At 41.3% G+C, this 72,089-nt stretch overlaps 5 protein-coding genes across 5 annotated transcripts in view; 4 read left to right on the top strand and 1 right to left on the bottom strand.

Annotated features, from left to right (window-relative positions):
• Positions 1-2,090, top strand: part of LOC106564843 (NLR family CARD domain-containing protein 3) — an 11,251-nt gene extending 9,161 nt beyond the window's left edge. The window contains exon 7 of the mRNA XM_082958881.1: positions 1-2,090. This exon is cut by the window's left edge and continues 2,881 nt beyond it. The gene's annotated coding sequence lies outside the window, so the exon portion shown is untranslated.
• Positions 2,091-25,332: 23,242 nt separating this feature from the next.
• Positions 25,333-29,873, top strand: fbxo48 (F-box protein 48). The gene is made up of 3 exons (XM_045691288.2): positions 25,333-25,419; positions 28,778-29,115; positions 29,340-29,873. The coding sequence occupies exons 2-3, from the start codon at positions 28,813-28,815 to the stop codon at positions 29,499-29,501; spliced, it is 465 nt and encodes a 154-aa protein (XP_045547244.1). The 5' UTR covers positions 25,333-25,419; positions 28,778-28,812; the 3' UTR covers positions 29,502-29,873.
• Positions 29,874-32,286: 2,413 nt separating this feature from the next.
• Positions 32,287-34,501, top strand: cb032 (CB032 protein). Its single transcript, NM_001141013.1, is given in 3 exon segments — positions 32,287-32,486; positions 33,082-33,226; positions 33,549-34,501. Coding segments are annotated over 3 exon segments (492 nt in total). The 5' UTR covers positions 32,287-32,304; the 3' UTR covers positions 33,714-34,501.
• Positions 34,502-35,096: 595 nt separating this feature from the next.
• LOC100380679 (calcineurin subunit B type 1) lies at positions 35,097-55,077 on the top strand. The gene is made up of 6 exons (XM_014131301.3): positions 35,097-35,319; positions 41,754-41,793; positions 51,434-51,610; positions 52,009-52,068; positions 52,323-52,507; positions 52,797-55,077. The coding sequence occupies exons 1-6, from the start codon at positions 35,317-35,319 to the stop codon at positions 52,842-52,844; spliced, it is 513 nt and encodes a 170-aa protein (XP_013986776.1). The 5' UTR covers positions 35,097-35,316; the 3' UTR covers positions 52,845-55,077.
• A 7,048-nt stretch (positions 55,078-62,125) lies between these two features.
• etaa1a (ETAA1 activator of ATR kinase a) lies at positions 62,126-66,393 on the bottom strand. The gene is made up of 6 exons (XM_014131300.3): positions 66,080-66,393; positions 65,553-65,687; positions 65,360-65,439; positions 65,005-65,114; positions 63,172-64,901; positions 62,126-62,883 (listed from the first exon to the last, which is right to left on the bottom strand). The coding sequence occupies exons 1-6, from the start codon at positions 66,219-66,221 to the stop codon at positions 62,759-62,761; spliced, it is 2,322 nt and encodes a 773-aa protein (XP_013986775.2). The 5' UTR covers positions 66,222-66,393; the 3' UTR covers positions 62,126-62,758.
• Between the last annotated feature and the right edge of the window lie 5,696 nt (positions 66,394-72,089).

Below are 72,089 nucleotides of genomic sequence, written 5' to 3'. Positions count from 1 at the left end.
AGATTTGGTGAACTCCATCAGATTTGTCTAATGAGCAGGGTCAGCTACCCCCCGTGTTGTTGCGCCTTGTTCATGTCCTCATTACATGTAGTGCAACAAGACCACTCATGGTCTGTAACGTTCTCTACTTTTGGTAGGTTTAAACAAACAATATTGGAATCACCATGGTCATAACCATAAATGGTCAACCCTATCTGCCTGATAGATTAAAATAGAATATGCATTTTGGTTCAAATATGTTACATTTAATTAGGTTTTAGAGTCATAAAGCAACTGAGAAAAAATGACATTTCTACTGTATATACCACTCCGTAAAACAAAAACTTTGTCAGATTTCTGTCTAATGTCAACTCCATCAGAGTGCTGAAAGATCTGATAGAATAGTTATGTTTTTAGTGGGATTTTTTAATTAATAATTTTCCATATTTCCATATCATTTTCCATATGTTTCTACTGAGCTTTAATTTTTAGAAACACAAAACAGACATATTTTTGCATCTGTTGTCAACTCCGTCAGCGACTTGTCAACTCCGTCATCGATGGCTAACCCGCTTAATATACATTTTTTTCAAAAATATTGTAATCACTGTTCTGCAACATACGCTTAAACAATTGAAATATTTGCTGTTCTAGGCCTAAGGGATAATGTTTGCTTTATAAATGTTGTTTTATGTTTAAATCTAGAAAAACATGCCAAAATGCTAACGACCAGGGCCGAAGTTATCAGCGGGCCTTAGGGGCCTGGCCCACCATTACTATACCTCCTTGCCCGTCCAATAAAATATTGAAATATTGATCATTAAATTTGACTGAGACGCATCAATCTCAGTCATTGTCCCTAAGGCAGGCTACATTGGCAGGAAGGCAGGCTACAAGCTTAGGTCTGCATAATATGCCCATAAAAATGCATTGGGCTAATTCTGGACAGATTTTGGCTAGAGTGAGCCTTCTCACTTTGCCTCTTCCTGTCTGCTGAAACTATCACTGGAGAAAGCATCAGAGCGAGCAAAACAGCACCCCTCTGTCTCAGTATGTGTAGTAGACCATGTATCTGATTCTGCCTGGACAAAAAGAGTATGGCATGTCATACTATTTCTGGACGGACAGGATCAGATACAAAACCATTTGTATTACATATTTTCAGCCTCCTGAGGGGGAATAGGTTTTGTCGTGCCCTCTTCACGACTGTCTTGGTGTGCTTGGACCATTTTAGTTTGTTGGAGCACGCACCGCTGAGGTGCCTCCGTGTTGAGGATCAGCGTGGCGGATGTGTTGTTACCTACCCTTACCACCTGGGGGCGGCCCGTCAGGAAGTCTAGGATCTATTTTCAGAGGGAGGTGTTTAGTCCCAGGGTCCTTAGCTTAGTGATGAGCTTTGAGGGCACTATGGTGTTGAACGCTGAGCGGTAGTCAATGAATAGCATTCTCACATAGGTGTTCCTTTTGTCCAGGTGTGAACTGGTCACCATAGCAGCACCCACCTGTAGCACGCGATCCAGCAGGTATATCTCTCTGGTCACCCCCAAAGCCAATTCCTCCTTTGGCCGTCTCTCTTTCCAGTTCTCTGCTGCCAATGACTGGAACGAACTACAAAAATCTCTGAAACTGGAAACACTTATCTCCCTCACTAGCTTTAAGCACCAGCTGTCAGAGCAGCTCACAGATCACTGCACCTGTACATAGCCCATCTATAATTTAGCCCAAACATCTAACTCTTCCCCTACTGTATTTATTTATTTTATTTTGCTTCTTTGCACCCCATTATCTCTATTTCTACTTTGCACTTTCTTCTACTACAAATCTACCATTCCAGTGTTTTACTTGCTATATTGTATTTACTTTGCCACCATGGACTTTTTTGCTTTTACCTCCCTTATCTCACCTCATTTGCTCACATCGTACATAGACTTATTTTTCTACTGTATTATTGACTGTATATTTGTTTTACTCCATGTGTAACTCTGTGTTGTTGTATGTTGTCGAACTGCTTTGCTTTATCTTGGCCAGGTCGCAATTGTAAATGAGAACTTGTTCTCAACTTGCCTATCTGGTTAAATAAAGGTTAAATAAATAAAAATACATTAAAAAAGGGCAGTGTGGAGTGCAATAGAGATTGCATCATCTGTGGATCTGTTGGTGCAGTATGCAAATTGGAGTGGGTTTAGGGTTTTTGGGATAATGGTGTTGATGTGAGCCATGACCAGCCTTTCAAAGCACTTCATGGCTACAGAGGTGAGTGCTACGGGTCGGTAGTCATTTAGGCAGGTTACCTTAGTGTTCTTGGGCACAGGGACAATGCTGGTCTGCTTGAAACATGTTGGTATTACAGACTCAGAAAGGGAGAGGTTGAAAATGTCAGTGAAGACACTTGCTAGTTGGTCAGCGCATGCTCGCAGTACACATCCTGGTAATCCGTCTGGCCCTGCGGCCTTGTTAATGTTGACCTGTTTAAAGGTCTTACTCACATCGGCTGCAGAGAGTGTGATCACACAGTCGTCCGGAACAGCTGATGCTCTTATGCATATTTCAGTGTTACTTGCCTCGAAGCGAGCATAGAAGTTATTTAGCTTGTCTGGTAGGCTTGTATCACTGGGCAGCTTTCGGCTGTGCTTCCCTTTGTAGTCTGTAATAGTTTTCAAGCCCTGCCACATCCGAAGAGCGTCGGAGCCGGTGTAGTACGATTCGATCTTAGTCCTGTATTGACGCTTTGCCTGTTTGATGGTTCATCGGAGCAAGGGCGAAAGTCTGATATCAACTTTGGAGGGAACAATTACATGAAAGTTTCTCAAGAGCAATTCCTGAGAGAGACACCAAAAGTAGTGCTGTAACACATAGCCTACATTGTAATATGTTAAATGTATATTGAGGAACCATAATTACTACTACTGGATAATTGATAGGTAGTTAACTGAAGGGTTGTCCCAACTTGTTCAACTGTTTAAATCATTATAATACTACTAATAATAATAGCTATAGCAGTGTTCCTTATCAGTCCAGTATGTATTTAAAACCAGAAATACCAAGAAAGGCCAGTAGGGGCAATGGTACTGTACACTGTATATGGGTGCAGTTTTAGTAAATACAATGCAATCTCATCTAAAAGAATCTCGACTGAGAACCATCACAAAGTTGGTCTCAGTATTGAATTGACCTTTTAATTGTACTTTTTCTGATACATTTATATAGTCATTAAATATGTGCCACTGGCCTGAGTCTACTACAATAGCTTTACAAGAACAAAAAGCTCAAAATAAGTACAGTTCTAAAAGCGAAATAACTACTTCAATGAATAACCCAAATAAATCAACGAAAATGTCCTTCTAAAATACTTATTCATTGTTCAGTCAGTGTCTCAACTCTTCAAACAATAGCTATGGACAAGTATGTCACACAAAGTATGCCATTTTAAATAAAATAACATAAAATGAATCATTAGTAAGTGTACTGTCATGTACTAAAAACTGAAAACTATTAAACAAAAGAACAAATATCATAGTATACAGCAGGGGTTCTCAAACAGGGTACTGTGGACCCCCAGGGGTCCCTGGTGTAATTGCAAGGTGTGCGTGAAATAAAAAGGTGCAATGAACGTGTTCAGTACCACAAGGATTCCAGTAACTTTACATATAATATAGAGGGGGTGGAGGTCCCTGAGGACCACTCAAAACCCTGCCCGCTTTGCCTCAAAATATGCAGGGGTTCCAGTACCCGAAAAAGGTTGAGAACCACTGCTAAACACACTACTGAACAAAAGAACCAAACCAATGTTTGCAGGTTTCAATGGATCCAACAAATTGCTGGCAGATATTTTCCCTCTTGTCCAGCTTGTCTTTATGTACAATACTGACATCTACGCCGTTCAGTCTCTCTTGGCCTATGCTAGCCCGTAGCCAAGTCTTTAATAACCTGCGGAGTACACTGAAACTCCTCTCAGCCTCATATGAAGACTGGCACTACAAACAAAATTCTGATCAGCACCTCAACTTGGTCAACCCCGGCACCTCCAATGGAAGCCTCCTGAGGACCTCTGCTGTCTCACCACTGCTGCTACAGGGGTATTTGTTGCGAAAGAGAGGCAACTGCACTGAAAGAGAATCTATGTTCAGCTCAGGGTACTGATCTAGAGACTCATCCAACTCCCCCGTGAGAAGCGCTCTTTCCAACTTTTGCAGGACGTTTAGACTGTCCTGATCAAAACGGTCACCAAACTGAACCTCCACACCATCCAACACTTAAAAAAATTATGCCCTATAGTGATCCACTGCTTTGCCAGTAAATCGTCTTGAGTGTGTCTCAATAGAGTCAATCAATGTTGTTGCTTTCTCATACAGTGCAAGGTAGCTTTCGTCATTTCTCTTGCCCCTAAGAGATGACCGCACACACTCGACTGCAGCCTGCATACCAGAGACAGTCAGAGTTTTCTTCTGCAGTGAAATTTTTAGGCATTCAAGCTCTCCAAGAACAGCGGAGGCAAGTGTGAGGCCCAAAACTGTCTTGCCTTTGATGAAGTGCTCAAATAAGCCACTGGCAGTTGAAGCTGTCTTGGATACAATTTTTGCTATCTCCTCTAGGCTGCTTAGTACCCGCTCATACTGCCCTAGCACAGCTCTTCCGCACAGTCCACCTTGTTGGTCATAGATGTTTCAGGGTGGTCAGATGTGTTTCTTTGGACGTGGTAATTAATTCAAATCTGCTCTTAAACTTTCCTGACTGGCCATAGAGGACACCTAACTGATGGACCCAAGAATGGGAATCCCGGCTCAGTGGGGAGGCTGAGCAGCCAGACTGTGTAATCAGATTTACACAATGCACATAGAAGGCTAATGGCTGCTGCCTCCTCACAATTGCCTGTGCACCTGTATATTTTCCTACCATGTTCGAGGCACCATCGTAACTCTGCCTACGTAAGCCAGACATGGACAAATCAACAACACATCAGTTGCCACTTTCGCAATGCCCTCGCCTGTTGTCTCCTACACCCTGTATAGCCCAATAAACTCCTCATGAGGGACAAGGTCATGGTCAACATAACGCAGGCAGACACTCTCCTGTTCAGCACCAGAGACATCTTGAGTACCATCAACAATTACTGAAAATTGTACAATCGGAAGAGACTTAATCTCAGCTGCGATGCCTCAAATGACTGTATTGGCCATGATGTTCAGAATTTCCTTCTGTGCCTTGGGTGGCATGTGTACATTGTGGTATGCTCTGTTAACCACCTCAGTAAAATGGGATAATCCTCTTCTGCCCTAAGTTTCAAAAGCTGGTATAAATTCCCCTGTCCCTGTCTTACTACATGCCGAACTGAACTAACAATTTTCATCAAGCAATACCTTGCGTCCTCCTGCTGTTTACCCCACGCGCTGGATAACTGGGCACTGATTGGATTTAGTTGGTGTGCTGTTACAGTTACAAAGTGGCGGTGGGTTTGGCAGTTTTGATGTGCTGTGCATTTTTCAATGGCCTTTCTCCAGTTCCTAAATCCTGCACTAATGAAGGCAGCATCCGCTCTTTGGCCAAAAGATGGCTGGCTTGAAAACCCTTGGCTACAGTGAAAACACAACACTCCTTTTACTGATGGATTATAATGTAGCCAGGGGAAATCGCAAAACCATTTATCACACTCTGTTGGCAAGAGTTTGCGGTTCTATAAATTGTGGGTGTGGCTGATATGGTTTTGTGCCATCACTGAGGTAACTGGACAATGCTGTGCCACTGTCCCCTATACTGGTGCTGCTGGCAATAAGGTTGACACCTGGTCCTGCCGTGGCTGTGACACTGTCCTCTGAAGTCTCTCTCCCCGGCTCTTTCCCTTTCACCACCCTCACTGACTCACAGTCTGTCTCCTAGAAAATAAACAAGGTGTTTGCCGTACTCCTAACTACCGGTACACAAAACTACACAAGTAATCACAACAGCAATACCGTTGCCTTAAAAAAATCTTAGTTCAGTCACCAGTTTAAGTTGAGAGTGGGGGTATCCATGGCATTTTCCAATTATGTTCCTATTTTACAAGTCCAAAAAAGAGAGAACCTTTCATAATGTTGCCAAACAAAGACTCAACAAACTTACCTGAGACTCCCTGTCTCTGCCAGTCTGTCCCTGCATATCTGTCCCCAACTCTGCTGTCTGTGTGCCATCTGTTGCCTGCTCTGCCTAATGACTTCATTATGAAACATTTCCATTAGCATTTTACTTCTTTCTTATGAACATTTTATCAACTAGTGGATATTAGACTACCAGGGTTCTTACTTTGCATTTTGGTGTACTGAAAAATGCTCTGATGTCCATCTTTTTTAATTTTTCTGCCATTTTTCTACCTGCTAGCTGGCTGGCTACACACACACAGTGTGCAGGTTATTTACAGTAGGAGATGGGCTTCTATCATCTATTATCATTCTATAATGGGCTTCGATCTACAAGGTAGCTAGCTAGTCAGCTAGCAAATGTGAAACAGATTGCAGTGACAAGGGTTGACAGCTGTATGAGTTCACCATTTACACAACGTATGCTGCAACCTTTTGTAATTTTAATATAGTTTATGTTTTCGTTTTATATTGGCTGGCTTTCCACAATAGCGGAATTTGCTGAGCTAGCAAGCACCAATTCCGTTTCTGTGGTGTTTGCTATAATATTTGCTATCGTCAGTTTACTCCAAGATCGGCACACAGGTGCTTCAAAGTCCCGTAGCGACAATTTAGCTTTTGCAACGAGACCATTAAAGATATTTAAGACAATGGTAGAAGAGAGTGTAGTTCTGTTCAGTTTATCGCTAACCTTATCACAGGGACTTTGAAGCACTACAGCTGCATGCTGATCTTGGAATAAACTGACGATAGAAAAGGGGGGGTGCAGTGGATCAAACCATTATGAGGCAAAGGGCGGGAGGTCGCAATCTTTTGAAACTTAAAAACACACTATTAAGTGTCTATAATCAGCACAATTGCTTTCATTGCGTATTATTAATATTATTGAAATTACATAGTTATGTTTACAGTGATATATTGGGGGGGACAAATCATATTTTTCCCAGGATGGGGGGGTCGTGTGTCCCCCGTCCCCCCTGGGATTTCTGCCTATGCGTCGGAGGGCATAGCGGGATTTCTTATAAACTTCAGGGTTAGAGTCCCGCTCCTTGAAAGCGGCAGCTCTACCCTTTAGCTCAGCGCGAATGTTGCCTGTAATCCAAGGCTTCTGGTTGGGGTATGTACATACAGTCACTGTAGGGACGACGTCGTCGATGCACTTATTGATAAAGCCAGTGACTGATGTGGTGTACTCCTCAATGCCATCGGAAGAATCTCGGAACATGTTCCAGTCTGTGCTAGCAAAACAGTCCTGTAGTTTAGCATCTGCTTCATCTGACCACTTTTTTATAGGCCGACTCACTGGTGCTTCCTGCTTTATTTTTTTCTTGTAAGCAGGAATCAGGATAGAATTATGGTCAGATTTGCTAAATGGAGGGCGAGAGAGAGAGTTTTGTACACATCTCTGTGTGTGGAGTAAAGGTGGTCTACGATTTTTTTCCCTCTGGTTGCACATTTAACATGCAGATAGAAATTAGGTAAAACTGATGTAAGTTTCCCTGCATTAAAGTCCCCGGCCACTAGGAGCACCGCCTCTGGATGAGCATTTTCCTGTTTGCTTACGGCGGTATACAACTTATTGAGTGCGGTTTTAGTGCCAGCATCAGTCTGTAGTGGTATGTAGACAGCTACGAAAAATACAGATGAACACTCTCTTGGCAGATACTGTGGTCTACAGCTTATCATGAGATACTCTACCTCAGGTGAGCAAAGCTTCGAGACTTCCTTAGATATCGTTCACCAGCTGTTGTTTACATATATGCATAGGCCCCTGCCCTGTGTCTTACCAGAGGCTGCTGTTCTATCCTGCTGATAGAGTGTATAACCCGCCAGCTGTATGTTCTTAATGTCATTGTTCGGCCACGACTCGGTGAAACATAAGATATTACAGTTTTTAATGTCCCGTCGGTAGGATCTGGAATCAACAAGCACCCAAGCGGCCCAGGGTACCAAGCTCCCCATCAGACTGGAGTTAGGACACATGCAGAAAAGAAGGCTGATGTAATTCTGGGAGAAGTGGAGAAAAGTCCCCCGAATTAGCCATCTAGACTGAAACCCTTGCTGTATGGTGGAACATGAATGATCTTCCCTATGTCTGTGCCTTAACACAAACCTGTCTCGGAGCTCTACGGACAAATTCCCTCGACCTCATGACTTGGTTTTGCTCTAACATGCACTGTCAACTGTGGGATCTTATATAGACAGGTGTGTGCCTTTCCAAATCACGTCCAATGAATTGAATTTACCACAGGTCGACTCCAATCAAGTTGTAGAAACATCTCAAGGATGATCAATGGAAACAGGATGCACCTGAGCTCAATTTCGAGTCTCATAGCAAAGGGTCTGAATACTTATGTAAATAAGGTATTTCTGTTTTCTATTTTAATATATCTGCAAACATTTCTAAAAACCTGATTTCACTTTGTCATTCTGGGGTATTGTGTGTAGATTGATGAGAAATTGTTTTTAGTTAATCAATTTTAGAATAAGGCTGTAACGTAACAAAATGTGGAAAAAGTTAAGGGGGCTGAAAACCTTCTGAATGCACTGTACTTGTCCCAACCAAAACCCACCTTTGAGAAAACATTGTACCATGAACCTTTTTCAAACCGTTAATTGGGCTAAAGAGCTCTGGGACCCTCGTTACAATCCTAAAGGAATATTAAGTGGCAATCTGAATATTCATAGCATTATTTCTAAAAGTGAACAGGTGGAATATTTATTGAATGACACTAATCTAGATTTTTTTCCTTTTTTCTGAGACATGGCTGAAGAAATCTTCTCCTATTTCTGCCTTTAATGTCCCTGGATATTCTATATTCAGGAAGGACAGGGTAGAGTATAAGTATTCTGACCCTTTGTTATGAGACTAGAAATTGAACTCAGGTGTATCCTCATCCTATTTCCATTGATCATTCTTGAGATGTTTCTACAACTTAATTGGAGTCCACCTGTGTCAAATTCAATTGATTAGACATGATTTGGAAAGGCACACACCTGTCAATATAAGGTCCCACAGTTGACAGTGCATGTCAGAGCAAAAACCAAGCCATGAGATTGAAGGAATTGTCTGTAGCGCTCGGAGACAGGATTGTGTCGAGGCAAAGGTCTGAATGCAAAGCGCCACGTCTGGAGGAAACCTAGCACCATCCCCACGGTAAAGCATGGTGGTGGCAGCATCATGATGTGGGGTATTTTCAGTGGCAGGGACTGGGAGACTAGTCAGGATCGAGGCAAAGATGAACAGTGCAAAGTACAGTGAGATCCTTGATGAAAACCTGCTCCAGAGCACTCCGAACCTCAGACTGGTGCGAAGGTTCACCTTCCAACAGGACATCGACCCTAAGCAGACAGCCAAGACAACGCATGAGTGGCTTCGGGACACGTCTCTGAATGTCCATGAGTGGCCCGGCCAGAGCCCAGACTTGAACCCGATCGAACATCTGTGGAGAGACCTGAAAATAGCTTTTCAGCAACGCTCCCCATCCTACTTGACAGAGCTTGATATGATCTGGAGTGAAGAATGGGAGAAACTCCAAAATACAGGTGTGCCAAGCTTGTAGCATCATACACAAGAAGACTCAAGGCTGTAATAGCTGTCAAAGGTGCTTCAATAAAGTACTGAGTAAAGGGTCTGAATATTTATGTAAATATAATTTTTTATAAATTAGCAAACATTTCTAAGAACCTATTTTTGCTTTGTCATTATGGGGTACTGTGTGTAGATTGATTAAATCATCAATCTAATACATTTTAGAATAAGGCTGTAATCTAACAAAATGTTGAAAAAGTCAAGGGGTTCTGAATACCTTCCGAGGGCACTATATACTGAAAAAAATATAAATGCAACATGTAAAGTGTTGGTCCCATGTTTCATGAGCTCAAATAAAAAAATACCAGAATTTTCCATATGCACAAAAAGCTTATTTTTCAAAAATGTTGTGCACAAATTTGTTTACACCCCTGTTAGTGAGCATTTCTCCTTTGCCAAGATAATCTATCCACCTGACAGGTGTGGCATATCAAGAACCTGATTAAACAGCATAATCATTACACAGGTGCACCTTGTGCAGAGAACAATAAAAGGCCACTTTAAAATGTGCAGTTTTGTCACACATGATACCACAGACGTCTCAAGTTTTGAGGGAGCATGCAATTGGCATGCTGACTGCAGGAATGTCCATCAGAGCTGTTGCCAGAGAATTGAATGTACATTTCTCTACCATATGCTGCCTCCAACGTCATTTTAAAGAATTTGGCGGCATGTCCAACCGGCCTCACAACAGCAGACCACACCACCCCAGGACCTCCACATCCGGCTTCTTCACTTGCAGGATTGTCTGAACGAGGGGGATGGGGGGGGGGGGGTTTGTCTGTAATTAAGCCCTCTTGTGGGGAAAAACGAATTCTGATTGCCTGGGGAGTGGGCCTTGCATGCTGCGTTTATATTTTTGTTCAGTATAAATAAGGGAAATTTGTACGGGCAACAATAAACTTGTGTGAGAAACAATACTTGTCCATTTATCTAGCTTATGGCCATAATTATTGGACTTTTGGAATGGTTTTAGAGTGATTTACTAAACTGTTCGCTTTTCCTGAATATTTATGATCTTGACGGTTTACACTTAAAATTAGCAGACCTACAGGTGGGTAGATATCCAAAAAGACGGTTGGACTACCCTAGTGTAAATACAGTACAAAACAAGTCGGTCCGATTACACAGATCAGGTGAAATAGCTTGATTATGGAGATACTCAAGAATAAATTAGTCTCTGTAGTTTTGATGACCCTCCCGCTCTGTCTGCAGAATTCTTTCTCTTTGTTCTTGTTTTCCTTATAAGGATGTCGGTGGGCGGAACCGTGAGGGTCGTCAGTGAAATAGGACACACCCTCTGTCCCGGGATAAATACCCCTCTTCCCCATTCATTGAGGAGACTCTCTCCATGCAGACACTTTGATTTTGGTTGTGGCATTTTTGTGGCCGGTTTGTTTGTTTGCTTTGGCATCTTTCAACACTCCTCACTATCACATCTATGCACGCAACTGCTCACTTACACTACTGATTACTGACTACACACACCATTGTTAATTGTATATAGGATACCTCAGTTAATAATTCTACTTTTGTTATTCCTTATCTCTGTAAGGGCTGTCTGAGGAAGTGGACCAAAATGCATCAGAGTTAGTGTTCATCATCATTTAATTCAAAAAGATCACTGGAACACTACAAAAACAAGAAAATACCGACAGCTCAACAGTACTGACAGCATATCACACTGAACAGAAACAATTACCCACAACCCCAAGGGGAAACACACACTACTATATAGGACTCCCAATCAAAGGCAACTCAACACACCTGCCTTCAATTGGGAGTCCAACCCCAATTAACTAACACATAACACAAAACTTCTGCCACGTCCTGACCAAAACTAATACAATTACGCCCTCTGCTGGTCAGGACGTGACAATCTCCATGTTGTCTCCTTTTTTGTTACGGGCTTTGAGCCGGTTCGTGACAGTAATCTTCCTCAAAATTACAAAAGCACAGTGTAAAGGAAACATTCTGATAAAGTACTGAACTGATATCACCCAGAAAATAAAACGACTTACAAAGATATCACCGAATGGAGTATTTTTCCTAATTGGGATCCAAATGAAGAATAAAGTACATTGTAGTCATGCAAAGTGTTAACCTGTTATGTAAACATACTTGGTTATAAATAAATGGAATATTACAGTGGTGAAATGGCAGCAGTTGTGTGTTGTAAGGAGCAGGAGTCCCCCTGCAATTCACGCAGCTGCACCCGCGAGTTTGTCCAGTCAATCGGGCAGCCCTTTCAAGGTCTTCCTGTCTCATTCTTTCCGCAGCCATGCCTGTGCCCCTGGGCGGTTTGCGGCTCTTCAAAACTGGACTCCTACAGAAAAAACATGTACACAACACTGTTATTAGGACTGTATTGTAATGTTCACTACATGGTATTTTATGTATAATAAATAAGGATTTTCATGCAGAAGTCGAGTATAACACTTCTACAATCCATACACAACATCTTCATAGCCACACCTCACGACATCAGGGGGCCATCCCAGTAATGTTATTAGCTAACATAGGAATCTGAGAAGGGCAAATGTATTGCCAAAGCCAAGGTTATTTTCCATGAATGCAGAGCTACGTTAGTCAAAATTCAATATTTGACACAGCTTTTTTTTAACGTAATTGTGATAACTAATGTATGGAAGAGTACCACCAGGTGGTGTACTTGGGTAATACTTTAAAAAGTGGCAATATGTCGAGAATAAACTCGAAATGTAATTTGGAGAATAAAGTCAACATTTTGAGAATAAAGTCGCACTTATATTTCAAGATTAAAGTAGGGGGTGCAACAACAACAAAAAAGACATCAATATCGGTCCGCTAATACAGGACTAGTAAAGGCCTAGTGACCTACTTTTGTGATGTTTTTTGTGCTAACTGTATTTGGGTGTTTACCAGCATTTGCAACTTGATAATTATCTATACAAAACAGTTCATCTGATAATTCTGGTGGAATATAAAATACATGCTTGATATTTGTTTTTCAGTTTCTTGAAATACTTTACAAATGCAACTTATTTCTATGTGAAAACGGAAATGTTCTATTCATTCCGTTTCCATTTCAGTAGATGATAAGCCAGAGCAATTTACAGTAGTGAGTGCATAAATGTTCACACTTGTTCCCTGTAGGAATCAAACCCAAGCGCCATGCTCTACCAACTGAGCCACATCATAAACCACTTGATGTGCACAATTAGGGGAGAGCGAGGTATGTTGTCACACTTTTCACATTGTCTAACATTTACATTTTTTTCACATTTTAGTCATTTAGCAGACGCTCTTATCCAGAGCAACTTACAGTCGAGAATGCATACGTCATACATTTTTTGTTGTTGTACTGGTCCCCCGTGGGAATCGAACCCACAACCCTGGCATTGCAAACATTATGCTCTACCAACTGAGCCACACAGGACACTATACATCACAATGGTATAAATGTCATACCTAATGAAAGAAGGAAGTCTTGAGCACATATTTTGTATCATTACATCTTCATATATTATTTCAGTACGGAGTTGCAAATCATGCCTTTCAATCAAAACAATGCTGGCAGAGCACACATTAATTAATGTGCAAGAGTCGACCACTTTACCACTTTACTTTGAACTTTAAAATCGAACGTTCTCTGGCGTGCACATAGATCCACGGTAATTGTTGGAATCGGAATGGAATGTAATGCTGCGGATAACTTGCTTAAATGTTTAGTCTTAACAAAACAGACATGGTGTTTAAACGCACTAATGCATTGTTTTGTAACAGCCTATATGACATACATCCGTATCTGACTAATCAGACTCATCCTCAGAGTCAGAGTTCTGGCACACATAAATTGACTGGCCTGAGGTGCAAGCATGTCACGCCCTGACCATAGAGAGCCCTTGGTTCTCTATGGTGTTGTAGGTCAGGGCGTGACTAGGGGGTGTTCTAGTCATGTTATTTCTATGTTGGTGAGCTGTATGGTTCCCAATTAGAGGCAGCTGTTAATCGTTGCCTCTAATTGGGGATCATATTTAGGAAGCCCTTTCTCCCACCTGCTTTGTGGGATATTGTTTTGTTGAGTGCTGATGTGTGTGCTGTGCTGTGCTGTGCTGTGCTGTTACGTTACGGTCGTTGTTTGTTCATTGTTTTGTTTAAGTTTCACTAATAAAAGATGTGGAACTCGAATCACGCTGCACCTTGGTCCGTCTATCCCAACAATCGTGACAAAGCATCATGGGCCTATTCGTTGCATGTCACACACTTCACCCAAGTCTCCTTTGGAAGGCTGTTTGAAAATGTCTCCACACAGACGAGGCAGAAGCACTCCTCTTCATCTGATGACTCTTCTACAATTTTTCTTTTTTTAGCTGCATTCTTGTTCTCTGCCGATCCAGATTTTGCCTCCCCCCTTGCTTCCCTTTCTTCAGAAACAGCCTTTTGCTAGATTGTGCCTTATTCTTTTCCATTTCTAGTGCCTGCTTCACTGGTGTGTCAGTTAGTTTTGCGCCGTTTTCTTCCTTTGCAAGCTGGTTTTTGGGGTCCAGCTTTTGGATATGGCCGGATGTCCTCTGGAGTTGGTAGTCCGCTGTCAGCAATGGCATTGCTGGGCAAGGGTGAGCTGGTGCTAGCATAAAAACTGGGCAGGTCTGAGCTCGTGCTAGGCAGGGCTGGAATGGTGCTGGGGCCTGGCAGGGCTGGAATGTTGCTGGGGCCTGGCAGGGCAGGGTTGGTTCTGGGGCCTGGCAGGGCAGGGTTGGTTCTGGGGCCTGGCAGGGCAGGGTTGGTTCTGGGGCCTGGCAGGGCAGGGTTGGTGCTGGGGCCTGGCAGGGCAGGGTTGGTGCTGGGGCCTGGCAGGGCAGGGTTGGTGCTGGGGCCTGGCAGGGCAGGGTTGGTGCTGGGGCCTGGTAGGGTTGGGTTCTGAATGGGGCGATCTGTAACGTAGGATGGCGCAATCTCGGTTTCCAGAAATACATCCCTGTTGTAAGGTTGTACCCCAGCCACCCTAAAGCCAGCCTGAATGTTCAAGGGGGTTGCAGCCAGAGGATAGGCGATTGCCACAATCCCAGGAATGTCATAAATTGACATTGTCTTCCCAGAATTGTTCCTCATCCAGGCATCACACGCAGTGTTGATGTGCCTCTTTAGCGGCCTGTAGACAGACCTGTTTAAGGGTTGAAGCCGATGAGAGCAATGGGGTGGGAATGACAGCATAATTATGCCATTATCTTTGGCATAATTGAGTCCATCAATGGACAGATGAGACTTGTGGTTTTGTCCAAAAGGAGTAAACAGGGCTTCTCCTTTGAGCACTTCGTATGCTCAACGAAATGTTTCAGGAAGTTAACAAAGTGCACATCTTTCATCCACCCAGAGGGATTTGCCTCTCCTTTGCTGCTAGGTGGCCCATTGATCAGGAAATGATCGCGGAAGTTGACATGGGGGAATATAAAATATGGAGCTATACTATTCTGTGGCTGAGACAGCACAGGCCAGTGTGACGAGGGTTCCCCTTTCAGTAGAGATCAGTGACCCTTGACTACATGTGAACAGGAAGTTGACCATAGAACATGTAGTCACACAAAGTAGCTATTTGATGTTTATGATAGCGCCTCTAGTGTTGGAGGTATGAACAGTTTGACGACTTATCCCTGTGTGACAATTTAACTCGCTCTCCCTCACTGTTTTGTGCATCGTTTTTCTAGATGGGGATGGAAAGTCAACAAGTACAAACCTAGATGGCCAGCCTATGTACAATAGAGTAATGTACATTTACATTAAGTTGTTTGTAAGGATGGTAAATGAATACTGCACAAAAAGTTGTTTTCCATGTTATTTGTCCAAGATTTCCAATGAAGTTGCCTCATAGGCCAATGCTTATTATCTTGTGAATGTAGGTCACGGATTGCGTGGAGTATTGCGCGTTCCTCTCCAGCTCAAGGGCTGCCCCCAAACCCCTGTCATGGACCTTGCATAGCCACGGGGCAGGGGTTTGGGTAAAGCCCCATCTGAGACGGTCATTTGACGTTCCATTATTATAACCTAACAGCCAACAGGTCTAGCCACAAGCCTCTTTAAAATGAGCAGGTGGTAGCCTAAGTCAGTGATAAAAGCTAAAACAAATAGCCTATAACAGAGACGATGCCCCTGTTAAGACCGATAGATGGATAGTGAAAGGAGATATTACGCTAGGCCACCAACCAAGTCATGTCATATCAGTGACTACTTCTTTATAGCCTATCATGATTTATCTAATAGTCCTATATTCAGATCAATGAATATTTAAAGAAAGGAGAATCCATCCATTAATATATTCAAACAGCGGCTCAGATTAGCTGGTTTGCGTATGCAGGAGTGGTCCTTGAGTTGCCTCTCCTCCTACAGACACTTGCGTAAAACCCCTGCTTCATTGTTCATTCCTCCCGCAGCCGTTGGATAGGCCTATAATTTAATTTCACTTGCCCATCGTAACGTATGATTAGCCTACATGTTTTAGGTTTCATTTATTCAGACCAAAGAAAAGAAGTGAAAGACAAAACAGTACAGATTTTTTTTTTTAACTGGTAAAAAACTGCGCAGGTGAGGTTGGAAGCCCAAGAGGGCTTATATAAAAACCACAGTGGTGAAGGTTATCGCAGTGTCTTGTGTTATATGGATGGATTTCATAATTAACCTGGAAGAAACCATTGAAAGGTTTATGTAAACTGTCTTGGAGGTATGAGTATTTGTAGATGAAAGTGCATAATTGGCGTACATTAATGCCGTAAATAGACAAGATATTGTCTATTTGGAGGAAAGGTGCAGATGGAACCAGTTATTTGGAGGAGGTGACTAGTCTTGCAAATGTGTTTTGTATGATGAGCAATTTGTAGGTAGGAGGCATACAGTGTGGGGAAAAAGTATTTGATCCCCTGCTGATTTTGTATGTTTGCCCACTGACAAAGAAATGATCAGTCTATAATTTTAATGGTAGGTTTATTTGAACAATCAGAGACAGAATAACCAAAAAAATCCAGATAAACGCATGTCAAAAATTTTATAAATTGATTTGCATTTTAATGAGGGAAATAAGTATTTGACCCCTCTGCAAAACATGACTTAGTACTTGGTGGCAAAACCCTTGTTGGCAATCACAGAGGTCAGACATTTCTTGTAGTTGGCCACCAGGTTTGCACACATCTCAGGAGGGATTTTGTCCCACTCCTCTTTGCAGATCTTCTCCAAGTCATTAAGGTTTCGAGGCTGACTGTTGGCAACTCGAACCTTCGGCTCCCTCCACAGATTTTCTATGGGATTAAGGTCTGGAGACTGGCTAGGCCACTCCAGGACCTTAATGTGCTTCTTCTTGAGCCACTCCTTTGTTGCCTTGGCTGTGTGTTTTGGGTCATTGTCATGCTGGAATACCCATCCACGACCCATTTTCAATGCCCTGGCTGAGGGAAGGAAGTTCTCACCCAAGATTTGACGGTACATGGCCCCATCCATCGTCCCTTTGATGCGGTGAAGTTGTCCTGTCCCTTTAGCAGAAAAACACCCCCAAAGCATAATGTTTCCACCTCCATGTTTGACGGTGGGGATGGTGTTCTTGGGGTCATAGGCAGCATTCCTCCTCCAAACACGGCGAGTTGATGCCAAAGAGATCCATTTTGGTCTCATCTGACCACAACACTTTCACCCAGTTGTCCTCTGAATCATTCAGATGTTCATTGGCAAACTTCAGACAAGCATGTATATGTGCTTTCTTGAGCAGGGGGACCTTGCGAGCGCTGCAGGATTTCAGTCCTTCACGGCGTAGTGTGTTACCAATTGTTTTCTTGGTGACTATGGTCCCAGCTGCCTTGAGATCATTGACAAGATCCTCCCGTGTAGTTCTGGGCTGATTCCTCACCCTTCTCATGATCATTGCAACTCCATGAGGTGAGATCTTGCATGGAGCCCCAGGCTGAGGGAGATTGACAGTTCTTTTGTGTTTCTTCCATTTGCGAATAATCGCACCAACTGTTGTCACCTTCTCACCAAGCTGCTTGGCGATGGTCTTGTAGCCCATTCCAGCCTTGTGTAGGTCTACAATCTTCTCCCTGACATCCTTGGAGAGCTCTTTGGTCTTGGCCATGGTGGAGAGTTTGGAATCTGATTGAGTGATTGCTTCTGTGGACAGGTGTCTTTTATACAGGTAACAAGCTGAGATTAGGAGCACTCCCGTTAGGAGTATGCTCCTAATCTCAGCTCTTAACTTGTATAAAAGACACCTGTGAGCCAGAAATCTTTCTGATTGAGAGGGGGTCAAATACTTATTTCCCTCATTAAAATGCAAATAAATTTATAAAAATGTTGACATGCGTTTTTCTGGATTTTTTTGTTGTTATTCTGTCTCTCACTGTTCAAATAAACCTACCATTAAAATTATAGACTGATCATTTCTTTGTCAGTGGGCAAACGTACAAAATCAGCAGGGGATCAAATATTTTTTTCCCTCACTGTATATGCTGGCCCAGACAATATTACAGTACATGGGATATGGGTAAATTAAGCTATAGTATAAAGTTAGGAAGCAAGCCTGATGAACCAAACCACTAATCTTGTCACACCCTGATCTGTTTCACGTGTCTTTGTGCTTGTCTCCACCCCCCTCCAGGTGTCGCCCATCTGCCCCATTATCCCCTGTGCATTTATACCTGTGTTCTCTGCTTATCTGTTCCCAGTTCGTCTTGTCATGGTAGGTCTTACCAGCGTGTTTTCCAGTCTTCCTGTTGATCAAGTTCTGTTTTCTAGTTTTTCCTGATTCTGACCATTCTGCCTGCCCTGAGCATGCCTGCCGTGTACCTGCCTGACTCTGACCCGATCACGAACCGCTGCCTGTCCTCGGCCTGCCCGGTGTTTAGAATAAATTATCTGAGAACTGTACTATCCGCCTCCTGTGTCTGCATCTGGGTTATATCCTGAGTCATGATAAATCTTTCTGATGATACCAACAGATTTCATCACTTTGCTACAGACAAATTGAATATAATCTTCCCAGGATAACTTTTCATCAATTAGAACTCCAAGGAATCTAGTGGATGTGACTTGTTCCATTTCATTCCCACCAATTGAGATTCAGGCTCTTTCTTTTTAAACAATAATTCTTATTCTTACTAATAAAGTAAAGTAGGATTTTTTTTACATTTAAAGATCATTTGTTTATCTGGAACTATTCAGAAATGTTGGCCATACCTGAGGTTGCTTCATTAATTAGTGAATCAAAATGATTGTGTGATAAAATCAAATTGATATCATCAGCAAAGAGAATGGGAAATCCGGTAGAAGACACAGCAGCAAGGTCATTGATATAGATTAGGAATAACAAAGGTCCAATCATTGAACCCTGTGGGACGCCAAAGGATATCTTGGCCCTGGTAGATGCACAGCCGTATGCATAAACAAATTGTTCTCTATCATAAACAGAACTATATAACCAATTATATGTATAATCATTAAAATCGTAATAATGCAATTTGGAAAGTAATATTTCTTGATCAACCCTGTCAAGCGCTTTGGATAAACCTAAAAAGATACCAAGTGTGTATTCATTGTTAAGGGCTGTAAAGATTTTACCCGCAAGTTGCAAAAGAGCCATATCTGTGGAGTAGTTTCACGAAAACCATATTGGTGCTCATATAGAATACAGTGTTAATTTAAATGTTTCAACATTCTCTGATACACCAATTTTTCTAGGATTTTAGAAAAACATGGTAGTACAGATATTGGGAGCGATAATTCGTAACTTTGGCAATTTTCTAATCTTTAGGAAGAATAACAGATTGCATAGATTTAGCGAAGATATACAGTACATTAGAGGCTCAGTAATCAAGGAAGACACTGATTTCACCAAAGAGGCACCAGTCTCATCATGACCTTCTGCTGATATCTTTAAGTTACCAATTACCTCCATCACCTCCATAACATCAGGTGAATCAAACTGAAGCAAATGTCCTTTAATGTAATCCAAGGGATTTCCATCAGTTTTCTCAATTTTCATTGACAGAGAGGAACATACATTCACAAAAAAGTTATTAAATTCACATGAAATAACATCAGGATCACTATAGGTCTTATTTCCAACAATACATTGAGATGGAATAGTTGTAAATGCATTTTTCTTATTCAACAATTGATGGATGATTTTCCATGTTTACTTTATATTATTTAAGGATTCTTGGAATTTGTTAGTAAAATAACTTATTTTGGATATCCGAAGTAGGTGAGTAAATTTGTTCTTATACTTTTTGTAATTTTCAGAATTCAGGGGAACCCTTCTGCTGCTCTCTTATGTGGTTTAACTACGGTAAAGCAGTGGTGAAATACAGAATTGAAAGATGTGAGAAAAATATTGTAAGCAGACCACATCGGCCTGATTATAAAAATGTTCCCATAAAATATCATCAATCAACCTCTTAAAACACACACAATTACTTCTGTTAAATATTCCACATTAAATGCTACTAATCATTCCCATCTGTTCATTTCCAGCTGACAAAGAGAAGTGGAAAATTGGAAAGTGGTCAGATATGTCAGTATAAATTATACCTGTATTAGTCACATTATTCAAAGAATAAATATTATCAATAAGGGTGGCGGATGAACTGGTCTCTCTTGTGCGCTTATAGATGAGGGGATACAAATAGCTGGAGTATAAAGTATTCAAAAAATCTTCATTATTAATAAAATCAGAGGCTGATGCAAGGATATGAATGAAACGACCAATGTCAGAATCGGGCGGCCGATTGATGCATCCAATTACCACGTTTTACCACCCCCAAAAAATGAACAGGAGGGTATATCTATGAAAGGAGATTCAACATCAATGTCATCAGATGTAAGTGCGAGGTCCTCTCTTACAAATAATTGAAAACGTTTATGAACAAAAATGGACACTCCTCCCACTCTTGATGTTCTAAGGTGGTGAACAGTATTATCAGGAGACATGTCATAAAGCATGGTTGTCTCTTCAGTCAACCATGTTTCTGAAAGGGCAACAATGGAAAATTCATGACTGAGAGAAGACAGATAATGAACAAGGTGGTCAAGATTTTTAGGAAGACTGCGAACGTTCAAATGAAAGGTAGAAAATGAGCTTTTCTTGGAATTAGATGAACTGCTATACAGGTTGTTAAATTAACATTGTATTAATCAGAAGTGATACGACTTATTTCAGCTACATTTCCGGAAATTTGAATCTGAATCAACACAATTATTCTATTTAGTATACGCTTCATTGATATCTAATGGGTTAAAAAAAACATGTTATCAGGGTTGATATCTTGCCCAACTAAGAGATACACAGTCGGAATCATCCAGAGAGTGGACCGGAAACATGGAAGTGCTTGCCTCACATGTCCAAAACAACCATACGTGTGTTCGTGTTATCAATAGGGCTGCACTTCCATTGACACAGTCCACATAACACCACTGAAGGCTTCCAAGGGTTATGATATTTAGAGCAATGTGTGTTTTTGGTCATGAGTTTAGATGAAACGTATGAACAAAGTAGCGTAAATATTTGTGTGTATGTCGTAGGGTTGCCAACTATCACGTATTAGCCCGGATGTCCCTTATTTTGGGCTAAATTGGTTTGTCGCATACGGGACCTCCCTTGTCCCGTATATTCATCCAATCACACTATAGCGTAAACGCGCCAATTCCTGCAATGTAATTTCTGTTTTTCGGTCGGTTTGGCAGATCAAGGACATATGGATAAACCTGCAAAAAGGAAAAGACTGTGCAGCTACGACAAACAATTGGAAGCAACAAAGACGTGGGTTAAGCCCGTCCGTGGTGACTCGACGAAAGCTTTCTGTACTTTATGCCGTCGGGAATTCTCAATTGGCCATGGAGGGGAGAATGACCTAACTCAGCATGCATCCACAGAAATGCACAACAATGCCATGCTAGCAATATCGGTGCAGTATTCGTGACTGTGCGGGATATTTTGGATGATCTGTACCGACCGAAGGTGAGCCCGTGTATTTCTCAGTTGCCAGTGATGCCTCAAACAAGGGAAATAGACAAATGTTTCCAGTGTGCGTGTGATATTTATGTGTCTGATGGAGTGCAGTGTAAGTTACTTGACTTTTATGAAGTCAGTGATGAAACTATAAATGGCATACATCAAGCTCTGATGAACTGTCTGGAAAAGCATGAACTGGATATTAGACACATCACGGCCTGTGCAGCAGATAATGCCAATGTCAACTTTGGAAAACACCACTCCGTTTACCAGTTATTGAGCAGTGCCAACAATCGCATTCTGAAAGCTAATTGCCCAGCTCACATAGCTCATAATGCCTGCAAGCACGCCTGCTGTCAGTGGAAATTGAGACAGTTGTTTGAAAGATCTACAGGCGCTTCTCAGTATCTGCTTCCCGAAGAGAGGAACTGCGTGCTTTTTTGTTGTTGTTGCCTTTGTTGACATTGAGTGGCGTGAAATTCTGCGACATGTTTGCACACGATGGCGCTCTCTTCATCCAGCTGTCGATCGTCTCCTGCAAAGCTGGCCAGCTCTTACTTCAGGTCCCTTGGGGAGACCTGTCCTGTGGCACTGAAGAGTATCATTACATACATTGACAAGTGGTTTGATTTGTCACCAGAAAATGTAATGGTGAAACTGAAACCGATAGGCCTCTATGAGGAGCTCTCCTTCACTGACCTGGAGCAGATGGTGGTTGCCCTCAAAATGACAGAGACAGTCAGTATGGACCAACTTTATGAAGAGTTTTGTGCTAGGAAATACAGAAAGCCAGACAGGATACCACAAAATCCACCAGTGAGAAGTGGGTGGCAGTTTTCCAAACCCTAGGGAAAGCCAACTTGATCAACATGTTCAGTATTGGTCTCATTTGTCTTCAGTGTGCCAGGCTCAAATGCCTTTTGTAGAGAGGATTTTCTCTCCGATGACCATTAAATGGTCAGACTCAAGAAACAGATGCAGCACACAGCTGATCAAAAATGAACTTCAAATATCTGTGAACTGTGACTTGTCATGTAAGGACTTCTCTCTGGCTAAGACAAAGGACTGCTTGAATCAGTCAAGAGCAGCAAAAAATATCCATGGAAAAAGTACACTTGGTGAGTGACTCATGCCCCTCTTTTCCTCTTTTGCATTTTAAATGTTTTTTTGTTGTTTTTTTGCTGTGAAGGTCCAAATTGTTATTTCTTTGTTCATTTACTTTTTAGGTTTATTCATATAAGTTTACATAATAAGGCAGTTTTAGTAAAGTTATAGACAAAATGGAATATACAAATGTTTGCCTTTCCAATTGAATATGAATATATTCATTCACACAACACCATACCCACACCGCTGTGGCACTGTGCACTCGCCGTGCACACGCCACCTTTTTGTCCCTTATTTGGTAGTGAGAAAGTTGGCAACTCTAAGCGATGTTGCCTTATTTTCGTTGTTAAATTAGTCGTGGCAGCAGTTCGGAGAAGTCTTCATTGATTACGATTTTGGTTCCCTTCAGGCACTTGGCTCTTCTGAGACTCTCCTTGTCTTTGAACCTGAGCAGTTTCACCACTATACTGTAGATCTGGGCTGTCCAAATGGGAAGAAAGTGCCATTCATATGTGCGCTCTCGATGAGTTTAAGGTACAGTTTGAGTTGATCTGCCAGGAGTTTCTTGGCCTTGACTTCTGTTTCATGTCAAGTTTCAGTCTTTACGTCCTCAATTCTATCGATTTTAAGATGTTATTGTACCTGATTGGTTTTCCAGGTAGTCTCCTTTGGAAGAGTGCTTGTCAAGCGTAAACTTCAAACTGTGTTTAAATTCCATTACATCCTTAAACAGATCATCAACCCTTTTGTTGGTACAATCCATAAAGATTTTTATAGAACTGTTTTTGTTGATCGAGTATGGAGTGTAGTGCTTGATACGTATTCCTCTTCTGAATTGAGTTTTGAAAGTATTTGTTTTTAAATATACTTAAGTATCAAAAGTAAATGTAATGGCAAAAAATGTACTTAAGTATCAAAAGTAAAAGCATAAATCATTTCACATTCCTTATATTAAGCAAACCAGACGGCATGATTTTCTTTTGATTTTAATTTAAACTCCAGCGCTCAGACATCATTTACAAACAAAGCATTTGTGTTTAGAGTGTCTGCCAGATCAGAGGCAGTAGGGATGACCAGGGATGTTCTCTTGATAAGTGTGTGAATTGGACCATTTTTCCTGCCCTGCTAAGCATTCAAAATGTAACAAGTACTTTTGGGTGTCAGGTAAAATGTATGGAGTAAAAAGTACATTATTATCTTTAGGAATGTAGTGGAGTAAAAGAAAAAGTTCTCAAAAATATAAATGGTAAAATAAAGTACAGATACCCCAAAAAACTGCTTAAGTAGTACATTAAAGTATTTACTTAAGTACTATTTGCACTGATTTTCTACATTTCCACATACACACACATTTAGTAACGCATGCACGCATACACACACGCGCACACACACATACACTCACACACCACTGCTGTCTTTATTTATTATTATTTATTTACCAGTCTACCTTGTTCCTAACTAGTCACTATTCACTTTACTATTTGTACACTGACATAGTATATCCACAGTATATTCTGTACATTTGACAATATAGTTCTTGTTTTTATTTAAAAAAAAACATTTTTTACTTTATTCTCTACTTTTTGTAATACTTTTTTTTTACTGACCTAGTATTTATATTTGTGACTGCTCTAGTTTTACTGCTCATTTTATTATTTATTGCAATGTTGAGGAAGATCGCAAGTAAGCATTTCATTGCACTGTTTACACTGTATCCTTTGCATATGACGAATAAACTTTGATTTGATTTTAAATGTGTTTTTGGTTCTAGCATGTGTAATGTAGTGGGAGAGGCTTTGATGGCTTTGGGGTCAAAGAAGTTTGTTAGTGCCCTCCAGACCTGGGTTCAAATACAGTGTATTTGAGAATGTATTATTTAAATTACTATTTTAGAATTTTCAAATACACAGCCCAAAACAAGTAGTTTTATTTTTAGTATTTTAATTAATGGTTATTTGTAAAAAATAAAAAAATTTGTCTTCCAAATTGTATTTGAAAGTATTTTCAAATACTTTATTTTAAATACTATTTTCAAATACCTGGGTTAAATGTATGGGAATTTGAGTCAGTATATTTCCAAATACATTCCAATATTCAGCTAGTTGTGTGTTAAAGTAATTGAGATATTTTAAATAGTATTTGAACCCAGGTCTGGTGCCCTCCATTAAAATGTTGTTTTGCCACTGTTTTTGGTTTATGTGAAAGCACTGTAGCGAATTATGCAGTTAAAGTAGTAAGAGCATCTTGTGTACTACATATTGTTAATGTTTTGTATTGTTCTTACCCAGCCCTTACAAGTAAAAGGCCTAAACATGTATCCTTTAATACATTTCCTTAGGACCTTTGTTTTGATTAGCCTTGATGTTACACAAATGTTATATTAATCTCAAAGATATTCTATTTTCTGACGTTTTGCATGGTCCTGTGCCCCAGTTGAGAGGAGTTTGCACATTTTAATTTAGACCATTCCATTGGCCCAAAAGTGAAGTCTCCACTAATCCGCGGAACCGGGGGATGCAAATCGAACTAACCCTAGCTTTCGCTGCTCATGTTGAGCATGTACGCATGCGCGGCCTATAAACGATGACGTAGGTAAACAAGATTTTTAACGGAAGGGAGTGATATTTAAACCGTGAGCTGTCATGGTCTACACATTTGTTGGGGTAAGTAAATGTTTGGTTCTTTCATACTCTTTTATCTGAACAGATAATACAATCAGGAATGCACGATTGTTTCCCCATTATTACGCGAGGCGTTGATCAACACAGTGTAACGTTACACTAGTCAATGAGAACAATTATTCGTACATTTTCTCCAACTGTAAAGGAAAGGCACTACCTAGATTTGAGCCAATGTTTTATGTAGTTGAACATGTTAGTATTCCAACCTCGTGAAAGCGACAAACACGTTTTAATTTTCGTCAATGACGTTTGAAAACCCGTCCACAAGGACTGAGTTACCACATTTATTCAATAAACCGTTTTCCCATAACGTTATCGGGCGAATTAAGGAATGTCGACGTAATTTTTAACAACATTGGCTAAGAAGCAAAATGTGGGTTTCCATCAAAATAATAATTATTGCGAGTTTAAGAATATGTCGCAAGAGAAAATATAAATTAAACTCCAGATCATTTTCCATTAATGGGTTTCGATTTAACTTGTTTTGACTGCTATGATTAAGCAATAAGGGCAGACCTAAGGGCTGTTCTTTGTGGTATATGCCCAATTCATATATTGGCCATATAACACAAAGAACAGTCCTTAGCCGTGGTATATTGGCCATATACCACAAACCCCTGAGGTACCTTATTGCTATTATAAACTGGTTATCAACGTAATTAGAACATTTAAAATGAAGTTGTTGTCATTCCCGTGGTACAAGTCTAATATACCATGGCTTTAAACCAATCAGCATTCAGGGCTCAAACCACCTAGTTTATAATTGTAAATAATTCCCGTTTGCGCATGTGCATGAGACAGGAGAGTTTGAGTGATGAGAGTTGGACAAAGGATCTCGCAATCTCTGTACGAGAAACATTTAGACGAACTTTAAAAAAAGAATGTTGGGCTATTTTCTGGCAATTGTTCCTTCATTATATGCCAGATGTGAAAACTACAAACCGTTATAAATGGCCTATTTGTGAGATTTACTTATTTCAATAGGCATAGGCTACTGACTAAAATCTGGATTTATAATTGCAATTCAACTTTGCCATGGTTTTCTGAGCTAGATGCAGGTAGCCAATAGGCCCTGATAGGCCAACATCTCATTCCAGGGAAAAGTTCACAATGAAACTGACACTAAATGTGGAGGATGAGACATTTGCGATAGAGCTGTGACCATGATCACAATTGATAACTTCCAATTTAATTAACTAAACATGGGCATTAATAATTGCATAATAACACAAGGTTACAACAACAGAGTTATAGGCTATTTATTAAATCCGTTTGCCAGCTCCAAGTGGCACAAATTGACTCCAGTGATATTGCCATTTCAATATATTGTATCAATTGGTAGGCTACAGTAGCCTGCAAAGGAATCGCAATGAATAGCCTACTTGATGGCCAACAGATGCACATTTTAATGTAATTTTCATTGTGGACCATAGAACTGAGCATGAGTAAAAACCCTTCGCATGATACTGTTAAACAAAAGAGAAGTCGACATTAGAATGCAGTTTACTTTAAACCATCTGTAAGCTAATTTATCTAAAGATCTCTAGTGCGCCTAAAGTCGTTTTCCATTGCTTTATTGCCGTTATATCAGTTCTAGCACGTTAATAATGTGTTATGAAAAAAGGGTGGCCATAACGACCAATCTAAATAGCCTACCTACAACTGGTAAGAAGTTGTCACGACGTGTGTGTTGCTCTGTCTCCAGGACATGTTGACTACACCACTTGCGTTACGTGCGTGAGCCTTGCAAAATAAAATGCATGTTATTCAATAATTTCATCCAAACTGCTCGCGTGCATCAACGAGCATATACCCACGTGGGTGATTTGAAAGATGAACTGAGGTCCACACACCAGTCCAGTTGGTGGTGGTAATGCAACTTAAAGTTGGTTGCCAACTACCATATAAAGTCTGAAGAGGAAAAGAAGAAGACTGAAGGAGGAGAGATTATTAGAAAGTAACTTGGTTTACCCTTTTATCTGTGGATTAATTGTAGGAATAGAGGACCTTGTGCATTTCGGGTAAAATAACAACCCAATGTTTATCTCAGGACAAATAAGCTAGCTAAATTGCAATGAATGTTTCATGCGTTTCAACCTGTCCCCAAATGAATATAGTTGCTTCAGAGTTTTTGATTTTTCAACCTGTGTCCCCTGATCACGTCTGGTTATGGATGGCCAAAATCAACATGTGTGCGATGGCGCACGCGCGTGCCCGGTCTCGTCAGCATGTGACTCAGCTGCCTCTGCTGCAGCGCTCTCAACCAGTGCTCTCAATGCACACACACCCCACTTACTCACCCCCAGCAGCAGCAGGTCACAGTGAATTCTATATATTTTTTCAGAGAAATGTCATGGCCGCCGCGGTGCAATTTAGAAGGAGCCCAAAAATCTGCCACCCGCGACGAATACATTTTCGCTTGCGACATCGTTTTCAAGGTAGCCCAATTTGGTGGGAAACCTGTGAACATGGCAGCACTGCTTTGAGTTGACAGCCTGCACATGCGCAGTTCTGCGCGAGACGACCGTTAGTCCCGATGACTAGCCAACGTCGCCATGACATCGCCTACAATTGTGAACAGGATTTCTATTGGAGGCAGAAACTGCTTATATCTTCATACTGTACTGTCTTTGACTGAGCTATAATAAGATCGAAACCAATCAGGTGGTTATTCGACGAAACAAACGTCATTGATCACGTACTTCTGATAAAGCGATTGCAGCATCGGCACAGTGCTTTGAAGTACACTGCTTACCAATTTTGACGCATGCCTTGGAGCTCTGGGATCAAACTTAACATATGGGAATAAAATGTTCATATCTCGTCTAATCAAGCTTTACAATGTATTTGACACAACGAAATTGACGAAATAGTATGCAAACGTTACACCACGCCGAGTTCAATCGAATCGGGCCTGGCTAGCTATCTCAAGTATAAGTAGCTAGCTGTGCTCGTTTCACCCATCCGGTGTGGTATTAGCTGGCAGCATGCATAATGCAAATGTTGGTGGTAATTTAATTTACACATCGTTAATGTTGCTAGTTAGCTTACTTGCTACTTTGCATTCTAACCAAGAATAAGAGTGGGAAGTGCTTCTAGTTGTAAGCCATGAAGTCGACGTGTCCTAGCAAGCTAATGTTAAATGGCTAACAAAACCATGGCTAGCAAGCCCCAGAGCTTGTCCATTGCACTGACCCAGACCCATATTTGGCCGTGTACAGTGACAACCCCGAGCACTAGGCACTTAGACCTGAATTAATTTAACAGGTAGCTAGGTATAGGTATTAAGCCTTTATAATCATTGTTTTTGCACCTTGCTCATGATCAAACTTTTTCACAGGGCCACTGTTAAATCAAAGTGTGGGACACTGAACTATGCAGCATGTATGTCTCCAAAGGATCTCCAATGCCTATTTTGTCTGTGAAAGAAGGCCCACTTTGACCTCTGCCACAGAGACATGCCCACACAACTTTGCCGAAATGCTGCCCACGGAAATGAGCTTGAAGATTTTTAGCGAACTGGACATTGACAGCTTATGTAGTGCATTGTTGACCTGCAAACTGTGGCACCACATCATTGAAGACAGCGACCACCTCTGGAGGAATCATTGCCTGACTGTGCGAGCGTTCTGTCAACAGGAGATTGATGGGGACAGACAGTATGGACTGTCATGGAAGGTGGGTCTGTTGGTTTTTAAACAGCTTCACCTTATGCTAGACTACTGGAATGCCTGCCTATAACGTCATTGCCAGATCGCAAATATCATAGACGTATCATAGACATCACACACACACCCCCCCCACCCCCCTTACAAAACGTTAATACAATAAATGGCACTCATCCAAAGAGCATTATCTCAATAACAAATGCCTTTTGTCATTCTTTAATTATTTCTTATTAGGTCACCCTGGTGCGGAACTACAGGAGAGGTTTTCTGAAGAGAGAATGGTTAAGGGGACGATACAGCAACATTCATTCTGCCGATGAACTACTGGACAGGAACATGTGCTCATTGGATGTCGAGACTTGGGGCGAGATTCTGGAAGCAGAGCTGGAGAGATAGATGCAAATTCTATAAAGAGCTATGAATGAACCCGTTAGATTTTCTTTTATAATTATGTCTTAAGCACTTATTAATTTGTTTTATACCTTTTATACAGTTTTTATATGTGATTATGGTTAATAATCAGGAGATTGATGGGGACAGACAAAGATTTACAGTGCTGTTAGAAAGTATTCATACCCCTTTACTTGTTCCACATTTTGTTGTGTTACAGCCTGAATTAAAAATGGATTAAAAAAAAATGTCTTACCCATCTACCCCATAATGACAAAGTGAAAACATGTTTTTATAAATGTATTAGTCTTTTTTTTTTTTACATACAGAAATATATAATTTACATTCACACCCCAATAAATATTATAATCACCTTTGGCAGCGATTACAGCTGTGAGTTTTACTGGGTCATAAGAGCTTTGCACATATGGATTGTACAATATTTGCATCTAATATTTTGTATTTATTTTTCAAGCTCTGTCAAGTTGGTGGTTGATCATTTCTAGATCGCCAATTTCAAGTCTTGCCATAGATTTTCAAGGAGATTTAAGTCAAGACTGTAACTAGGCCACTCAGGAACATTCAATGTCATCTTTGTAACTCCAGGGTATATTTGTCTCTGAGTGTCTGTTGGAAAGCAGACAAAACCAGGTTTTCCTTTATGATTTTGCCTGTGTTAGCTCCATTCAGTTTATTTTCATCCTAAAAAACTCCTTACTCCTTGCCGATGACAAGCATACTCATAACATAATGCAGCCACCACCATGCTTGGAAATATGAAGAGTGGTACTCAGTGATGTGTTGCATTGGATTTGCCCCAAACATAACTCTTTGTATTCAGGACATAAAGTTCATTTCTTTGCCACATGTTTTGCAGTTTTACTTTAGTGCCTTATTGCAAACACAATGCATGTTTTGGAATATGTTTATTGTGTACAGGCTCCCTTTTCACTCTTTCATTTACAGTGCATTTGAAAAGTATTCAGACCCCTTGACTTTTTCCACATTTTGTTACATTACAGCCTTATTCTAAAATTGATTAAATTAATTGTTTTCCTCATCAATCTACACACAACACCCCATAATGACAAAGTGAAAACGTTTTTTTTTTATGTTTGCAAATTTATCAAAAATAAAAAGCAGATACCTTATTTAGATTAATATTCAGACCCTTTGCTCTGAAACTTGAAATTGAGCTCAAGTGCATCCTGTTTCCATTGGTCATCCTTGAGATGTTTCTACAACTTGATTGGAGTCTACCTAGGGTAAATTGGACATGATTTGGAAAAGCACACACCTGTCTATATAAGGTATTGTGTGTCGAATGAAGAAACAATTTAAACAATTTTAGAACAAGGCTGTAATGTAGCAAAATGTAGACAAAGTCAAGGGGTCTGAATACTTTCCGAATGCACTGTAGGTTAATGGAATATTTGTTTCTGTTATTCTGTTCCTTCTTTTCACTCTGTCATTTAAGTTAATATTGAGGAGTAACTACAATGTTGTTGATCCATCCTCAGTTTTCTCCTATTACAGCCATTAAACTCTGTAACTGTATTAAAGTCACCATTGGCCTCATGGTGAAATCTCCGGAAACTGAGTTAGGAAGGACGCCTGTATCATTGTAGTGACTGGGTGTATTGATACACTGTCAAAAGCTAATTAAAACTTCACCATGCTCAAAGGGATATTTCATGTCTGCTTTAAAAAATTTGTATCTACCAATAGGGGCCCTTCTTTGCAGGCATTGCAAACCTCCCTGGTCTTTGTGGTTAAATCTGTGTTTGAAATTCACTGCTCAACTGATGGATCTTACAGATAATAGAATGTGTGGGGTACAGAGATGAGGTAGTCATAAAAAAAAATCATGGTAAACAATATTATTGCACACAGTGAGTACAATGTATTTATTTTTACTCCTGAACTTATTTAGGCTTGGATTAACGGGGTTGAATACTTATTGGCTCAAAGACATTTCAGCTTTTCATTTTGAATGAATTTGTAAAAATGTGTAAAAACATTATTACACTTTGACATTATGGGGTGTTGTGTGTAGACCAGTGACACAAAATCTCTAACCACCTAGTTGTTAGAGCGTTGGACTAGAGCTGACAAGGTAAAAATCTGTCGTTCTGCCCCTGAACAAGGCAGAGTTATTAACACACTGTTCCTAGGCCATCATTGAAAATAAGAATGCGTTAACTGATGTGCCTAGTGTGAATACTTTTTGAAGGCAAGGTAAGAGCCTTTGAGCGGGGTATGGACGTAGGCGCCATGCGCACGGGTTTGAGTGTGTCAATAACTTTAACGCTCAACAGTTTTCCGTGTGTATCAAGAATGGTCCACGACCCAAATGACATCCAGCCAATTTGACACAACTGTGGGACGCATTGGAGTCACGATGGGCCAGCATCGCTTTAGAACGCTTTCGACGCCTTGTAGTCCATGCCCAGACGAATTGAGGCTGTTCTGAGGACAAAAGAGGGTGCAACTCAATATTAGGAAGGTGTTCCTAATGGTTTGTACACTCAGTGTATAATTACGTGCATTCAGATCAGATATTTATTTGTAGGACTATATATGGCAGAAGGCTATGGATAATTGTAATCCGTATGGTGATTATCCTCAGTGAGGAACTGTGTCGGAGGGATGCAGCCATCATTGTTAGTGATTTTACCCTTTTCGCCAGCTGTACACGTCACAGCATCCTCTCTCTGGTGCGTTTGGAAATGCACCATCGCTGCATCATTCCGCTTCCTCTTTAATAGTTATAGGGGGCCCCGAGACCATAATAGGCTACGTTTCAATCATGGTCGACGATGTTCCACCGATTATAAATATTGCCATCGCTCTAAAAATTCAACCGAATGATGGGCCGGTGTTTTTCAAGGTGGATGGGACCAGATTCGGCCAGAGCAGGACAATAAAATTGCTTACAGGATCGAAGTATAAGGTTGAGGTGGTTATGAAGCCGGGAAATGCTGATGCCACGTAAGTACAAAACACTCTATATCAAGAAAACCACTGGAAATGTGCATTTGTAATATTGAATTAGTTTACAATACACTCACATTAAATTCACCAGTCAGTCTTATTACAGTGCGTCTGTGGATGCAGCCTGATGCATGCGCTATATCTTGCCTTCCCTGAGTGTTTGATTAAATGTTGTTTTTCTGACATACAGGCCAATGTATCTACATGGTACTGTATCACCAAATGGGTTGACTGCAAAAGCATGTCTGCATACCCTCTATCTTTCAGGCTATTTTACAATGCATAGGCTACAGCCTGGATGCAATAGCATAGGCTACAGTAGCCTTCTGGGGGGCCTACGGATATTCTGCGTTAATAAATAATGTGTTGTCACGGTGTGTGAATGCATTTTTAATCAAACCAAGGAGGGTGATGACAGAAAGTGTCCTGATTCACATCTCAACAATTCACTGCCATAGGAAATAAAACAAACAAGCTAGAATAAAGTTAAAATGGGTCTACCATTAGCCTATAATCAGGTAGGCTACAGGCCCATTGGGTGGGGTTGGGAATGATGCGCACTAACTAAAGGGTCTGTTTCATATATTCCCAGCACCATGAACATCGGAGGCATCGCCATCCCCTTAGAGCAGCAGTCCAAAGATGAGGAGTCAGTGGTGTACCATGGACAGTATGACACAGAGGGAGTGCCTCACACCAAGAGTGGGGACAGGCAACCTGTCCAAGTCAGCATAGAGGTAATCCAGTAGAATACTTCATCCTAATTGTTTAACTAAGAGGTAACTAACTGAGTTATTGATAATTAAGTGGTGTCTTCTGGCAATATAAATGTACATTTTCTCATATTTAGACCTAACTCAAAATAGTGATATTATCAGCACTAATAACTATTCAATTCTCTTATCAAAACTCTTTTCAGACATTTCAAAATGCATTTGTTGTAAGAAATGTGCTATAGACAGTAAATACAGTTTGATTGATTTAAAGTAATCTACAACATCATCTGATTGAGGCCCCTTCAATTAATGTCTTTCTTTTCTCTGTGTGTTTTTGTGTCAGTTTGGAAAGGCGGGCCAATTCGAGACAATATGGCAGGTAAAGTACTATAACTACTACAAGCGAGACCAATGCCAGTTTGGGAACAAATTCACCAATATCGAGTATGAGTGCAAGCCCAATGAGACGCGCAGCCTGATGTGGATTAACAAAGAGGTGTTCAATTGAGGAGCACCAATCAACTCCTCCTTCCAATGACCAGTAACGGAAGAAAAACAAGCAGAGGAGATGAGTTACACACAATAACTATTTTACCATCAACTTAAGAGGAAAAAGCCTTACTGTAGGCATGCGTTTCAAGTCACTGAGCACCATAATTGTCTGTTTTAGAGAGAGGGGGGCAGTTATCTACCAGGCTGATCTCGGGGGTTGTTCTTGATTGGTTTTAATCAAGAAACATAGTCAGGTTATTATCAGCAATATCATTGGGAATCACAGCTATACAACATCCGCTGTTTTGACTCTCAGCTCTGGCCACACGAGCTGAAGCTGTGGCCCTCCTGGACCAGGATTGAAGACAGCTGCGGGTGGAAATGTATCTAACCTGATTTATTACCTGTGAGGTGTGTGTGATGTGAGTTGTATGAGTAAATTGACATTATATTTGTGTTATCCTATGTGTTCTAGTGTTGTTTAAGCCTTTGAACATCTGTCTACTTCTGAACAGCACAGTTGTGATTAGCCTATAAAGGGGTGAGACAGTTTTTTTGTTAAAACTTCTATATTATTTTATGGAGATATTCATATTCTATAGTCTATTAAGTGCTTCTACTCTTTTTATGTTGTGGGTCACTATCATTGTTTTGTCTCAGTTTTGTCTGTAAATGCATGGCTGAATAATCCTATGCCTAAAGGTTTTGTTCTTCAGATGCAAAATGATATCAGATTGCCTAAAATGTTCAGTTCTGTTATAAATGTAATTGAAAAGTGTGGAAGTAAATAAACCCATACCAGTTTATAGCGTACTTGATTAACATAATTGTGCAATAATTGGAATAAGTAGTTTGTTGTTACTGTTGTTTAAATTGATCCAAGTGTTTACGATCCAATTCTCATTTCAGAAGCCTGTTATAGACTACAGTTGTGCCATTGCTTCCTTGTCCTCATTAGCAGTGTTATTATTATTCACAGGCCCACTTGCACATCATATTCCAATCAGTTAGAAAAATTAGGCCTCATCTTTTAAATCTAGTACAGTATGGCTATTCATGCCTGTGAAAGAGAGAGCTGCCTGTGAAAGAGAGAGCTGCGATAGTCTTACAACCAAACATCTTCATGGGCAAGTCCGTAGGTGTGGCATTCATATTCATTGGTCGAGTTTTTTCCACATATTTAAACATTACTGCATACATAGGTCTACGTTTAGAAACGAGATGAGGACATAGGCCTAGGTCGAAAAGCATTAAACTCATCGCTTAAAAATTGTATTGATGGATAGGCTACAATTTCATATAAATGTCACAATACATGGTTGGCATACATACATTAAAAGAAATAGACAGAGTACCCGGATGTACTGTATAGTCGCACCTCCCCCTATTCGCCTTTCAACCTCGCTCGCTCTCTACACCAACACAACCTCCTCTGCGGTTCTACCGTAGCTACTGCAGTGAATCCGTCATCCGTAAAGAGAAAAGGCGAGAGCAAGTCAAGCTGGTCTATATTTATTACGACTAGAAAGATTTCCCTGAAACAGTCTTAATTGATTGTGCAACGTCGTCCTTTCAAATTGTTTCCCTTGCTCACCAGGTGAAGAAACCCGACCGACAGAATGGTAAGGAAAACTATAGCTTGCTATTCTAGTGTTGAACCAAATGTCTACAAAATCTTACACCATACGCATGCATAGCTCTCAAGCCTATCCTACATCTCGCTTGCACTACGTACTATTCTTCCGACCAAATGCGCTTGAAAGCGTTTGTCGCGTTACATTTTTTTGCACGCACAATTTCATGTTTACAGATATGACAATGTGGCCAACGTTGTGTTTTTGGTGATTTCTCGCATTCTGGTGTGTTCTGAAAAGCTATATTGAGATTTCTCAAATGTGTGACAAGTAGCTAACCCAACCACCTAGCCAGTTAGCTAAGCTATAGGCACATGAATAATGGCGCGAGCTCGTGGGGGAAACGTGAAACATCGTATCGTTTCCGAACCCGCGAACAGGCAACACTAACAATATCTATAGGCTGTCACGCCTTCCATTTGCGCATACATTAGATGCGCTTGTCACTTTGTATCGGTAATATTCCGCTTTATAACGCAGGTCCAACTAGGCTGGACGAGCACTAGTTACAACATAGCCACAGCAAATGGGCACTTTTCCTGGTTGTCACTTAAGAGAGCTGCACCGTATGTTAAGGTGGTCCCCAATCAATACAGCTAGCTAACTACTCGTGGAAATGTTTTTTTTTTTTTTTTTTTTTTTAAGAACAGGACTGTTATAGTTAGTAAGTCACATTATAAATGTTAAACTACATTTCCAGGAAGAAGCAATTGCTTCCCAAAGATCCACCTTAACTTACATTTTCTATATATTACCTCTCGTTACATTATTTTAATTGTATTTTTACCAGTCCTAGTACAGGGATCTGAAGAAATGGCTTTAAAATGACATGTATTGCAGAAGACCAGATACAGTTTCAATACTACCTCAGTCATATCAATTTGCATCAGAGTTCCAATAAAAAAGATTGATATCTTGTAGTTCACTGACCTATTACCATTTCCTGTTCCTCCCAATTTCCAACAGTCATAGGCCTACATTAATTTGCACTTGCATAGCCCATGTATGCGGGGTTTGTAGGCCACTTAATTATTAAGCATGCATACCGGCCTTTCTGAAGCACCTGTGTTTAGCTCAGACCAAGTGTGCATAGTGGTTTCAGGAAAAACACAAATGCATCAACCACAAATACCCTATAGGATCTGAATAATTGCTTCTAACAAATATAAACGCAACATGTAAAGTGTTGGTCCCGTGTTTCATGAGCTGAAATAAAATAACCCCCAAATTTATCAAAAAGCTTATTTCTCTCAAATGTTGTGCGCAAATGTGTTTACATCCCTGTTAGTGAGCATTTATTCTTTGCGAAGATAATCCATCCACCTGACAGGTGTGGCATATCATGAAGCTGATTAAACAGCACAATCTTTACACAGGTGCACCTTGTGCTGGGGACAGTAATAATGTTCAGTTTTGTGTCACAGCACGATGCGGCAGATGTCTTAAGTTTTGAGGGAACGTGCAATTGGCATGCTGACTGTGGGAATGGCCACCAGAGCTGTTGCCAGATCATTCTATGTTAATTTCTCTACTATAAGCCACCTCCAACGTCGTTTTAGAGAATTTGAAAGTACGTCCAACTGACCTCACAACCACCGACCATCTGTAACCACGGCAGCCCAGGACCTCCACGTCCGGATTCTTCACCTGCGGGATCGTCTGAGACCAGCCACTGGACAGTTAATGAAACTGTGGGTCTGCACAACCGAAGAATCTCTGCACAAACTGTCAGAAACCGTCTCAGGGAAGCTCATCTGCGTGCTCATTGTCCTCACCAGGGTCTTGACCTGACTGCAGTTCGGCGTCGTAACCAACTTCAGTGGGCAAATGCTCAACTTCAAATGGCACTGGCACGCTGGAGAAGTGTACTCTTCACGGATGAATCCCGGTTTCAACTGTACCAGGCAAATGGCAAACAGCGTGTATAGTGTTGTGTGGGTGAGCAGTTTGCTGATGTCAACGTTGTGAACAGAGTGCCCTATGTCGGCGGTGGGGTTACGGTATGGGCAGGCATAAGCTACGGACTACAAACACAATTGCATTTTATCGATTGCAATTTGAATGCACAGAGATAACGTGACGAGATCCTGAGGCCCATTGTCGTGCCATACATCCGCCGCCATCACCTCATGTTTCAGCATGATAATGCACGGCCCCATGTCGCAAGGATCTGTACACAATTCCTGGAAGCTGAAAAATGTCCCAGTTTTTTTCCATGGCCTGCATACTCACCAGACATGTCACCCATTCAGCATGTTTGGAATGCTCTGGATTGACATGTACGACAGTGTTCTAGTTCTCTCCAATATCCAGCAACTTCGCACAGCCATTGAAAAGGAGTGGGACAACATTCCACAGGCCACAATCAACAGCCTGATCAACTCCATGCGAAGTAGATGTGTCACGCACCATGAGACAAATGACATTCAAACCAGATACTGACTGGTTTTCTGATCCACACCACTACTTTTATTTTTTAAGGTATCTGTTACCAACAGATGCATATCTGTATTCCCAGTTATGTGAAATCCATAGATTAGTAACTAATGCATTTATTTCAATTGACTGATTTCGTTATTATGAACTGTCACTCAGTAAAATCTTTGAAATTGTTGCATGTTGCGTTTTTTATATTTTTGTTACGTGTACTCCTATAGGCTGTCGCTGTAGGCAGCCAGGACTCGGGATGATGCTGATTTGGTTTTAATGGATTCTATTGGTAGATGGATTGTACACTCAAGCTGTCTCTTTGAAACCACATTCCAATTGTAAGCAGGATCTCAGTGAAAAGTGCTGAAGTCAAGTGTATTAGGCTATCGCTGCAATATATCACATTTTCATAAAATGTATGAAGTTCTTAGCGCTTGACAGATAATGCTGTCATGTTGCTCATAAGCAAAATGTGTAGCCTACTACCAACCTTGGCATATACTGTAACAGTTTGTCAATACAATGCGTACCAGGAGACTGGGTTGCCTTTTCTTAATCCTTAATACAGATGTTTAAGATAAAACAAAGGGGATGGTTTTGGAAGAAAATACTCCTCACTTTCCAAACCCAGTTGTAGTAATGTGAGTAACTGGTAACAATGTTAAATAGGCCTAGACAACATTTTTTTTTAGAATGATTCTTGACAAATGAGTTGCCTGAAGGAAAGTAACAAGATCATTGTTCTTTTTATGTTTGTGGTACAAATTACACAGCTGAGTTAGGCCTAAATCCAACCCATCTGCCCTCCCACCATTTTGCAATGTTATAACTACAAAACTAGCTTTACTTCTACAACTTTACAACTCCCACCACACAGACATGACCTTACACCAAGTAAATGGTGTAATCCTAAACCCCCTCAATCCACTTTAATTTAATGCTCTGTGTGACTTGAAGTCAGAGGCACAGTACTATTGCAGCATCAACACTACTGTGCCAGTGATTTGAAAACACTGAGTATGGGCTTCTTGGAGTTGAGGTTAGACTATATAAAATTTAAAGTGTGAAATTACATTTTGCTATTCGCCAAACCAAAAGTAACGTACACCAGTCGTAGTGACTAGTCACACGCACTGGACGTTCGAGCCTAATTCTAAAATCCTGTTCTTGAAACAAATTGAATGATGCTTTTCTTGACATTTCCTTTTATGACTTCAAATGATGGGATATGGCGCCTATATGCATGCCATATTTTTTGTTGGTATTGTATCCCAAGCTTAGCTAGATGGAAAGACTCATGGTCATGTCTTTCTGGTTGTCAATGATCAGTCTTGGGTTATGACGGGCTTTGTGGTCGGCAGCAAGTCGAAACAGGTCTCCTACTTTTTGCTGTTTTTGTATTCATCACAGAGAAAATTAATTTCAGCTTGAAATCCTGATTCAGATATGCCAAAGAGTCGTCAATATCAGCACATTCTGGTTGATGTGTGAATTTACACAATGTAGCCTCGCTAGCCAGTATAACATTTGGCAGACACTTCTTTCCAAAGCAACTTACTGTACATACAGTGCATATATTTTTAGTATACAGTGCATTTGGAAAGTATTCAGACTCCTTGGCTTTTTTCACATTTTGTTACATTACAGCCTTATTCTAAAATTGATTAAATTGTTAGTTTTTTCCTCATCAATCTACACACAATACCCCATAATGACAAAGCAAAAACAGGTTTGTAGAAATGTTTGCAAATGTATTAAAAATAAACTGATATCACATTTACATAAGTATTCAGACCCTTTCCTTAGTACTTTGTTGAAGCACCTTTGGCAGCGATTACAGCCTTGTCTTCTTAGGTATGACGCTACAAGCTTGGTACACCTGTATTTGGGGAGTTTCTCCCATTCTTCTCTGCACATCCTCTCAAGCTCTGTCAGGTTCGATGGGTAGCGTCGCTGCACAGCTATTTTCAGGTCTCTCCAGAGATGTTTGATTGGGTTCAAGTCCGGGATCTAGCCGGGCCACTCATGTACATTCAGAGACTTGTCCCGAAGCCACTTCTGCATGGTCTTGGCTGTGTGCTTAGGGTTGATGTCCTGTTGGAAGGTGAACCTTCGCCCAAGTCTGAGAATCTGCTCCAGAGCGCTCAGGACTTCATCAAGGATCTCTCTGTACATTGCACCATTTATCTTTCCCTTGGTCCTGACTAGTCTCCCAGTCCCTTCTACTGAAAAACATCCCTACAGCATGATGCTGCCATCACCACGCTTCACCATAGGGATCGTGGCAGGTTTCCTACAGACGTGACGCTTGGCATTCAGGCCAAATAGTTCAATCATCAGACCAGAGAATCATGTTTCTCATGGTCTGCGAGTCCTTTAGGTGCTTTTGGCAAACTCCAAGCGTGCTGTCGTGTGCCTTTTACTGAGTAGTCTGGTCACTCTACCATAAAGGCCTGATTGGTGGAGTGCTGCAGAGATGGTTGTCCTTCTGGAAGGTTCTCCAATCTCCACAGAGGAACTCTAGAGCTCTGTCAGATTGACCATCGGGTTCTTGGTCACCTCCCTGGCCAACTCCCTTCTCTCCCGATTGCTCAGTTTTCCGAGCGGCCAGCTCTGGGAATAGTCTTGGTTGTTCCAAACTTCTTCCATTTAAGAATGATTGAGGCCACTGTGTTTTTGGACCTTCAATGCTGCGGACATGTTTTGGTACCCTTCCCCAGATCAGTGCCTCGACACAATCCTGTCTCTGAGCTCTACGGACAATTCCTTCAACCTTATGGCTTGGTTTTCGCTCTGACATGCACTGTCAATTGTGGGACCTTATATACATAGACGTGCGTGTGGACATGATTTGGATAGAAACAATCAATTGAATTTACCATAAGTGGACTCCAAGTTGTAGAAACATCTAAAGGATGATCAATGGAAAGATAGCAAACGGTCTGAATACTTATTTAAATAAGGTACATTTGCAAATATGTCTAAACCTGTTTTTGCTTTGTCATTATGGAGTATTGTGTGTAGATTGAGGATGTATTTAATACATTTTAGAATAGAGCTGTAACATAACAAAATGTGGAAAAGGTCAAGGGGTCTGAATACTTCCCCAATGCACTGTATATGTGACCCGAGCAGGAACTGAACCCATGACCCTTGCATTGCTAATGCTTTTTACCAACTGAGCCACAGAAGTGCTCTATGATATTCAGGAGATGATGCGCTAAAATGTTTTAACTTGGATTAAATGGATAGTTATTTCGAGGCATTTAGGATAGTCCATGCCCCCTTTTGGCTAGACATTCAGTCAAGGCCCAAGTCTTTATCTAATGAGGAAGTCACAGCCTTCCTCTCAGCCTTTTTCAATTCCTTTATGTCCCACAGAGATGCGGTAAGGCAAAGGCAATAGATTGCCCTAATTTCCAGCTCTGGCAGAATCCAGTTCATTCTGTTGTTCTCATGCATAATGGAGAATGCCACTTCTTAGGGATAAACAGAATTCCTAGAGTGGGATGGACCGAGAACGGGTTTCAACTCTACCTGCTGTTTTAGGGGCAGGTGGCAGGATATTGTACAAGTCTGTTCATTTTGTTTCCCTATTAACGTACCAAGCTCACATCAACATATTAGCACGTCATCACTTTCATGTGTCAATGTTGAGATGGTAGTATACAATCGGGTCTTTACCTGAGATTGTCACCACTCAACAACCAGTGGCCCCCCCACAACTACCTAGATCGTCACTAAATCTGATTAGGAAGCGAAGACAATGGGGAACGCTAAGTTGGTCTGTCCAGGGAGACTTGTTGCAATGGTAAATGGCAATATTTCAGACCCTTGGTGCAAATGCCATCTTATTATAGCAACATAATTCCTATATTTGAAGAAAATACAGATTTTAATGGTGAATGTTATGTTATGGTTTCCTGTCTTCATTTAAAAATAGACATTAAAATGGTAATGTCATTCTCACAATTTGTCCTCTTTCTTTCTAGGGAAATGAAGCAAGTTATCCCTTGGAGATGTGTACACACTGTAAGTATTTGAGATTATTGCTGGCAATGATATCAGCTGTGGGCTGCCCTGTATGTAATATTCAGAAATGACTGGAGTTTAATCTTAATTTCTGCATGTAAATACATAAAAATGAATGCATGTAAATGCATTGACCAAGAACAATTTTGATGTCAAAAAGTTTAGGCTATGGGATTGCATTGTCTGGTCAACTCAAAGGCCAGAATCTACCATAGGCGTTGCAGTTCACATAAGTCTGGGACACTGGTCTGGCTGGGGGAATCAATATGACAGCCAACGTTGAGCAGACCAATATATACATCACCACACGCTATACTGCATTCTTCAGGCCTCAGCCCTTCAGTGTGACCCAGTCTCAGATGCTGCTGGGAAGCGTGAGCACTTTGCTGCCATGGCTAAAAATGCCTCTTCCCCCCCCCCCCCCCCCCCCCCCCACATAAAGGTCAGTTTCAGGGCTGGTGGGAGAGCCTTATTTATTTTTAGTCTGAGTAATATTCCATTTTTAATTGGTTTGTCGCTCTGCTGTGCCATCCCTCCGCCCTCATCAATCCCCCCCACCCCTCAAGAGACAAGGGGGCTAATTAGAGTTTCAGGACTGAACTTTCAGGGTCTTTTTCAGGAACTCCCTCCTGTGGAGGATTGTGGCGTGCAGAGCCGGAGCTCGGACATCAATGTTGGCCGGTGTCGAGTGTGTTCTGGGGGGGGGGCCCACCTCTGCACATCCCTAACGAGCTGTTACGCTAGGTGTCACGGGGTGGCCGTCGGACCGTGATTTACGATGGCACTTTTTACTTCACTTGCCTTGAAACCCAAAACAATCTCCCTCTCTCTGTTTCTCCCTGCCCAGTCTTTTACAGAATGTGTTTGACTGGAAAAGCAAATGCCAAATGCTCAGTTTTCAGTCCTTTTGAGAGAGACCTGACTATAACGTAGAGTGCAAGTAGACAGTTAAACTTCATAAAGTTTACTTCATAAAGACATAAAGACTTGACACTTTAATGTTGGCCTCAGTTTACATTTTCCCAAACAGCTTGGGCTTATGGACCAGCTGACACAACCTCCATCATCAAAACACACCTGTGTTTACAGAGTCACGTCTGGGTTGCACACCTGCAGGACAATCAAAAACAAGAGACTTCGACAGGTGTCTCAAACCTCAGCCAGCCGATGGACTTCCCCACAGTGGGGTATTTTGGGGAGTCTTTTCCTCCCTCCCTCCTGGGAGCAGGGCGTGGGGCAGCTGTTCACCGTGTCAAGAAGGCGCACAGCCTTAAATCAGCTGTGCGCTCCGAACTGGCAGGGTCTGAATACTGGTAGCTCACCCAGATCCCTAGTCAGGGCGTTCGTTAGTGGACCCCTAGAATGCTGGTCAGTTCAGTCTTTTATCCCGAATGGTGAAGGTTGGATATGGGGAAGCTGATTCTATCAGAGGGGCAACTTCTACTCGGAGGGTTAGGTGACTCCCTGTGCAAGGCTGAAGCTGTGGCTTAGCAGACAAAACTCTACTGGCCCTGCACAACATGGTGACTCCCTGCTTAACACCTTCAATTGAGTTGCAGACTTCTGTTTTTCTGTAGTAGTACCCACTGTTCAACAACTGACCTGCTCAGGTCATTTAGCACCTCAATTAGCCCTTTTGAAGTAAATTGTATTGTATCAAAACGATTTGAGATGCATCGAGAGTAAAAAGACTCGTCAGTGTTTATTCACGTCCCCTCCCTGAGAGCTTTGGTCGTAAGGAGCACCAGTCAAGCATCGTGGTGCAGCATGGGTACACACACACACACACAAATATGCATGTATATACACAGACGGCCACCGTGTTCTTTGGAGCAATTCATGATCTGTTCTTCATCAAACTATAAGAGTGTCTGCATCTATATAGTAGACAGGTTGTATTTACTTGTTTTTTGTACACATATTCACACAGGCACATTCCAATCACAAAAACATGTATATAAAACGAGATAATAAACCATCTAAATTGAGCTACAAACTGGCACATCAAGACAAACTAACTTCCCATATATTGTAGAGCAGTGATTCTCATACTTTTCATAGTCCCGTACCCCTTCAAACATTCAACCTCCCGCTGCGTACCCCCTCTAGCACCAGGGTCAGCACACTCTCAAATGTTGTTTTTTGCCGTCATTGTAAGCCTGCCACACACACACACTATACAATACATTTATTAAACATAAGAATGAGTGTGAGTTTTTGTCACAACCCGTCTCGTGGGAAGTGACACAGAGCTCTTATAGGACCAGGGCATAAATAATAATAATCAATTATTTATTTTGCCATCTTACATAAAACCTTTTTTGTTCATCAAAAATTGTGAATAACTCACCACAGGTTAATGAGAAGGGTGTGCTTGAAAGGATGCACATAACTCTGCAATGTTGGGTTGTATTGGAGAGTCTGTCTTAACCTGTTGAGGACAGACGTTCCGCTAGCCTCACCAATATCCAATGGTAGAGCATGGCGCGAAATACAAAAAACCTTAAAAATGCTATAACTTCAATTTCTCAAACATATGACTATTTTACACCATTTGAAAGATAAGACTCTCGTTAATCCAACCACATTGTCCGATTTCAAAAAGGCTTTACAGCGAAAGCAAAACATTAGATTATGTCAGGAGAGTACCCAGCCAAAAATAATCACACAGCCATTTTCAAAGCAAGCATATATGCCACAAAAACCCCAACCACAGCTAAATGCAGCACTAACCTTTGATCTTCATCAGATGACACTCCTACGGGGGACCAGTACGGAAAAAAATGTATGAAATGTATGCATTCACTACTATAAGTCGCTCTGGATAAGAGCATCTGCTAAATGACTCAAATGTAAAAGAGAAGAGCTCCAACTTCTTAATCATAGCCTCAATTTTTGTCCCGCACATTGAATATAGTTGCGGAGAGTCCCTGTAATCCTAGATTCAGATCTTTCAGGTGAGATAAAACATCACCCAGATAGGCCAGTCGTGTGAGAAACTCGTCATCATGCAAGCGGTCAGACAAGTGAAAATGATGGTCAGTAAAAACTTTAAGCTCGTCTCTCAATTGAAAAAAGTGTCAATACTTTGCCCCTTGATAACCAGTGCACTTCTGTATGTTGTAAAAGCGTTACTTGGTCGCTGCCCACATCATTGCATAATGCAGAAGATACATGAGAGTTCAGGGGCCTTGCTTTAACAAAGTTAACCATTTTCACTGTAGTGTCCAAAACGTCTTTCAAGCTGTCAGGCATTCCCTTGGAAGCAAGAGCCTCTCTGTGGATGCTGCAGTCTACCCAAGTGGCATCGGGAGCAACTGCTTGCACGCTCGTTACCACTCCACTATGTCTCCCTGTCATGGCTTTTGCGCCATCAGTAGAGATACCAACACATCTTGGCCACAAAAGTCCATTTGATGTCACAAAGCTGTCCAGTACTTTAAAAATATTGTGTCATGTTGTCCTGGTTTTCAATGGTTTGCAGAAGAGGATGTCTTCCTTAATTGACCCCCCATAAACATAAGGGACATATACCAGGAGCTGTGCCAGGACCGCCACGCCTGTTGACTCATCCAGCTGTAACGTATATAATTCACTGGCTTGTATGCGAAGCAGTAATTGTTACAAAACATCTCCTGCTATGTCACTGATGTGTCGTGAAACAGTGTTGTTTGATGAAGGCATTGTCTATAGTTTTTTTTGGCCTTTTCCCCCAACATTGTCCCAGCCATATCTGCGGCAGCAGGAAGAATTAAGTCCTCCACAGTATGGGGCTTGCCTGTCCTAGCCACTCAGTAGCTCACCATATAAGACGCTTTTAGCCCTTTCTTATTAATGGTATCTTTTATACATGTTTTACTACTCGAAAGTCGTCTTAATTCTCGTTCAAAAAAACTCCTGTGGCTTATTTTTCGAACTGGCATGTTTCGTTTCGAAATATCTACGCAAGAGTGAAGGTTTCATCGAGTTGTAAGATAGCCACGGTGTGTGATATGTGCAAAAGTACTGAGGAAAGGCACTACTTCCAATATAAGTGAACCCCAAATCAATGTAGTTCTCATCATATTTGCGCCTCTTTGATGGTCCAACATCCCTGTCCGTTGTTGGGTGCTTTCCCGGGTAAGGGGGCGTTAGCTCTTCGGCTGCATCAGATTCACAACTGTCAGTGTCCATGCTAGCTGGGCTAACAACAAATGTAGAATTACTGATGCTAGCATTGGATGTGCTCGTGGAAGCGGATCAACTTGTGTCGTCGACAGGTGCAGGTGTAGTACTGCTGGTAGTAGCAGTACTACCTGTAGAGCTGGCATGTGTCTCTATGGACGCGGCCCTTATTTAACCATCAATAACTATCAATTTTCGAGCAAACGGAATGAGCAGCAGCTATGTTTGGCTACATACTGACCGTTAGTGGAATTCCCGCGAGAGAGTAACGGTTAATGTGATTGGATGTTAATTATTTGACTAGGCCACCTGTATTTGACACTGCGTTGTTATTTCGCTGAACACTAGATGGTTTTAAATGTATTTTTGGCAGTGAAACGAGGCTACTCTGGCGAGAGAGAAAATCGCACCCAAATGTTTAGCCCCGTTGGAAAATCTAAATGGACTATTTGAAAATGTGATTCAAATTTTAATTTGGCGTACTCCCGACGGCATTGCACATACCTCAGTTTGGGAATAGCCGTTGTAGAGAGAGAGAGAGCTGAGAGTATTTATCCGGCTGTTTGGGAGAGCTGCAGTGCTTTGATGCGCCCCAGTGGGTGCTGCTTTTTCAGTAAGATCAGCGGCGTGACTGGCCCACATGTGGGAGGGGTTGTGTTTCTGCGGCAGTGAATTAAGAGAGATGGCAGCCCATTTGAGATGGCACTGATCGTAGGCCCTTCGCGTAAATGGCAACGTAGTCACCGGTACTGGCTCATTATCTGCCTCTTTTCAGATGCGTGTCTGGTTCATAGGTGTGATGTTGACTAGCTCGTTGGCTAGCTTGCGTAGCCGTTATATCTCTCTAAGGGGGGGACATTATTTGTTTACAGGTCTCTAGAGCAAGCCAGTGTCTAGAATTACTATAACATTACTATTTAGACTTATGGGGCCAAATCTTGACACCTGCCTGAATGCTAGTAACACTAACATAACAAATTATTGATAAACCCATTTGTGGAGGTAACCCTGTTCCTAAAATATCATAACCGGGGCTTGATTCATGAGGACTCGAAGACCGTCTCCGAACTCTCAAGCGCACACTTGACTGCACTGGCTTCCGCATGAGCTTACTTGCTGTTGTGTATGTGTGGTCATTGGTTGTGAGGGAGATGAGGCCCAGTGAGCCGAATTATGAGACCTATGTGAATGCAGCACACCGTCTCCTTCTGCAGCTCAGTTTGTGTTGAAAGCCTCTCCAGCTGGCTGGCTGACTGCAGCCCTCAAAATACCCTCCCCCCTTCTTTATGTTAGCTAGCTGGGTTTCCTTGTTGCTAGGGGTTTCCCGAGGGGAGGGCAGCACCAGCCGTTTAGCTGTGTGTGGAGTGAGGGGTGTTTCTCTCTCTCTGCTATAAATACTTTTCCCCTCTATCTATTTGAGCTACACTCGTGGATTGTATACACGGACAGAATGGTACCCAGCGCTGTCTGGTATATGCTGTTGTGCCGGTGTAATTGAATTAATGCAGTGCTGTTGGGGCCTGTACTTCTGTGTACCCACTAAAGAGGTTGTGTCAGGGGAGGAGCTATTGCGGTATTTTGAATCTTTACTCAGTTCGTCTAGCAACTTGTATACAAGAGTTAGTCCATCATTAACGCTGAAATTATTAAGTTATAAGTTAAATCAGTGTAACTAAAATGGGCTGGCTATATCCAAATTATTTTCAATGGCATCCTTCTTTGTCTGCATGTTGGACTACTACAGAAGGGATTTTGGGGGCTGGAAAAGAGTGCATAAGGATCACTTTCTGGCTTATATTGATTTGTCTTCCATACATTTTCCATATAGTGAATAAGGTTCTTGGTGTAGAGATATGAAATTACCAATGCTTAAGCACCTGTTGCCTGGTAGTCTCGCGTAGCCATCCAAAATGTTCTATTAGCCAAAACGCCTAGAATGGGCCGCTTAATGAAGCGGCTACATTTTGATTGGATGTTAGATTTCAAGAACCCTACCCCCATATGCCTGTAGAAAGGTGCTGCATGTTTATGTTTTCCAATTTGGTAGGACATATTTTTCAGAGAGTTGTTCCGTATGCTAGTTTGCAACATTGCATAAAATGGAAGAAACCCTAGAGTAAAAACTGAATGATGTTTTTCCAGAAGTGTGCTCCATACACACAATCGAGTCGATGATGGCATTACAACTTCTCTGCTTGAACACTCTACAAAACAAAAAAAGGAGAATTTATAAGTGGTCACCTTTTTTGGAGCACGGCCCAAGCAAGGCATTTGATTGGTTTGACACGTGAGACATCACTGTGTTTCCAATTCTTTAGCTACTTTCTACCATTTGACTTCATCAGGCTTTCCGTCTAGGGAAGCCTAGTTCTCCACGAGGCTATTTGCCCGAAAACAAGTGTTGTATAAATTGGACAGGTTATAGAGTTTGTAAAAGAAAAATGCTTTTGTATCCATCTAGCTGGAAGCAAGCATGAATATTAACCAAGAACCAAGCAAAATTGACAATACTTTTAAAATAGATGTTCTACTTCTCTTTAGCCGGAGTTGAATTGAAGCATTTTGTTTGATTTAGTTTCTATCTGTATCATTTTAGAATTAATGCTGACCTTGTAATCAGAGTTTGGAACTGAAGCACTCCCTTGCACTGAGGAATCTGGGGAATTTCCTATGTCTTTATTGAGCAATGCCCTGCCCACATCGTAAGGTGCTGCTAACATTGTTGTCTACACCCTACAACAGGAATTCGGGATGACTGGGAAATATCTAATGGCCGCAAACTAAGCTGTCCATGTCATAAAAGCCAGTTCATTCATATAGGCCGGCCACTTAGCCATGCTAAGCCCAAGGGAATGCTCACATATAGATGTAAAAGGGCATCAGTTTTCAGTGTAGTGCTGTATTGGCAGCGCACACACAGCCACCATAGTATTATTGGAGTTCTGGTGACACCCCACTCACTTGTTGTGGTACATCTAGTGGTGGGTCTCGGTTATGGCAGCAGTTGGTTCCTACTTGTTAAGCCTGTCATCGTGGTTCAACGCTGCTGACTAAGACACAACTGGCATGCTGAGGTGCCTAGAGGAGCGGCTCAGCAAACCCAACCCATATCGGGTCAGAGAGAAACTTGGGATTGTCAGTCACTGTCAAATAAAGCTGATGCAAAAGACTGAGTCTGTAGATATGAATTGTGCCACTAAGACTGATAGAAATAGCTTGTTTATTTACAATGAGACTCAGCAGGGGATTTAATACTAGTGCGAGGTTGATCATGTTAACAAACTACTGGAATATTTATCATATACACTACCGTTCAAAAGTTTGGGGTCACTTAGAAATGTCCTTGTTTTCCATGAAAACATACATTAAATGAGTTGCAAAATGAATAGGAAATATAACCAAGATGTTGACAAAGTTATAAATAATGATTTTTAATTGAAATAATAATTGTGTCCTTCAAACTTTGCTTTCGTCAAAGAATCTTCCATTTGCATCAATTACAGCCTTGCAGACTTTTGGCATTTTAGTCAATTTGTTGAGGTAATCTGAAGAGATTTCACCCCATGCTTCCTGAAGCACCTCCCACAAGTTGGATTGGCTTGATGGGCACATCTTACGTACCATACGGTCAAGCTGCTCCCACAACAGCTCAATAGGGTTGAGATCCGGTGACTGACCACTCCATTATAGACAGAATACCAGCAGACTGCTTCTTCCCTAAATAGTTATTGCATAGTTTGGAGCTGTGCTTTGGGTCATTGTCCTGTTGTAGGAGGAAATTGGCTCCAATTAAGCGCTGTCCAGAGTGTTTGGCATAGCGTTGCAAAATGGAGTGATGGTCTTTCTACTTCAAGATCCCTTTTACCCTGTGCAAATCTCCCACTTTACCACCACCAAAGCACCCCCAGACCATCATATTGACTCCACCATGCGTGACAGATGGCGTCAAGAACTCCAGCATTTTTTTCATTTTTTTCTGCATCTCACGAATGTTCTTCTTTGTGATCAGAACTCCTCAAATTTAGATTAGTCTGTCCATAACACTTTTTTCCAATCTTCCTCTGTCCAGTGTCTGTGTTCTTTTGCCGATCTTAATCTTTTTATTGGCCAGTCTGAGATATGGCTTTTTCTTTGCAACTCTGCCTAGAAGGCCAGCATCCCGGAGTCGCCTCTTCACTGTTGATGTTGAGACTGGTGATTTGCGGGTAATATTTAATGAAGCTGCCATTTGAGGACTTGTGAGGCGTCTGTTTCTCAAACTAGACACTGTAATGTACTTGTCCTCTTGCTCAGTTGTGCACCGGGGCCTCCCACTCCTCTTTCTATTCTGGTTAGAGCCAGTTTGCGCTGTTCTGTGAAGAGAGTAGTACACAGCATTGTACCAGATCTTCAGTTTCTTAGCAATTTTTCGCATGGACTAGCCTTCATTTCTCAGAACAAGAATAGACCTGATGAGTTTCAGAAGAAAGTTCTTTGTTTCTGGCCATTTTGAGCCTGTAATCGAACCCACAAATGCTGATGCTCCAGATACTCAACTAGTCTAAAGAAGGCCAGTTTTATTGCTTCTTTAATTAGCACAACAGTTTTCAGCTGTGCTAACATAATTGCAAAAGGGTTTTCTAATGATCAATTAGCCTTTTTAAAATGATAAACTTGGATTAGCTAACACAACGTGCCATTGGAACATAGGAGTGATGGTTGCTGATAATGGGCCTCTGTACACCTATGTAGATATTCCATTAAAAATCAACCGTTTTCAGCTACAATAGTGATTTACAACATTAACAATGTCTACACTGTATTTCTGATCAATTTGATGTTATTTTAATGGACAAAAAATGTGCTTTTCTTTCAAAAACAAGGACATTTCTAAGTGACCCCGAACTTTTGAACGGTAGTGTATGTCGAATTAAACGTAAAAAAAATGATATGGTGTTTAAACGCTAAACAGAGAACTGGATCAAGCATTGTACACCGGGGGAAAGGTTAATTCTGTGAAGTCCCGCCCTCATTACAGCTCACACTTAAGTCCACGTTACGATTAATGGATATCAGTCCAGTGATTAGTGTGTAAAGGAGGTGTCACATGACACAATGAAAGAGCTTAGAGTGGGGAACCGAGAGGTGTGCTGCTTCTGTAGCTCAAGGTTGGCCACCGGTATCAAACTACACAAGGTGGGCGGTAGCTTGGGACGGCTATGCTATGGCCAGCGCTCGCAAGAAATCGGGTAAGAATCAATCGGGGACAGGTGAATCGATTCTAAAGGCAGCAAAGGACCATAACAGCAGATGTAAGTGGCCGGGCAGGCCCGACCCGTTGTTTTCTTTTCCCCATGTGCTGAAAGTTTGCTTCCGAAACCCAGTGGTGGTGGTAGCTACTCTAGAAAATGGAGTCTGCTGTGGAAGTTTTGTTCCCCTATATGTGAATAGGACTGTTTTAATTCCGCCCTTCTTGCTCTCTCCTTTTCTATTTCAGTTGATGCTGATGAGATTAAGAGGCTAGGAAAGAGATTTAAGAAACTCGACCTAGATAACTCTGGCTCCTTGAGCGTGGAAGAGTTTATGTCCTTACCGGAACTCCAACAGAATCCCCTTGTACAGCGAGTAATCGATATATTTGACACAGATGGCAATGGGGAAGTCGACTTCAAAGGTAAGACTGATATGGGGTTATTCACCTTTTTAAATTATAACTTCAAAAGAGCTTTTGTTGTCTAGTTTAGTCTGGTGTCTTTGTGTAGGCTATCCTTGTGGATAACGATAGGTGCTGTTTCACCTTGAAATTAAATCATCAACCAAATGCTTAAATGTATGTTTTTTTTCTCGAGTAAGTGTTAGCCTGCAATATGACTTTATGCTGACCTACTTAAATCAGAAAATGCCTTAAAAGTTGTGAAAGGGTTTGTCGTGCCGTTGGGCATTTTCCTCGAAAGCACCCTCTAGCTCTTATACAACTGAGTGAATGGAATAACGACCCAATGTGTATTCATGTCCTTGTTACGGTCATTTTAATTGTTGGTTGACTCAAAATGGCTTCACATTGTTTTACAGAATTCATTGAGGGTGTCTCCCAGTTCAGTGTCAAAGGTGATAAAGAGATGAAATTGCGCTGTAAGTATAATGCCAACTAATCTCAACTGCTTTCACTGAAGTTTCCTCCATTTTTAAAATGATTACCCACCTTTGTTGATACACCAATGCTGAGCTCATAAAGCAAATGTTTGTGATTTGATTGCCTGTATGAACATGTATCCACCTTCTCAGATGTTCAGAAGTTCTTCCTTCAAAAACCCTCAAGTGCATATTTTGAAAACCTTTTCAAATAGAGGTCTGACCCAATCTTCCGTCTTTCCCTTGTCATATAGTTGCCTTCAGGATCTATGACATGGACAAGGATGGCTACATATCCAATGGAGAACTCTTCCAGGTCCTCAAGATGATGGTGGGAAACAACTTAAAGGACACCCAGCTTCAGCAGATTGTTGATAAAACCATCATCAACGCAGACAAAGACGGCGATGGGAGAATATCCTTCGAGGAGTTTTGTGCGGTGAGTCGAAGAAACAAAGGTTTACTCTGTGGTAGGGTTGCCGATTTCCTGAAACGTTCCATAAAATGGTCACAAGTTTTTGAGAAATCCCATTTGGAGGATTTCTGGAACCAGTAGGGAATAATCAGGGAGGGAATCCTCCAACAAGGATTTCTGCAACAACAAAAAATACCAGAACTTTCTGAAATGTTGCAATCATATTCCCATGATCGCAGTACATCACTTCTGTTCAAATTCAAAGGTGTCTGTTGCATCTGTGACAGTTTCTTGCCCCTCTGTCTTCCATTAGGTGGTGGGAGGATTAGACATACACAAAAAGATGGTTGTGGACGTGTGACTGACCTCACGGGCCCCCTCAAAACACCTTTTCGCTTTCTTCTCCATTTCTGAGGATCTGCTCAAGGCGTCATCCAGCAACGCTCTCTGTGTATTTTTCAATGGAAGTATTTTTCTCTGTGAAGCCACCTTTTTTCCAACCCGAGCCTTCTGAAGCCAACCATTTGTAAGAGTTATTGAACATGATTTCTCTCAATAACCCGGTGTAGCACTTTAAAAGCCTGAAGGACAGCTTTTTATCGTTGAGTGAGTATTTCAGTTTGGTGGAGGAAGGTTAGTGTGTTTCTTTTTCTTTCGTTTTGAGGCAGTTGGGATTTTTTTCATATTTATTTTGGTCTTGGCTTTTTGGGGGGATGTGTGTAGTTAACTGAGATGTACTTGATTTCAACACAACACAAAATTAGAGCATGAAGTGCCAATCAGAACATATTATAAACCGATAGAAGATATATACCATTATATTCAATCAAAATTCGGTAGAATTGCTTATTTCAACGTGTACCTGGCACGATTCAAACAATCTGATTTACATTTTCAGGGCTAATGCTTTTCCCTCTACTTTCACTCAATATTTTGAACAGCTAAGTTTAAGATCATGTAAGACAGCTTTTTTAATAAGGGGGATTGTGCACAATACATGTTTATATTGTCAGGGACATCTATCATCTTGCTTTTGAAGATGCAGTGGAGTAGAGAAAATAATATTTACATTTATGCACATACAAGCTTACGGTTTACTTCAAGGACAAGTCTTTTTTGAGTCACTGGTTGGTTATGTGAATAATTTTCACCTTAGTCTCTAAATCCAACAAAAAGCACGTCTTCATTCTGGATGGTATGACATCACAGGCCGTTAGAATATTATGTGTTTTGTATTTATTGCTTTAACGTCAGCCATGTTTAAGTTACAGATATGGATTGGTCACAGACTATCATATAGAAGTAGAGATGAGTGCTTTTGGTTTAAATGTTTGTGATATGGTAAATGTTTAATTTACCAACTTTAACTACAGGCAGAGCTGAGGTAACTTCCAGTAAGTAGGCTATAGTTAGAACATTGAGGGATGTTAAGTTGGTTAGGCTTATGAGAGGCGTTGATTTCAACGTACACGTTTTGCCTTCTCGACAATGTAATTTGCTTATTTCATGAACGTCTTTAATTCGGTTTCTCAAACATTGTATGGACTCTTGCCGTGAGTTGAAGTAATAGTGCAAGGTCACAGGTATACTGTCCCTCTTCCTCCCTACCTTTGACCATTTTTTTTTTTTTTTTTTGAGTTTTGTTGAGAAGATGCAACCAACAAGGGCATTTTATTACAAAGCTACCGATGTTTTTTTTACACAGAGATAAGGGACAAGACGGAACAGGTTTTATTTGTATCTATACATTTTATGGAATTAAACGTATTTCAGTTTGAGGCTCTGCTTTTTTTGCTCAACTGAATGTACCAACGGGCGGGTGATGAAGTGCGTGATCCTGTGCCACACGCGCCTGCCAACCTCGCGCCGCTGTTTTCTTCGACGGCGTGCTGCACGACGATGGTTCTTATCAGATCCTAAAAGGCCCCGAAGTCTTGTGACGTGCTTGCATGACACGGAGGGTTCTCTTTCTCCCCCCGCCCCGCCCACCTTTTTTCTCTTTGTGCTTGTAGATCCATTTTTGATAAGCTCTGTTTACATATGAATCTTAATGTTAATATATTATAACATGAATGAAAATGACATATATGGATGTTGCCAAAAAAAATATTGGTAAATGTTGAATTAATATGGAAATGACTAAAAGTAACTCCACTACATGTAACTGTTATTCTAAACAACTATAATCTTTTGGATATCTCTGTCACTTCTATTCCAGCAAAGCTTCACTTATGCCCCAGAGTAGACTACCAGCTCTGTTTCAGGTGGAAACCATTCAATGGTATTTTTTTCCCCCTGTATTTTTTTGGGTATTTTAACAGATATTTGTTATACACACGGTAGTATTAGTGCTCCCTCATTAGTTTATTTTTTTAGGTTTGTGCTAAATATGTCCACTATTGGATGAAAGGGATCTGTGTGTGTGTGTGTGTGTGTGTGTGTGTGTTTTATTATGGGGTGGTATAGGGTGAAGGCAAAAACAGTTTCAGTCTTAGGTTTTACTTTTCTTCTTATCCATCTCTGCATGCTGCATCTGCTGTGGGAACCATTGAAACTTGCTACATGAAAAAGAGAAATAAAAGATTTGAAAGTTGTTACAGAGGCTGTGAATTGTGTGACAATACATGTACTGTGTGAATTTTGACCGTTGCAAGATGGGGCTTCAGTTAGAATGTATGCAGTTGTGATGGCACGCTGCAGAATAAGTGTGAATGCGCTTTAGTAGAATGCCAGCCGATTTGTCAAAAGACCAGCAGCAAAGGGATATTTGTCCTATGAAAGTAGGAGGGGAAATGTGTTTATTGATGATTAGTATCCCCACATGTACAGCACTGTTTTCATAATAGGACAACCTAATTCTATTGTACTGAAAAATGCACTCAACCAAGCAGGAGCAGAATGCACAGATGGTCATGGGTGTGTTATTGTTATACTCTAAACTGACCACTAGATGGCAGCATAAGAACTCAAAAGTTGCTATTGAGTGTGGGTGAATCTCAAAAATGGTTTCCTTGTGTCCTCTCTCCTTGTCTCCTCACAATGGTTCCTTCTCTCGGGCCTTGTTTTTAGGTGGTGAAAAGACGCGTCTTCAGAGTAGTGTTTTTTATTATTTACCGAACGGCTATCACGAGCTTGCCACGCACTTAATATCTTGACACTTTCTGAATAAGATCTTAATTAGACTTACTAATGAAAGATTAAAGCAGCGTCATCTTGAGTGCTGCATCTTCCATTCACATTGCCTTATGTTGCATGCAAGTACTGCACCCTACTGTTTGGTATAAAAGAAACTGGGAAAAGAGGCAAATGTCTCGGAAGCTGGGTTTGATTTCAAGCACAAGGCCACTGGAAAACCATCGATTTGTAATAAGATACCCTTTATTTTACACACAAAATACCCATGGATGCGTGGATCATATTTCACTAGAATCCCCTTCCCTCAGATAACATGTCACTGTTTCCTGGACAGTTCAGAATGTGGCCAGTTGTGCCTGTCACTGCCAATTAAAAGTCCCATTTGTATTCCTCAGCCGAGCCACACATGGACCTCCAAAAGACTGCCATTCTCATGGAACCTGCTCATCTGTTTGTGATTTGGACTTTAAAAATAAATCTGGAGATTCGCTTAAACAGCCCAACATGAAAGACCCAACTTCAAAAATGCCATTTTGGCCCCTCCAAATAATCTTGCCAAATGGCTGAACCCTACACAAATACAATTACAACCTATGTGTATTTTCAGACACTTTTTTTTTTTTTGTGGGGTGGGACAAATTTCCCTTGATTTCAACATGTCTTGAGGTTTTTTTGCGGGGGGGGGGGGGACAAGTGAAGTCGATTCCATTGCATGGTTCTTTTAGATGAAGGATACAAGGAAAATGTATCCATGAATAATGCATAGAAAGGTACCATAAATGCAGTTGACAGTTTGTTGGAACGTTTAAACATTTTGCATCTAAAAGCTTTCATTGAACATTCGACAAAGACCGTAGTAGTTAGTAAATCCCGGCAGTACTGATGGCCATGGATAGATAACCTGTGAAAGAAGCGCCAACTGTTGCGCCTTTATTCTCATGAAAGGAAACCGTACTCGATTTGAACCTCTGGTCGATCTTGAGGACCTTTTATACTGTTAGGAAAACCTCTGGGTGGCTTAGTAGCTCAGGTTACTGAAAATGATCCAGTGTGAAAAGGGACAGCACAAGTTGGAATGAACTCCAGACATCCTACAGTTCCACTAACATAGGGGGAAAATCTGCCTCATTTGTACAGATGTCATAATCAATTTCTCTGAGGTGTGAATGACTAAACCAGAACTTCTAGACCAGAACCCATAGCTCAACCTGAAGCGAACTGTCGAGCAATAGAGAAAGTTAGTGTGGGTTGGCTTTGGAGAATAGAGAGTTTGGTGAGAGTTGCTTGACAGGGTTGGGGTCAATTATAATTTAAATGTGAAGTACAAATTGTTCAGCATAATAGAACTACACATCTCTTAGCCTTTGAGAAAAGTAGCTTGTCATTCTTGAATCGTGTGATGGAATTCCCTCCCAAAAGAGAATGTATAGCTTTCCAAAAACCCAAATCCCTTGGTGATAGATTCCCTGTTAATGAAAACCACTCTCTGACCGATCTCCCAGCGGAGCTTCATGTGGTTCTGATTACTCTGGGCTACTTAGTTCCACAAAATTTCATTCAGCCCACTAGTGTTTTAATGATTGTCGGTTTTCCAGCTCTTTTAATGAGGTTCGCTCGTAAGTTGCCTGTGCCCTGTGGGTGTTCAAAAGCCATTTTCATCAAATGGCCTGTATATTTGTTTGCTGTACAATAAAATAAGTTGGGTAATAAGAATTACTGATTGAGCCTTCAAGATTATTCACCTCGCATGGGAACCATGCTCGTTAATATCCAAAAATGCTTATTTTGGATTAGCTGACTAAATTCAACTCCATGGTGAAGAAAGTTTCTGATGAACTCCAGCACCGTTGTTGAGCAGAGAGCAGGTTTTGTAAAATCACAATCTACAGATTGTGTAAAGTTGCCATCTTCGAGAAACAGAAACGAGCAAACGTCTGTGCTGATTACCTTTTAATAAAAAAGTATGGATTTCGAAACACAGGTAGAAGGTAAGCGTTTCATAATTTACATTTTTTTAAGTATTGACCTTGGGCGAATCAATATTCTGAGCTGAATTCCACAAAGCCTGGTCTCTGCTCAACTCCATTGGAGGAGTTAATCAGAAACCCTGCACCATGGAGTTGAGTTTAGTCAGCAAATGTTGTACCAAAAGTCTGTAGTTCCTTGACTATGCAGCGTTAAAGAAACCAAATACACGAATTACCATCTATCAAGAATAAACTTGGTCTCGGCCTCCATCCTAATATTAATCCAGTGAGAACACCGTGTATCAACATCCCATGTCAATAAGATTCGATTTTGCTCAAATGACTTGCAAGCTTTCAGGTTTCCCTGAGATGGGTGAACTGACTGATCAGTTGTTTCAGGCAAAGCAACAAAGAGTTACGAGGATGTGACTTGACAGAGATTACAGGATATCAAGACAGAGGACCCTGAAGTGAATATTCCCTCTCCTTCCTCGTGCTCGACCCGTTGTCCAGAGAGGGATATGGCCTCTGGCGGGATGCCCGGTTCAATGTGTGAACGTCTGTCCCAAATGGTAGCCTACTCCCTATATATTGCACTACTTTTGACCAGAGCCCTCTGGGCCTTGGTCAAAAGCAGTGCACTATATAGGGGATAGGGTGCCATTTGGGATGAAGGAAGCCTAGAAGTATCAGTGTCCTGACTGATTGGGATGAGACTAATTAATGGAACACTGAGTTGGGGCAAAGAAGGGGTCATTGGGAGTTCAATGAAATTCTCAGATAACGTAATTTCACCTGAAGCGAATGTCAGGTGGCTGCAACAGGGAAACATTATCGTCAGTAAACACTAGAGGTCGACCGATTAATCGGAATGGCCGATTTAATTAGGGACGATTTCAGGTTCTCATAACAATCGGTAATCGGTATTTTTGGCCACCGATGATTTTTTATTTTTTTTGATATTTTTTGTCACACCTTTATTTAACTAGGCAAGTCAGATTAAGAACACATTCTTATTCTCAATGACGGCCTAGGAACGGGGGTTAACCGCCTTGTTCAGGGGGGATTCGGGGATTCGTTTTTGCAACCTTCTGGTTACTAGTCCAACGCTCTAACCACTTGCCTTACATTGCACTCCACGAGGAGACTGCATGGCAGGCTGACTACCTGTTATGCGAGGGCAGCAAGAAGCCAAGGTAAGTTGCTAGCTAGCATTAAACTTATCTTATAAAAAACAATCAATCTTAACATAATCACTAGTTAACACATGGTTGATGATATTACTAGTTTATCTAACGTGTCCTGCGTTGCATATAATCGATTCGGTGCCTGTTCATTTCTCATCGAATCATAGCCTACTTCGACAAACGGGTGATTTAACAAGCGCATTTGCGAAAAAAATCACTGTTGCACCAATGTACCTAACCATAAACATCAATGCCTTTAAAATCAATATACAAGTATATTTTTAAACCTGCATATTTAGTTTGCCTGCTAACATGAAATTGTGTCACTGCTCCTGCGTTCATTGCCTGGCTCGTTGCGAACTATTTTGCCAGAATTTTACGTAATTATGACATACCATTGAAGGTTGCGCAATGTAACAGGAATATTTAGACATAGAGATGCCACCCGTTCGATAAAATACGGACCGGTTCCGTATTTCACTGGGGGAAAAAAAACGTTTTGTTTTCGAGATGATAGTTTCCGGATTCGACCATATTAATGACCTATGGTTCGTATTTCTGTGTGTTTATTATATTATAATTAAGTCTATGATTTGATAGAGCAGTCTGACTGAGTGGTGGTAGGCACCAGCAGGCTCGTAAGCATTCATTCATACAGCATTTTCATGCGTTTTGCCAGCAGCTCTTCGCAATGCATTGCGCTGTTTATGACTTCAAGCCTGTCAACTCCCAAGATGAGGCTGGTGTAACCGATGTGAAATGGCTAGCTAGTTAGCGGGTGCGCGCTAATAGCGTTTCAAACGTCACTCGCTCTGAGACTTGGGAGTGGTTGTTCCCCTTGCTCTGCATGGGTAACGCCGCTTCGAGGGTGGCTATTGTCGATGTGTTCCTGGTTCGAGCCCAGGTAGGAGTGAGGAGAGGGACGGAAGCTATACTGTTACACTGGCAATACTAAAGTGCCTATAAGAACATCCAATAGTCAAAGGTATATGAAATAAAATCGTATAGAGAGAAATAGTCCTATAATTCCTATAATAACTACAACCTAAAACTTCTTACCTGGGAATACTGAAGACTCATGTTAAAAGGAACCACCAGCTTTCATATGTTCCCATGTTCTGAGCAAGGCACTTAAACATTAGCTTTCTTACATGGCACATATTGCACTTTTACTTTCTTCTCCAACACTTTTTTTGCATTATTTAAACCAAATTGAACATGTTTCATTATTTATTTGAGGCTAAATTGATTTTGATGTATTATATTAAGTTAAAATAAGTGTTCATTCAGTATTGTTGTAATTGTCATTATTACAAATAAATGTTTAAAAAAAGTAAAAATCGGCATCGGCCTTTTTGGTCCTCCAATAATCGGTATCGGCGTTAAAATCATAATCGGTCAACCTCTAGTAAACACTTTCAGCCATCTTGTTCTAAGTGTCAGGTGGGCCATAAAACCACAAACTGTTCCCCTTTGGTGTGTCATAGGTGATATCATTACAAAACTCCTACCAGTTTTCTTTAAAACATTTGCAATAGTGAACTGTGAAATATTGTTATTTACATTTGGCAAGAGAGGGTCTAGTCAAATCCCTTTACAAACAGATACTTAAAAAAAAAAATTCAACAACAATAGCATTGTAAGTCCAGTAGGTAGGAGATTGGCATCTTGGTTTGCAGCAACAACAATTGCCACTGATTTGCAGCAACAATGCTGTGCACCCAGACTACCGGTACAGTTACACACCGGTCTGATGATAATGCGACTCTCCTTACATGTGCCCCAGCCAGGGTGGGTAGCAAGCCTCTCCATCAGACAGCTGCCAGCCAACTAACGAAGAGACCTGACGAGTCCGTCCGGATGGGTTGACTGCATAGGCTGGGCTGCTGAGCAAGGTGCCTCGGAGCACTCCTCGAATGAAACTGAAATGCACTGAGTGGTGTGTGTGCTGGGTTGAATGGTTTGCCAAGCTTTATAGACAAAGATTCAGTCCCAGATCTTAAGCACTTAGAAATTCATAAAATATCATACGAATTGCAAAAAAAATAAAATTGCTGGTGAGCACTACCTTAAACTGTGTGAAATTATACAAATGCCCTGGAGCATCACTTTAATAGTAAGACTCCCTAAAGGTTTTGAGTGGTGTGTGTGTCTGCGCTGGATTGAAGAGTTTACCATAGACATTACATTAATATTCCTTTGTCTCTAATGTCTATGGCTTGTCCCATCAACACGGTGAGCAGAGCTTGCAGGCAGACCAATACAGCTCCTCGAATAACCGAGTGTAAAGGATCTATGTAATAAAGTGATACATGGTGTGGATGTGATTGAAGTGGGGCCAAATCCAAACGAGCGGACTGTTCAGTCAGGGCCAGATCCTGAGGCTCCCACGGTGCAAACTGATATTCGACTATGGCTGAAGGATTCATAAGATCCCAAGTTACAGGATGCTGAAAGGGTTCAGGTCTCTACTCACACGCTCTACCAGACTGCATGTGTGGTGTAGTCGAAGGCTAACCGCTTTCAAACCTTCCTAAAGCCCTGTTTATACCTGGTTCTAACAGGCATAATTTGTTCTTATCTTGTCCACATCCTGATTGTGGCCACATTTTTAGACAAGTGTAGACAATTAAAAGACACATTGTTATCTAATTGTGATCAGATCTTCCTGACCAACTCCGGAGGTAGTCGGGGACCCATTGTATCCGGATATCAATCAAGTGTAAACAGATCTGAATGAAACTATTGAAATCATAATACAGGTCTATAAATTAATTGGCATAGCACCATTGTCTTATGGTATCAATTAACAGTCTTAATTTAAAAACGTACATTATTTTGAAAGAATATCTAAAAAAATTTACATACAGGGTACATGTACATACCAGGATATCCGGTCACAATGTGGACAGACATTTTACTTGCATGTCTAGATGCAACAGCTATGTGGGCACAATCAAAATGTGGATAAGATCAAGAAAGGTTAGATAGGTATAAACAAGGCTTAAACCATGGGTGCATCCTAAATGGCACACTACTCCCTATTTAGTTCCCTATGGGCCCTGGTCAAAAGTAGTGCACTATACAGGGAATAGGGTGCCATTTGGGATGCAATACCATCTCTGTTGAACACACTACTCATTACTATGTGTGCCGGTCCTAAAGGAACTCATTGTACTGTGTTGACTGTTGCATCATACTGGTTATTTTGTGCGTAGTGACAGTAGTTCTTACATTTCTTCTTGTGGAATACAACAATTGAGTGTATGCTAAAGGAAGTGTGACCTTCCATGACACAGAAACAAAAGGACACTAGATGTCACTGCTGTACACAACATAGTATTGTCTGGAAAAAGGGGAGGAATCCTTTCGCAACTTTAATATCTGTGTGCCATCTTTTGAGGCAGTTTCATTTTTGTGCAAATGACAAACATAAACAATGTAAAAACATTTTTTAAATAAAATATATAAAACATATGATCGTTTTTTCTGACTGAGCACAAGGCGACTCGTGTTTTATATCAGAAAACTGCTCATGTTGTGATGCTATGTAATTTACACAACTGATATACAATATAATGAAAAGGCTTAGCCTATTCTGCAAACGCAACTGATAACATACTCCCTGAAAAGAGGTTATTGATTATTTTAAAAAGTTGATTTATTAACAGTTGTGTTAATACATTCATGTAAATAAGAACATTTATATTAATACTATTAAAATCTTATTCAGGAATGGATTGAGTGATGTAAATTATGAGACAAAGGCACAGCAGCTCTACCCTCGTACAACCATCCTGGACTAGCGAGCTTACATTCTGTTTTGCTAAGAGATCAGGATGGTAGTACGAGGCTACAACAACTCTATAGCAGGTTTACTTTAAAGAGCTCTGTAAGGTCAGTCTAGCACAAGTCAGCGTTTAGAGTAAGCCAACACTGTCCAACTAGAATTCTGAATCTTCTTGTATATGTGCACTGTACCAGAATCAGGTTGGAGCCCTTAGGTTGTGGGCCGTCTGCATCCGTTGCCGTCTCTTCTCCATGGCCTGCTGTTTCTTCAGTTCAATCTCCAGCACAGAACATTTCCCAGCTGCTTGGGTTGAAGCGGAAGCTGAAAATAAATAATAGGCAGATGAGTCAGGAGGGTTACACCATCATTGATTCTCAGTGAAGTACAAGTCTAATGAATATTACTATTTTATCACAGCAATAGAAGGGTTCAGTATTCTGGGGCCAAATGAAAGTGAGTAAATGCTTTAATCCAACGTCCACAATTTTTTCCAAATTTGAACCTTGCATTGACGTCAATACGCTTACACGTTTCAAGTTGAGATTCGTGCCTTTTTCACAGCTGCATAACACATTTCTTTACCATCTCAGACAATTCAAGGTAGCTTACCTTTGTTGGTCCCAGGGATGACAGGGTTGGACGTGCAGCCAGACGCTCTCTTAAAGGTGAACCGAGTGGGGGTTTCAGTCACATTGACAGGTGACGGGAATGACGACAGCCGCGCTCCACTCCCAGTGCCTTGTTGATTAGCTGTGCTCCCAGCTACACAAGTGCTTTTGACCCAAGTACTTTCGTATGGCCCTTCTCCTGCTGCAGGGTTCTGTGGCCTATATGTGGAGTTAGAGGTAGCATTTCCAGCTGAGGCATTGTAACTCGGTCTTTTACAACCAGAGACCACAGTAACAGGTACTTTGTTGTTATTGAGAGAGTGGGTGGAAGTGCTACCGTTCCCGGGGGCCGATTGTGAATAAACTGAAATGTTGGGATATTTGGATTGTGTGGTCTCGGTCGTTTGATTTACATTGTATCTGCTGCTATTCAAAGGTGCAGAGACAGGGACAAACGTGTGTCTTTCGGTCTGATTACTGGGCAGGGATTGGGAGCGTGTGAAAACAGGGTCCTCCATGCTCTGTACCTGGCTTTCCAGGTTATCACATGCTTGGCACAATAGGTCATCGTCTTTGTCATCCCAGATGGAGTCAGAAGCAAAGAGAGAGTCCAAGTCGTCCTCTGGGATGACACCGTGGCTAGCTGGGGCCTTGATGATACCTGTTCCCTTCATATTGTTGTTCTCTGTGGGCTTGTGGCAAGAGCTATTATCAACCTGAAGGGGCAACATTGAATAAGAGTTGGAGGTTGTGGTGCTCGAGCTGGTTGAGATCGATGTACTTTGAAAAAGAGGCACCTGCGGCCAAGCCTTTATTCCATTAGACTGGTGCTGCGTTTGCTGGCTAAGTTGGTAACCGGACTCCATAGACGGAGCTTTGTTGATTGGAAAGAGACTTGGTTGGTTTTGCTGTACGTTCCTATGTGGTGCTGGTTTGACAGTGTCGGGGACATTCCCTGCTTTTGGTAATGCCTCCGAGAGGATACTTTTCGCTTGTACATTAGGATTTGCTTCAAGCGTGAAGGTTTTTCTGTTTTTCACAATTTCATTCTGTCCTTTAGACACAGCTGGTTTTATGTCTCTACTTCCTTGAAGAGCATTTTTGGAAATGGCTGAGGGGTTGATGTTTTCATGTTTTGTTTCATTCGACCCTCTTTGGGTTGAACAATGATTAGGAGCAGCAAAGAGCTCTGGGTTTTGGGTCATCTCAAAAACCAGCGAGTCATCCAGCAGATCGTCATTTTCCCAGTCGTCGTCAAAGTTATTATTTGCTGAGCTTCTTTTGACAGGATGCGATGAGGAGACGGTCGAAGTGTGGCCATGTATGGAATCTGGATATTTTCCAGGAATTACTTTGGAGGACACAGTGGGAGCAGTCTTCACCTCCAAGGACAGAGGCAACAAATTCTGACTTAAGTTACCACTTATGTGTTGAGTTGGTCCATCAAATAAAAAATCCATATCATCTTCCATCTCATGGTCTGGAGGTATCTGGTCTTTGGAGTTCCTCATGTTGTTTGTTTTAAGGGCGGACTGTGTGCTTTCAGGTGTGACATTACTCAGTAAGGGCGGAGGCTGGTTCTCGTTGCCATCTAAATCCAATATGTCCTCCGAGTCTGACAGAAGCTCCAAACTCTGCTTGTGCATATCATTGACTCGTTCTTCGTCTTGCCTTAACATGTTGAAATCAAACTGTTTCGCCAACTTTAAAAGGTCGTCCACTCCATTTGGCCTGTAGGGAAATAAATATAAAAATGTAGATATTTGCAAGTGACAAGCTCTGTTTTAATAACTGTACAATGTAGGAGAGTATGTTATGTTGTCTTGGGGAATACCTTGGGGATTTCTTCTTGGCCCTGGGCTGCTGCATCTCTGGGGTGCAGGGAATAGCACTGTCTCCAATCCACTGGAGCAAGGATGACTCTGGAACTACAGGTCTCCCATGCTTAAATAAGATCAAATTATACTAAATATTACTACAGTAAATATTTCAGCGCAACATAACATAGTATTTGTGAGTATTGAACAGCACTATACTAAGAAAGAGCCCAATGAAGATTGGCTATATGATGAAGTATGAGAAAAAAAATCACATCACAGGGTCTAGTAATGAACATTGTTCTAGTTTCAACATTTTAAAACATTTATTTGATGGCACACTTGTGGCTAGCTAGCCAGAGTGTTACCAACCTTGGGAGCTATCCTGTTGACGATTTCGGAAATGTCCACAATTCCAACATTTGCAGAGTACTTCTTGCCTCTTTTGCTAACTAAGAAGGAACATGAAAAAAGTTAAGACAGATACGCTGAGGTAAACTTTAAAAATGTAACACTGCGTAGCCTGGCTACATGTATAGTTATATTGACATGTAAATATAATTGCCTGTCCTAAGGGGTGATGGGGAATTGGCATCCCAAACGATATCCTGTTGAAGTTCTGATTCATTCATTGGTGACTCTCCTTTGTTGAATACATTGTTGTATCTTGATCTTGTCACACGAGTGGGCGTCTTGAAATCTGATGTTAGATATGTGAATGATTATGTCATTGGCACACGTGGTAACAGTTAGCTAACTAACTAGCTAAACAAAAAAGTAGCTAGCTACATGCCATTAACTCCTAGCTAGTTAGCAAACTAAACTTCCTTCAACATGGAGTGGAGTTTACTCAGCTACTAGCTAGCTAGCTTTGGGCACCATCTAACTCGAACACAGCTAATGTTATATAAGTTAACTAGCTAGCACAAGTAACGTTAGTAGATCAACACTGTACATGAGCTATGTACGGTACATAGTTAATACGCTGTTTTCATAGCTTACGGGCTACAGGTATAGCTATTTAGCTAGCTACTTAGCTGAATCAGTGTCTGATCATTTCAACACATCATTCGTGGCTTGCAAGCTACTGACCTTGACAGGTTTTTGGAGAATCAACGAGAGATGGAGTTGCTTGCGTTTGTTTGGGGCTTCTTCTCAGTCTGTTTGTTTTCGGTTTCCCTCCACCTTGCATGCTCTCGTCTGTCATATTGTTCGCAGGGATAGTAGCTGGCATTTATAGTGAAACTTTATATAAAGATATGTAGGTACCAGAATGTATTTAAATACATCATGTAATAGCGAAATGTAGACAAGTTGTTTTGGAACAACATCAGCGATTCAAACATTCCGCCATGATTCAGTCCGACTTCCGTTTCAGAACGTTTATTTTCTTCGGAGGGCATCCAATTTGCGTTGTTGCTGCGCATCACATGCGTCACAAGCATGCATAGAGATACAACTAAAATAACTACTGTTCCGAATTGGAAATGTTAGCTTTGTTATGAATTATTTTGTTACATTTGGTTAAATAAAGGATACATTAAATTATTCTTATTATTATTTATCTCTATATTCAATAGCATAGTCCATGTGTATTATGTGGTCTAGATCTTTATATGGCACAGCTTTCTCTGAAGCCACGGTGTCCGTTTATCATCAAGCCCATCAACCCACCCACCCCCCTTACCTACTACAGTAGGCCTACTGTTATTATGATATATATTTTTAATGTAACTTGAATGTAATGTAAATGGATAATGTATATTTTTTTACATTTCACCCAAGCAATGACTATCAGAATGGACATTTAACTTTTTTCCTTTTTTGTTCTTGAAAAAAAAAATCGCTTATGAGAAATTGTATGAATTGTATTTCCATTTTTGTCCCTGGCTCCTATAATATATTTGTTGTGGGCCTCATCAGGCTCTTTCTCAGAAAAGACTGGAGGCAATGTCTGCTGCTGCTGCAGCATGGTGAAAAGTCACAGTAACACCCTCTGTCACACCAAATGTGAACACTCCGCCCAAATGATAGTGAGATGAAAGAGCAGGGGCCATAGGCCCGTCACTTCCAATTTAGGTATGAAGCGTCAAACCCACAGCCAGGAGATGCCTTGGTGGCCTCTTTTGTTGGAAAATTCTAAACCAAAATGTCATTTGCCTTGGAGGGAATACCATGACTGTACAGAGCCCCACGCCTCAACACATTGGCCGTACTTCATTTGTTTATCTAGCCATAGGTGATTATATGGCACCTAATGGCGAAGCACTAATTTCACTAATCACTAAAAAGCACCCATTTTGTAAGTCGCTCTGGATAAGAGCGTCTGCTAAATGACTTAAATGTAAATGTAAATGTGAGTTCATTAGGGGAATGTCATTGGTGTGAATGGAGCATATTGCAGATCACAGTAACAGCAGTGGTAGTTTGGTGGAATCCAGCACTGTCTGCTCCTCTCGTGCCTGAGTGCTTTCCACTGGCAGTGTGGTGGTTCATCAGAAACCAGTGGGCATGAATTTGAACGGCAAGATATAAACATACAGATAAATGTAATTCCTTGCAGGCTACAATAGGTGATAATCTGGACATATAGAATATGCCAAATATTTGCTGGCTCCTCTAAGGTACTTTTGTGTGTTTACACACTGTTGAGCTTCCAATGAGGGTGGAGTTAGTTATGTATCCCTTGGTGATACCGGACTGTGACGAAACCCCTAGCATTCATCAACATCCCTTCACTTTGAAATGCCATACCACTGCAACTGGCTCCTGTCCAAGGACAGATATGCACGATATTTCATGGCGGGTGCCTCGGAATAGAATACCCTGCTGTGCTAAAGAAAACTTTGTGTTTCTATGCACTGAAAAATAATCCATCGCCGTGCTGTCAGAGGGAAAAGGTACCTACCTGTTTTTTGCATTAGAGTGGGTAGGCTTCTATGGGGCTAAATAACTTTTTCCCAAAAAATATTTTAAAGGTGAGCCGTGACAATGGCCCGGGCTCTAATAAAAGAGCACATACCTTTCAGGTTAGCAGATCTCTTTAGAGCCGTCTCAGATTATGCTTTGTAATCTCTATTCAGTCATTGTCTAATTGGGCCTACACTCTTAGGAAAAAAGGGTTCCAAAAGGGTTCTTTGCGGAGGGATAGGGTACTACCAAGAACCGTTTTGATCAGAATAACCTTTTTTGGAAGACAAGGGTTCTTTGTAAGGCAAAGGGTTCTACCTAGAACCTTTATCATCCTAAAAACTGTTTTTGCAAGGAAGGGTTCTTTGATGATTCTTTGGAAGGCAATAATGGTTCTACATAGATCCATATATAATATTTCCCAGCATGCTCTATTGCAGGGAGATTTTCCTAATTGTTTGTTTTACTGTTTTGCATGTACATTGATTGGTTGATACATTTTATGCTACACAAAGATAAATAACATCGTTTTCTAAACAAATCCAATCATTTTGATTTATTGGTTGTTCCAGTTTAGATGATTGAGGTAGTCTGTATTTAATCTTCCCTACCCTGGCAGTCATTCTGAATGCAGGTTGCGGGTGATTAATAATTCCACTTGTTGGATATCCTAACTCTGGCTGGATTCCAATAGGTATTACACATCACTTTGCAAGCCAGCATAATGTGACATGCAGGCCTGGTGTGGCCTGTAAACCAGGAGATTCCTAACACCACTGTGTTAGGGTATAACTAGGCCCCTCAAAGAAAGGCCTTATGATATATGTAATGTATTGTCATAAATAATCACATTTTAAAGGATAATAAGGCTGGTGGGAAAGAAGGAAGAACCCTCCAAAGATGAAAGGGTTCTTGGTAGAACCCTTCATAGACAGTTCTAGGAATAACCTTTAGATGATAAAACGGTTCTTTGTAGAACCCTTCATAGAGGGTTCTAGGCTGAACCCTTCATAGAGGGTTATAGGTAGTACCATATGAGTTCTTTGACGAACCCTGCATAGAGGGCAATGCCCCCCTCTGAGCAAGGCCCCAACCACCCTATTGTTTAAAAAAAAAACTTTACAGACCATGAGTGGTCTTGTTGCACTACATGTAATGAGGGCCTGAATAAGGGGTCCTCGTGGTATAGCTGGCCCTGCTCATTCCTTATTATATACTGAAGAAAAATATAAATGCAACATGCAACAATTTCAATGATTTTACTGAGTTACAGTTTATAAAGGAAATCAGTCAATTGAAATAAATTCATTAGGCCCTAATCTATGGATTTCACATGACTGGGCAGGGGCGCCGCCATGGGTGGGCCTTGGAGGTCATAGGCTCACCCACTTGGGAGTCAGGCCCAGTCAATCAGAATTAGTTTTTCTCTACAAAAGGGCTTTATTACAGACAGAAATATTCCTCAGTTTCATCAGCTGTCCAGGGGCTGGTCTCAGACGATCCTGCAGGTGAAGAAGCCAGATGTGGAGGTCCTGGGCTGGCGTGGTTACACCTGGACTGCAGTTGTGAGGCTGGTTGAACGTTCTGCCAAAATCTCTAAAACAGTGTTGGATGAGGCTTATGGTAGAGAAATTAATATTACGTTCTCTGGCAATAGCTCATGTGGACATTCCTGCAGTCAGCATGCCAATTGCACGCTCTCTCAAAACTCCAGACATCTGTGTCATTGTGTTGTATGACAAACCTGTACATTTTATAGTGGCCTTTTATTGTCCCCAGCACATGGTGCACCTGTGTAATGACCATGCTGTTTAATCAACTTCTTGATATGCCACACCTGTCAGGTGGATGGAATATCTTGGCAAAGGAGAAATGCTCATTAACAGTGATGTAAATAAATTTGTGTACAGAATTTGAGAGAAATTAGCTTTTAGTGTGGGACATTTCTGGGATCTTTTATTTCAGCTCATGAAACATGAGACCAACACTTTACATGTTGCGTTTATATTTTTGTTTGGTGTAATTTAGGATTTTAGACAAATCTGACGGAGTTCACCAAATTTCCGGATACATCTTTTAGGAATCCAAGTTTTGAGAGAAATATTCTTTAAAGTCACAGACGGCTATTGCTAGAAACTATATAAGATCATTTGTCAGTTAATATCCATTATCAAATCAAATCCAATTTTATTGGTCACATACACATGGTTAGCAGATGTTAATGCGAGTGTAGCGAAATGCTTGTGCTTCTAGTTCCGGCCGTGCAGTAATATCTAACAAGTAATCTAACAATTTCACAACAACTACCTTATACACACAAGTATAAAGGAATTAATAAGAATATGTACATATAAATATATGGATGAGCGATGGCCGAACGGCATAGGCAAGATGCAGTAGATGGTAAAGAGTACAGTATATACATATGAGATGAGTAATGTAAGGTATGTAAACATTATATAAAGTGGCATTGTTTAAAGTGACTAGTGATACATTTATTACATCCACTCAATGTTAGTGATGGCTGTTTAACAGTCTGATGGCCTTGAGATAGAAGCTATTTTTCAGTCTCTCTGTTCGAGCTTTGATGCACCTGTACTGACCTCGCCTTCTGGATGATAGCGGGGTGAACAGGCAGTGGCTCGGGTGGTTGTTGTCCTTGATGATATTTTTAGCCTTTCTGTGACATCAGAAATCAGGTGGTGTAGGTGTCCTGGAGAGCAGGTAGTTTGCCCCTGGTGATGCGTTGTGCAGACCTCACTACCCTCTGGAGATCCTTACGGTTGTGGGCGGAGCAGGTGCCGTACCAGGCGGTGATACAGCCCGACAGGATGCTCTCGATTGGGCATCTGTAAAAGTCTGTGAGTGTTTTTGGTGACAAGCCAAATTTCTTCAGCTTCCTGAGGTTGAAGAGGCGCTGTTGCGCCTTCAGTTTCAGTTCGCTTTCAGTTTGTCCGTGATGTGTACGCCGAGGAACTTAAAGCTTTCCACCTTTTCCACTACTGTCCCGTCAATGTGGATAGGAGTTGGTCCCTCTGCTGTTTCCTGAAATCCACGATCATCTCCTTTGTTTTGTTGACGTTGAGTGTGAGGTTATTTTCCTGACCCCACACTCCGAGGGCCCTCATCTCCTCCCTGTAGGTTGCCTCGTCGTTGTTGGTAATCAAGTCTACCGCTGTAGGGTCGTCTGCAAACTTGATGATTGAGTTGGAGGCGTGCATGGCCACGCAGTCATGGGTGAACAGGGAGTACAGGAGAGGGATGAGAACGAACCCTTGTGGGGACCCAGTGTTGAGGATCAGCGGGGTGGAGATGTTGTTACCTACCCTCACCACCTGGGGGCAGCTCGTCAGAAAGTCCAGGACCCAGTTGCACAGGGCGGGGTCGAGACCTAGGGTCTCGAGCTTAATGATGAGTTTGGAGGGTACTATGGTGTTAAATGCTGAGCTGTAGTCAATGAACAGCATTCTTACATAGGTATTCCTCTTGTCCAGATGGGTTAGGGCAGTGTGCAGTGTGATTGCGATTGCGTCATCTGTGGACCTATTGGGGCGGTAAGCAAATTGGAGTGGGTCTTGGGTGTCAGGTAGGGTGGAGGTGATATGATCCTTGACTAGTCTCTCAAAGCACTTCATGATGACGGAAGTGAGTGCTACGGAGCGATAGTCATTTAGCTCAGTTACCTTAGCTTTCTTGGGAACAGGAACAATGGTGGCCCTCTTGAAGCATGTGGGAACAGCAGACTGGGATAGGGATTGATTGAATATGTCCGTAAACACACCAGCCAGCTGGTCTGCACATGCTCTGAGGACGCGGCTAGGGATGCCGTCTGGGCCAGCAGCCTTGCCAGTTTTTAGAATTTTAAACACTTTTTTGGAGAGTTTGAAACAGGCATCCTTTGGCCAGGCAATGGCATTTACAGGAATAGAGCCGACATGGAAGTGAATAATATTGAAAGTATTTAGAAAATTCCCAAACAAATCTTTTCCATTATAAAATTATCCCAAATGAAAATTTTAAGCTTAAATAATGCAATTATAACACATTTGCTCAACTGTAAAAGGAAAGTTTCCCTATCAAACAAAGATTGTCCCAACTTTCAAGAATATCTGAGCTAATTTCCTGAGATTCTACATATTTTGCCATGAGCCTGAGAGAAACATTTGCAGTTTTAAAGTGAATTTCCTCAAAT

This window comes from Salmo salar, chromosome 12 (assembly GCF_965601325.2).
Source record: "Salmo salar chromosome 12, fSalSal1, whole genome shotgun sequence".
Taxonomy (NCBI): Eukaryota; Metazoa; Chordata; class Actinopteri; order Salmoniformes; family Salmonidae; genus Salmo; species Salmo salar.
The sequence above is the reverse complement of the archived record's forward strand: the minus strand, read 5'-3'. Positions and strand labels throughout refer to the sequence as shown.

Excerpts from the sequence above, each read along its gene's own strand:
- fbxo48 (XM_045691288.2), top strand. The coding sequence starts at position 28,813 with ATGCAGCATGTATGTCTCCAAAGGATCTCCAATGCCTATTTTGTCTGT. Across the intron at positions 29,116-29,339 it reads AGTATGGACTGTCATGGAAG|GTCACCCTGGTGCGGAACTA; the intron begins GTGGGTCTGTTG and ends ATTTCTTATTAG.
- LOC100380679 (XM_014131301.3), top strand. Across the intron at positions 41,794-51,433 it reads CTTGGAGATGTGTACACACT|TTGATGCTGATGAGATTAAG; the intron begins GTAAGTATTTGA and ends TTTCTATTTCAG. Across the intron at positions 51,611-52,008 it reads TGGGGAAGTCGACTTCAAAG|AATTCATTGAGGGTGTCTCC; the intron begins GTAAGACTGATA and ends ATTGTTTTACAG.
- etaa1a (XM_014131300.3), bottom strand. The coding sequence starts at position 66,221 with ATGCCAGCTACTATCCCTGCGAACAATATGACAGACGAGAGCATGCAA. Across the intron at positions 65,440-65,552 it reads CCCATCACCCCTTAGGACAG|TTAGCAAAAGAGGCAAGAAG; the intron begins GCAATTATATTT and ends GTTCCTTCTTAG. Across the intron at positions 62,884-63,171 it reads CATCCCTGGGACCAACAAAG|CTTCCGCTTCAACCCAAGCA; the intron begins GTAAGCTACCTT and ends ATTTATTTTCAG.